The sequence below is a fragment of the Thamnophis elegans genome, chromosome 9 (assembly GCF_009769535.1).
Source record: "Thamnophis elegans isolate rThaEle1 chromosome 9, rThaEle1.pri, whole genome shotgun sequence".
Taxonomy (NCBI): Eukaryota; Metazoa; Chordata; class Lepidosauria; order Squamata; family Colubridae; genus Thamnophis; species Thamnophis elegans.
The window spans coordinates 20257997-20315427 of NC_045549.1; the positions used below are offsets into that span (position 1 = coordinate 20257997).

Consider the following 57431-nt stretch of genomic DNA (forward strand, 5'->3'; position numbering starts at 1 on the left):
GCGCTCCATTAGAAATACTGCAATGATATCCAGAGAGAATGTCGTCTACAGGTTCCTAATTAATCCAAAGAGGGCTCTGAATTCAAAACAAATGGAAGCTTCATACTATATATTCAAAGTAGCATGTCTATCTTCCTCTTCAAGTATATATAAATACTTAAATATATTCCTTTTTGTTTTGATAAAGATAACTGGTGAAGGAGAGGATCCTCAAAAAAAACTTCAATGAGTGGCTATATCTCTGTATACCTATTCATGTGTGTGCTTTATGTTGTTGTTGTTGTTGTTATTATTATTATATTATACAATTGTATCACAGCGGCCAGTTGTTTCGCCGGATTGGCATTGGTTACTAGTCGGGCCCCACCCAGCGGCCTAGGACGTCGTAACGTATTTTGGTAATATGCGTGCAGATCCAAGCAGTGTGGCTTTTTGCATTTGACTGATGGTGATTTTTGTCAATTTTTAACTGTTTTTTAAATGTAATTCCAGTGCTTTTGGAATAGCACCCAGTGTGCCAATTACCACTGGAATTATCACTGCTGGGTTTGTGCCATAGTCGTGAATTTCGATTTTTAAGTCCTGGTGTTTTGCGATTTTTTTCATGTTCTTTCTCGGCGACCCTGCTATCACCTGGTATTGCGATGTCTATGATTGTGACCTTATTTTTCTCAACCAGTGTGATGTCTGGTGTATTATGCGCCAGTATTTTGTCCGTTTGTATACGGAAATCCACAAGATCTTGACCATCTGATTTTCGGTGACTTTTTCAGGCTGATGTTCCACCAGTTGTGCTGTTTTAATATTATCATTTTTGCACAAATTCCAATGGATCATTTGTGCTACTGAATTGTACCGCAATTTATAATCAGTCTGCGCAATTTTTTTACAGCAGCTGAGTATGTGATCAACAGTTCATCAGCTTCTTTACAAAGTCTCGCATTTGGCATCATCAGAGGATTTTCGATTTTGGCCTTAATGGCATTGGTGCGGATAGGTTGTTCTTGCGCAGCCAGGATTAGTGACTCTGTCTCTTTCTTTAATGTACCTGTTGTAACCATAACCAAGTTTGTTCACTGTCCACTTTATCTTTTATTTTTTCACAGAAATTGGCCATGCAGTGCTTTGTTTTTGCCAACTCTCCATTCTGATTTTATCACATCTTTTCTGTATTCTTGTTTCGTCTGTTGGGCCTTCAGTAGTTTTTTGTTCTTTATTTTGATTAATAGATGTTCGTTCATCATCATTATATTATTATTATATTATTATTATTATTATTATTATTATTATTATTATTGTCTGTGAATAATTTGTCATAGGATTGAAAAAGCTCTCCATACTGACAAAATGTGTACAGGTTGCTTTCCCTCAACAGCCAGAAGGTAGAATCATTCTAGAAGTTTGATTTTAGTAGCAGTTTTCTGATCGAGTGACCTGACCCCTTGATTTGTAGGTCTGCTAGAATAAAGAGTCACAAAGACATTTTTAAATATGACCATGGGAAATCCTGCGAAGTACTGTGGGATTACTAAGATTGGTAATGTCTCTCTCTAGGAAGATAACTTCCTGTACTAGGATAAGTAATCAGAAAGGAATATTTCTTCCAACTTGATCACACCTGAATCTCAGGTTATAATTATGCAAGAAAATATTGTGCCAGTAGGAAAAGCAAAGTCCCAAAATTTGGTTAGCAAGGAGAGAGGCATTGTAACTAATCTGAAATGGCAAAACCATAAAGGAAGAGTCTTATTCATTTGGGTGGTTCTGTTTTTAACTGGTTTTAGTGAAACACAGAAGGAAAAGGGCTTCCATCATGTAAAAAATCCTTTAATTTTGTACATCCTTTTATATCACTTTCTGTAAGCATTAAAGATCATCTAGAGATATCACTGCCAAGGTCATCTAATCATGGTAGGGTTTGCAGTTGGCACCTGTACTACACCCCCCCTCCAGTCCAAATAAACATTAGGTGATTATAATTGACAGGGTATGTCAGAGGTAGCCTTCTAAGTAGCATAGTCATGCTATCATTTAATACTGTATTACTCCATATTTTAACATTTCAGGTTTTCAAAATTGTTTCTATCCTTAGTACACATGTATATTAAAATTTAACAATTACTGCATAAAAACAAACAAACTTGGAAATACTAAAAGTTTTCAGTAGCTGAAGAGCAACAAATACCCTACAAGCCTTGTGAAAGGCTTCCCGTGAATACGTGCCCACTCTGATTTCTGAATAAGAAAACCTGAAAGGCAAGAAGGGCCTCAGGTTCATAGATTGTTATGGGTTGTTAGATTGCCTGTCTATATTTCATTACCTTGTAAGCTATTTGAATGGGTGAAACGCCAGAGGTGGGCTGTTGGGGTTTTGCAGGGGTTTGGGAGAACCTCTAGCTAAGATTCTGTGCAATTCAGAGAACCTCCAAATCCCACTCCTGGCTGGCCCCACCCACCCCTCCCAGGAGTCCCCACACGGCCCGTTTTGGATGCAGGTAATTGCAGGCCGTGCTCAGTCTCAGGGAGGGTGAAAATAGGCCTACCAGAAATTCGGGCTCTGCAGCCTGGGAAGGCAGTTTCCACCTTCCGGAGGCTTACAGAAAGCCTCCAGAGGCCAGGGAGGGCAAAAATGCCCCTTCCTCATGCTGCAGGAGGATGACTAGGCCACGCCCACCCAGCAACTGGGCAGAGAATGTCTTGCTAAAATTTTGAAGCCCACCCTGGCGAAAACCTAGAGTGATCCAAGAGACATATAAAAGGTAGTCTTGGATACTAATAATTGGGTTTGCTACAGAAGATGAAGAACATATTTTCTCCTATTTTAAAATGTGTTACAACTTTTTCTCTCTTACAGTTATTAATTCAGATTGCTTAAATTATTTGGTTTGGTAATAACCTTGCAAATAGTTTAAATTTGAATTTGGGGTTACAGTTCTAATGATTCGTACCATGGATCAACTTTCAGGATCCAGGTAGAGTCCACTAGTATATTTGGTATCAATAAAGTGGCTTAAAAAATCTCAATTGGAGCAAGATGTCTTGCTCAAATATTGCTGTGATCATCTGGATAGCAATTTTGTCCCTAACTTTGTCTGCATGGCTATTCAGTGTATAAGAAAAAAACTTCTTGTCGCTTTAAGTGCAAGGATCTTTTGAGCAGAATAAAAACTGTATGTCCACTTAATGTTGCAGCTTTCTTGGTGGTGGTACAGTTTCTAGTTTCAAATTTTGCTTATATAAGAATGACTCACAGTGAACTGAGGATAATGAAGGGACTACTTTAAAACCTGGCTTTTTCTTTTCCATAGCAGTATAGAAAAGCTCTCTCTGAAATGTTGTCAACTTCTACTCTCAATGGGGGTAGCTTCTGGAAATCATGTGGCACAGTTATGTAAAATGTAGCATTAGCATTATGAATAACCTTAATAGCTTTATAAAATCAAAACATGCACTTAGATTAGAGGTTAGAAATCTTTTCAAGCCTTGAAGCTTGCATAACACTTCAAGGACCACCACCACCACCTCCTAAAATGTATTTGAGATCACAAGGTATTGATATTCTAGTGTGAGATCTGTCATCCCATGACTCTTATGTGGGATCATGGATAATCTTGCTGTTTGTCAGTTTCAGAAGTTTCTGTCTTTGTCCATGTGTGTAGAACAGAGTACAGTATTCATTCTCAGGTGACACGAGAAAGTAATGGATGTCCTGGTGCCTGAAGATACCATGCTGGCAGCCTGTTTTATAATGTTAACTGAAACTTGGGAAAATTAACTTCAAACTGGCATTGGACGAGTGATCTTGAGCAAATTATTCTCACTATAGGAGATAGTGTAATAGTCTAATTGTGTATGTTGTAAACATAAGAAGGAAAATTTATGCATCCAGTCTTGACTACCCAGAAGAAAAATGGATAATACCGTGTTTTCCCAAAAATAATCTCTTGGCCTTATTTTTGAGGAGGTCTTATTATTTTTGAGGTGCAGGAGGACCCTAACCTCGGCCTGCGGATCAGCTGATCCAGGAGAGAGCTGGAAGTTGTGTCTCTGTTTCTGGCACACTCTTGCCAACCCTAGCGTCGCTGGACTTGCTACAACCAAATTATTTGTTAAGTCTAAAGATTTGCGTCTGCCACTAAGAGAAAGGGCGCAGGAGCTAGGGTTTGCGGGAGCAGCTTCCACAAGGCCATTCCTTGTGGATGGCTCCGTCATGTTCCCCCCTTTCCCCCCCCCAGGAAATGGCAGGGACTGGCTGCTCATGCATTTTAGATATTTTCGGGGAAGGTTTATTTAGGGGAAGGCTTATTTTAGAGCATGTGCTCAAAAGCGTGATTGGACTAATTATCCGGAAAGGTCTTATTTTCAGGAAAACAGGGGTACATACAATGCAACAGTATAATGGTCCTTGAATTTTACTAGGATAGAATATTGCTTTAATGTAAAAAAATACTATTGGGCTGCAAATGTGCTAGCTTTTATCCAGAATGTGATTCTGATCTATTCTTAGTTTAAGTTGACTGCATCTCACTTGGTTTCAAAATCTGAAAGCTTTTCTATGTTACGACAGTTGATTTGACAAGAAAATGATCACCAGACTTCATTAAGAGAAAAACGTCTGTGGTTAGAAAGAAAATATAATTAAAAGTTGTGGGAAGGGGATCCAACCTTAATTTGCAGACCCAAAGTAGACATTCTTAAACTGATTCAGTGTTCCTGCTCCCTCTAGTTCCTCCCTCCAAAACAAACACTCCTTTCCTTGCCAATTTTAGACTTCGTTGCAATAATGAATGTAGTATTGATTCTTCTGTAAAATGACACCTTGCCTCATCACTTAAATTTGTGCAAAATCTACTAAATCAGTAAAGCTTCTTCTCTGAAATTTTCTGCTAGAGCTTTCTCAACTTTAAATCACTTTAGTTTAGGTTGTGTTAAACAAAAAAGCCATTCAGTGAAGAGCATGGTGACATTGGGTGATTGTGCATTTCGAATAATAATAATTCCTGTAATAGGTTTGGGGAATCTTTGGTGTTGAAAATAAAAACTTTGCACATTTAATTTGTGCAAGTGACAAGTATGGTAAGATTTCCTCTCTCCTGTTTAGAGTTATAGTCGCTTTTAATGTCTTCAGAGTCATAGTACATTATTTTCTGGCCTCACTAGTTCAGTTTTCAACTAAATAAAATAATAGGTTTACCAGAAAGCCCAACATTGTCACAAACAGTTTGAAGAATTGGAGAAAAGGATAGTAGACTAAAATTATATCTTTTTGTGGTATCTTCTGTTATGTCAAGGAAATGTATTTCATGTTGTTCGTTACATTGTCTTTGATGATGTGAATTTATTGTTCTTTATCCATATATACTTAAACTCCTGTTATTAGGACCTTTAACTGAGCAAAACAATACTTTTTGAACCAAGGTACTTCAAATGAGTTAACTTACAGAATGTATCCAAATTCCAGGACCCATGACTTCCAAGAGGATAAAATTTGGGGAAATTGTGGTTACTTGAATGCTACGTTGCTGTGCACTGCTGGGCTGCTGCTACGGTCATGTGATCTTCACTTTCAGTGTTCCATGACACTTTCCCAGCCAATCTCGCAATCCCTTACTCTTTCCCCACCCAGTATCAGCCACTGACCTGCCTGCTGGAAAGAGAAGGCAGAAGCAGGAAGAAAGAAACCTCTTCGCATCCTTCCTGGCCCATACCACCACATACACGTTCCCCCAATCTGGACTACCCACCTATGCACTTTCCCCAACCTCTTCCGCCCCCACCCCATGACCCATGCAGCACCTGTTATACACCCTTAACTGACACATCCTGCCTCCGTGCACTTCTCCTAATCTGCATGGCACTTTTTGCAAACCCCTATTAAATGGCCCAATGGAGCACAGCTTGTCTAGTTAGTTTTAAAAAGCAATTGAATTGTGCTATATACCAGGGATGTCAAACTCACATCGTCACAGCGGTGTCATGTGATATATCAGGACATTTTTATCCTTCGCTAAACCGGGCGTGGGCATGAGCAGCGTGTAACTCAGTGGTAGTCAACCTGGTCCCTACCGCCCACTAGTGGGCGTTCCAGCTTTCATGGTGGGCGGTAGGGGTTTGCTGTAACTCTGCTTTATAAATTTTATAAAGTAAAGTTATTTCCCTACTTATAAATCACCATTATTGTGGAACCGGTGGGTGGTTAGAAAATTTTACTACTAACAGAGATACAAAAGTGGGCGGTAGGTATAAAAAGGTTGACTACCCCTGGTGTAACTCATCTGACCCGCGGTCTGGGAATTTGACAGCCCTGGTATATAAAGTAAATTGAAAAGTAAATAATACATAGAAGAATACTTGGATCTTAAAAGTGAATTGTCCTGGATGGAAATTAAAAAGGGTAAACATGCTGATAGTTAAATACCTTAATATCCTTAGTTCGTATCTACAAATTTTTGTAGTGCGGTTTTATATTGAAGTGTCTATGAGCAAGATGGAATATTTTATGTTACATTTTATGTGAGTATCATGCTTGTTCCTATATTCTTCATTTCACATGCTAAGGCATTCACAACTTTTGTGACATGATTTGAAGTAGAGGATATATTCAACAGGTAGTACTGTTGGGCATGTCAGATTGATGAATTATTGTGGATAAATATTTTTGCAGGGCTAAGAACTGGAAATATTGATCTCTGTTGATACTCTTAAATTAACGATGCAAAACCTGGCCATTTCCCTTTCCTCCAAGTTTAATTAACGCCAGAGCACCAGCAATGTTTGTAGCTGATCTCTGGTATGATGAAATAAGATAAGATTAGGCAACCGTTTTCAGAAGTGAACTTAGTAAAACAATAGCACTAGGCAGAGTTTTGATTACCTCCCTCCCCCCAAAAAGCTGGAAATGGATGTCCTGGTCACAATATGGACACGTTAACAAACAGTAGTAACTTAAAATGAAGAGTTGTTACATTGGTCTTCACTTTGTAGAAGAAATGAAGAAAAATGACATATTATTTACAGCAGTCTGCAAAAACATTTTTTTTACTGTTTTGTGTCTCTTTTGTAAGTAGAATACAGTAAATGCAGTTTTAGCTTCCAGCATTTTTAAGGTATTTTTCAACAGATTATGTTTATAGAGCAAAGCATCCTAATTTTGTTTTCAAATTATTTCTTGACGTTCTGGTAGACAGATGCCCTGATACACTATTTTTATTCCGGGTGTTAAAAATAAACATTTCCCCCCCTATCTAAAATGTTAGCTATACTTTATCTCTGTAATTCCTATAGTAGCATCCGATATTGGCTTCTTTAAATTAATGAAGTGGAGATTTTAAGGCAGAGAGATAACACATATCCAAAGTCATTCACTGAGTTTGTGGCTTTGGGATCAGAATTGCAGACTTCATACAGATTTTATATTTCCAGGAGTGTTACCATCTATATGTTTCCCTCAAACTTGTGTTCAGATGGAGATATGCCTTGGTTAAGACTCATGATGGCTATAAATGCCTAGTTGCATAATCTTGCAAGATGTTCACATCTCATAAGTAGAATAGTAAAGTCATTTGAAATCTCATGAGAACTCATGAGTTTCTTTTGAGAACCAGTCTTTTTTACTTGCTTTTTGATTGATACTTTGACCACTCTTTAAATATGTGTCCACTAGCTAACAACCTGGCACTGCCTGGGAATTTATTTATCCCAACTCTCCTTCCACAAACATCACCACAATCTCTAATGTTGGATTTTTTCCCCTTACCAGGGGGAGCCCACTTGTGGAGTACTGTGAAGCCTTTACCATGGCGACTCCACAGTGCTGTACAGTAAAAACCATTTTAAGACAGTACAGTAGAAGCCATTCTAAGGCACAACAGGCTCTTAAGAACACCCGAGGGGTGTTAGGGGTGTTTTATCCCCACAGTATTTGCTTCTAGAGGGTAAGTAATCTGTGTACCAAGTTTGGTTGAAATTGCTTGGGATGTCCAGAGTTATGCTGGAACATACACAGACACACACAGCTGTTGATAGAAGATAGATAGTTATGATGATAGATAGATGATAGATAGATAGATAGATAGATAGATAGATAGATAGATAGATAGATAGATAGAGATAGATAGATAGATAGATAGATAGATAGATAGATAGATAGATAGATAGATAGATAGATAGATAGATAGATAAAGATAATAATGTTGATCCAACTAAGACACCTGTTATTATTTCTAAGTTGGGAGATCTTTCTGCAGATAAGTTTTGGTATACCTTCTTAGTACATTTCATTACAATGATTGAAGTTGATCAGGGGGAAAGCAGCCCTCTGTTTTCTCTGGAGAAGCTTCTGTTGGGGTAAAAAGAGTCCAGTGGGTTATAAAATAGCATTGTGTTAAAGGTAGGTAGGTGAGTGGGTGGGTGGATGGAAGACAGGCAGACAAGGAGAGGAGAGGTTTCAATAATTGCAGAGTCATGGAAAGGGAAATATTCAGAAATCATTACATAAACAAAAATCAGAAGCATTCCTTAAGCCCTGGGAAAGGAGAATTTTAGGAAAGATTTAGTCTGGCTCCTCACTCACTTGGGTATAAGAAGGAGGCAAAGAAAAACCCAATCAGATTTGCCAAATTTTGTTAATATAGCCTCTAATAAAGCTTATATCTGGTTTTCTGGTGGAGTCTGTTTCCTGGTGAAGACAATCTTAAAAGAGCTGACAGTGATCTCCTTTTACAAAATCTTGTGTTGTATATCTTTCTTTTCAGATATTGAGACAAGTGAAAAAATCCAGAAAAGTGGAATTCTCCCGGTGTTTGCAAGCCTATTGACTCCGCAGTCTTCCTGCACTGCAAAAGTAGCTAACGTCATAGCAGAAGTAGCCAAAAATGGTGAGGTTTTCCACAAAGCCTTTTTTGCTGGAACATCTTCAGTTTTGCAGCTCACGTTGTCAGTATGTTTTACTTCTTTAAGTTTTCATTTTATGGATGTTTCCATTTCTTTCTCTCTCCACTGTTTTTGTTTAGTTCTATCTTTATGTTATACTAGTAACTAGTGCCATCAAAAAGAACGTGCTTTCAGAAATGTGCATTAGTTGCAAGAATTGAGCATGCATTAAATACAAATAGCAGCTGAAAATGTCATGATAATGTGGGAAGTATTCTAATGATGGCAAAGACAAGACTGTGCCACAATGCACCTTAGAGATAAAGGATATGAGGGGAAATTGGTCACGGTTTTTGGTGTCTTAAACCCAAACAAGGGACATGCACCAGATTTTCCTTTTTTCATTTTTTTCCAGCCCCAAAAGATGGGCAATTGCATTGGTATTAATCACTGGCTTATTGCCAAAATGTAGCAGTACAATTCCTAGGAGTTCTTAGGGTCATAAAAAATAAATTCACAACCTTATGCAAGCTGCATATACATTACATTCTTTAAAATCTACCCTTTTATGGAAGGCGTACAAAGATTAGCATTTCATTTTGCATGCAGAGCACGTTAAACATTTATTGCTTTACAAACCCTACTCTACTGTCAAGGTATATACTCAAAGCCTAGCAAGTAATAATCTACTTCAGAACGAAAATTCCCCCAAGCTTTTTCAGGCTGTAAATTATTAGGGTTGGATTCAGAGTTAGCCATACCTAGACTCACTGAAAATAATGGGATGAGCAGGATTTTCAGATATGAAGAAGGAATAAGAGATCCTTTTATCTAAACAGGAGAGTCTAGCGGTGCTTAAATTTTAAACTTCATCTTAAAACAACAGCTGCTTCAAACTTAATTAAATAATCCTTAGGCAATAGTCTTTCATCTTAGTTGATATCAAATCAAGTTATTAACAGTCAAAGACCAGAGGCCAGAACAAATAAAAACACTCAAAGAATATCCAGTTAAAATTCTAGAATAAAATAATGAATAACATTTAAAATCTATATTAAAACCACAGCTTGGCATCCAATCGGTCAGTTACACATGATCTGGTAATAGTCTTTAATTGATCTTCGTTTCTCTTTCCATGGCTTGTAGAGTTTATGCGGAATCCATGTGTAGATGCTGGCTTGATTCCACCTTTGGTTCAGCTCTTAAACTGTAAAGATCAGGAAGTGCTTCTTCAAACGGGGCGTGCCTTGGGCAACATATGCTACGACAGCCGTAAGTCTTCAAATATCAATATTTTTATTCTTAAACCGTACATATTTGTTTTCTGTAATGTTGTTGAGGGCCTTTCTGCAAATTTTCCTGAGACATTTGTTTGTTTGTTTGGCCAAGCGTGTATAAGATAATAGATATAGTAATACAAGATTATGAATACATGAAATGAATACCAATAAATGGGGTTGTTAGGACAGGGAGGATAGCACGTTGGTGCACTTATGCACGTCCCTTACAGACCACTTAGGAATGGGGTGAGGTCAACAGTAGACAGTCTAAGGTTAAAGTTCTGGGGGTTTGGGGAAAAAATCACTGAGTCAGGTAACATAGCAAGTGTTGTCAAATAAACTTATCCTAGATCAGGGGTCTCCAGCCTTGGCCACTTTAAGACTTGTGGACTTCAACTCCCAGAATTCCTCAGCCAGCAAAGAGACCCCTGTCCTAGATGGAAGATTTTTTTTTTATTGGTTTAAATGGAAGCAGATGGCGGATGCTGCCCTCCCGAGCTCCATTTTTACTTGCAGAGGGTTGCAGGAGGCCATGGCAACCAAAAATGGAGCTCGGGAACCTGTTTTTGCTGGCAGAGCACTCGGGCCACCACAGATGCCCCCAACACAAATGACGTTGAAGTGGCCACACTCACCCAAGCCACATCCACCCCAAGGTCAAACACAACGCTGATGTGGCCCTCAATTAAATTGAGTTTGACACCCCTGGATTAGGGGTGTATCTTGCTGGAAGAAAGGAACCACAAAAAATATATGCTGAAATAATTTTATTATGAACAGGTTGGTAAATACTTAGAAGGCCAAAATATAAAATTGTAACATCAGAATAAGAATAAAACTGCAGCTGATGTTCAGTGTTTTAATATGTAGGATTATGTTTCATAATTATATTTGTCTACAGATGAAACCAGTGTTTCCTAATATAAAAAGAAGCATACAGATTCTCTGACCAGAATATATATATATATATATATATATATATTATATATTTTACAAACATGGGCATGATATCTACATCTTTGTTCTTGGTTATTTGTTGTTATTTGTTTTCTTGTTCTGATTATTATTTAGAGTCATACACAACATATGTGTGATAATTATAGAGGCATATTTAATTACCACTGTAGAAGCATTTGGATATCATATCATGCTTATGACTATGACATCAAATGGGAATAGCAACAACAATAGTATTTAGATTCATATACTTCTTCATAGTGCTTTACAGCACTCTCTGAGCAGTTTAAAATGTCAGCATATTGTCCCAATAAACTGGGTCCTCATTTACCAACTTCGGAAGGGTGGAAGGCTCAGTCAACCTTGAGCCGTTGAGGATTGAACTCCTGGCAGTGAGCTGAATTAGCCTGCAATACTGCATTCCAGCCACTGCGCCACCACGGCTCCTATAAAATAAACAGTGCTTCAAGCAAATTATTATTTCCTTATTTGTGCAAAATAAGAATAAGAAAAATAGAAGTAGAGAATTTTTGCCAAGTCTAAATTAGTTTATCTACAATAATGTGTTCCAAGCATCATAAATGGGGCTAAATATCTTCAGTTACATTATTATTCACATAAAAACTTGATCTCAGTGTTTTTGTTAATAATAGTTGCTTTCTATATGATTCATAATAGCTCTTTCATTCATATCTAACGTGAGAGACCCCTTCATGAATGTCTAATGTTATAAAAGGGTTGGTATTCTATAACAATTAGAAGTTTGTTGATGTGGTACGTAGGAGCTAAAGCTATTGTTAGCAGTTATCAGGATATAGTGAGTTAACTGGCTGCTAAGAGTCCCTTGGCAATTAATATTTTCTTATTTGCCAAGATAGCAATGAAATACTTCATTAATTAAAATGGCATCATTTTTAATAGTGAAATTATAAAGAGGTTGTTCTGGTCACAGCTTGATTTTAAATGCAGTATATATTGTCCCCTAGTGAACGTGGCAGCAAAATGCTAGAGATCACAATATTTATTTTTGAAATACATCTTCTACTGGCAATTCCAATAAAGAGCTTCTTGTTTATTTTGTATGATAAGAAAATAATTATATACTGTTGTTTATCTTATCATTCCATTGCAACAGTGGGAAAAAATAAAATGATCCCTTGCTCCAGCTACAAGAAAAAAAAAGATTCTACTCATCCATCCATAGGCTTAGCAAGTTATATGTCTGCCATGGTAGAATTGCATGGCAGCAAGATAGTTAAGTCGGTGGTGAATCCCTAGTAAGTCTGTCAAATAATCCAGTTTACTGCCTGAATTCCAGCTGTTGATTATCATTGCTTTACTCTTACATGTATTCATCTTCAGCAATTTTAATATAACCTACCGTACTATCAGTAAGCAGTTAATAATTTAGAATGTGTTTGAGAAAAAGAAGATTATCTTGTCTACTTCACGGCTCATGGTATCCTTAAAACTGTTCAGATTTAGTCAAGGACGTGCAGTCAGGGGAGGCAGGACCTCACCACTGTCATCATGAAAAAAAAATTAAAAGGAAAAAGGCTAAGGTAGTTGCTGCCAGAGTCACAGTGGATGACTCTGTTTAGTGCTTAACTGCAGGAGGAGGCAAGAGAACCACGTGCCTCCTTTACTCTATCTTATGATCACTGAGCAGAGTTAAACAAGGGTTGAAAGGCGAAAAATTCCTTATGCAAAGGAGGCATGTGGTTCTCTCGCCTCCTGTAGAGGGCATTTTTTAGAGACTTTTCAGAGTTCTCTGGGAGCAACTAGCTGAGTCTGACCTCAGAGCTCTTGCATTTCTCCTTTTACATTTTTTTTTCTTTTCATGATGGCAGGCAAGAGCAGAGTTGAAATCCTCTCTGAAACAGCTGGAAAAGGTTCGTGTGTGGGGGGGGGGAGGAATTCAAAAATTTTGATTGCATGCAGAGCCACGTTGCCTTTTCAAACACACACACACACCACGCACGCACACAAACACACACACAGCTGGATAAAAGTATATAAGCCCAACTTCACTGATTACAAGTTTGGAAAGGCAACGTGGCTCCACCTGCAATCAAGGCTCAGATCGGAAGGCAGCAGGGGAAGCGGGGGTATGGCAGATGAGCTGCTTTCAAGCCATTGGAAAATATATCCAATCCAACTTCTGTGTTTGTGTTTGTTTGAGAATGAGTGAGTGAGAGAGGGATCCAACTTCTCTGTGTGCGTGTGTCTGTTTGAGAGAGGGGGAAGAGGGAGGAAGGAGGGGGAGGGAGAAGAAAAAGAATGAAAGAAAACTTATTTTGCAAGGGAGAAAAGTGCTGTCGCTTTAAATTGGAACTGAGCATGCCTGCCTGTGGAAATCTGGGAGTTGAAGTCCACAAGTCTAAAAAATTGCTGCCTCACCAGCGATAAAGCTCACCGCACATCACTGGATTTAGTAAATCCCCATAATTTGCAGTGAATTGTCGATCAGAAAGGTTGGCAATTTGGTGGTTCGAATCCCTAACATGTAACGGAGCATCCAGAATGGTGAGATGGCGCTTGTTACAATTAATCTAACAATAAGCAAGCTGATGTGGTGGCTCAGTGGCTAAGATGCTGAGTTTGTCAATTGAAAGGTTGGTGGTTTGAATCCCTAGAGCCGCATAAGGGAGTCAGCTCCTGTATTTGTTCCAGCTTTTGCCAACCTAGCAATTTGAAAGCACATAAAAATGCAAGGGGACCACCTTTGGTGGGAAGATAACAGCATTCCATGTGTCTTCAGCATTTAGTCATGCCAGCTACATGACTACAGAGATGTCTTCGGACAGCACTGGCTCTTTGGCTTTGAAACGGAGATGAGCACCGCCCTCTAGAGTCGGGAAGGACTAGCACATGTGTGAGGGGAACCTTTACCTATACCTTAGAGAAGAGAAGAAACTTCATCAAATTCAGTGATTTATGATCCTGTAGTCAAAACTCAAAAAAATCACAGTGAAGTATCAAAAGGTGGCCACTGTGAATGGCCTTGACAGCTTTTATACTGTTATATGTTTTATATGCTATATGTTGACAAGCTGTTATTTATTTAGATTTTTAGAATATTAAATCCAAGACTTTTAGTGATTTTCAAAGTTAAAACAGCATAAATCCAATATAGACCACACAGGCGAAAAAGCACATTGGGGAGAAAAATGTTTTCCACCAGTCAGGGCCACAAGCATACTGTCCTCTAGTCTGTTCATTGTCCTTTATATAATCTCTAAAAACCTGGGTTTTCAAAGTTAGTGCCAGGTAACGGTTGTATTCCAGAGGGTGGAGGCAAGTGATAGAATGTCATGATTCTGGCATTCCACAAGTTGGCACTTTTAATCATGACACCCAAAGCCTATCCATCCTGCCTGATCATAGGACAAAAGTTGGCTCATACATTCTTTAGGGTTTATAGATCATCAGTACCTTACTTTGCATTCAGTAGCACATTGGTAACCAGCTCATAGAATAGAGTTGTTAAATGGTGGTACAAAAAATGTACTCCTGTTTCTGCAGGCCCATTTTGTTTAGCTGTGTCACCTAAGTGGATTTAAAGCTCAGTGTAAGTGCCATTATATTAATGTGAATGAAAAGCAAATTAGGCATGGGTGACTGTGAGTGGGTGACAGTGAGAGTATGCTAGACTTGGAAAGGTGCAATTGGTGCCCTAGATATATTTGTGCAAAAGCTCTCCTGATCATGGTTGCCAGCTGCTTCTAGCAAGTATCATGAGTTCAGGGAGACTTCCTAGTTTGCAGCAATTGCAATAAACCCATTGAAAACTAGAGATGGCAAATATTCAGACACAGCTGATCTTTGAACTAGAGCCATTGAGTCCTTCTAGGGCTGATCCTAAGCCACCCCATCCAGACTTTAAATCCATTAGGCACTGGGACAACACATCAGTGACACTGGTTGGTTAGGAGTTCAGGTAGACCTCTCAGTATCATCAGGATTTGATCTCCCCCTCTCCCCCAATAAGGAGCATAGGTAGAAGTTTTCAAATTTTAAGTTCATATATAGATAGGTTGTGAGTTTGAATAATGCAAAATTCAATTTAGTGCAATTAATTACATTCATACCAGGTCACATTTAATGTGAGCCAAAATTTAATTAATGCAAAGTTAGCACAAGTGGGGTTGAGGCAAGCGTAGGCCCAGTTGCCATTGGGGCTTTAGATTCTAGTTGTCATTTGTGCAATATGGAGAAAAGGAAGGTTCTGTCCAAGAAAAGCTCAAAAAAGAAGAGGCTCATTTTGAAGTACTATATAAAATACAGGACAGAGTAGGTACATGTTGGATATATACTCTTAATCTTATTTAAGTATTTAATTAAACATACAAAATTTATGTTTAAAATGTTAATTGCCTACTTTTGTTAAACTGTTACCCTTAGAACAGGGTGGGATTCAAAAATTTTAGCAACCTGTTCTCTGCCCAGTTGCTAGGTGGGTATGGCAATGGTGGCATGGCCCACTTGGCCTTCTGCACCATGGTGTGGGGGAGTTTCCTCCCTCTCCAGGCTCCGGAGTATTTTGTTGAACCTCCAAGAGGGCGAAAACGGCCTCCCCTAAATGCCGGAAACAGACCCGTCTCCAGACTTCTGGAACTTCCAGGAGGTCCGTTTTTCGCCTTCCCCAGGCTCCAAAGACTTTCCTTGAGCCTCTGGGAGGACAAAAACAGCCTCCCCTGGGCTCCGGAGGCCAGAAACTGGCCATTTCCGGACTTCTGGAACTTCTGGAACTTCTGGGAGGCCCGTTTTTCGCTCTTCCGGAGTCTCTATGTGGGCCCTGCACTTACCTTCATCCAAAACGGTTTGTGTGGAGACTCCTGGGAAGGGTGGTGGGCAGGGCCAGCCAGTCCTTGCAACTACTGGTTCAACGAACCAGATGTAAAATTAGCATCTGGTTCACCCGAACCGGTCCGAATCGGCTGAATCCCACCCCTGCCTTAGAAATGTGACTTCACATTTTGTAAATTACAGTATTGTGACCAATTTGTGAAATTCATTAACGAAACCTTCTTGTATAAAATTTAAGTTATTCATAACGGCATTGCTAAGGCTTTAAATTATTTCAAGGGAAAACAGTCTTGAGAGCAAGCATGCAAGTTTGATTAAAATTAAAATTTAGACATTGCCATTGAATTGCTAAATCTTCTTACAGGAAAGATTAGACTGGCAAAGTAAAGTGTCCTTTGTCATCCACACTTTGTGGCTTCATGGGCAATCTTTGCCTTTTCCTTCTTGGTAGTGGTACAGAAATGGTTTATTATTGCCTCGGGGGTTTTATTTTTACTTCCCCATTTATCTTACAGCCTGAAATTTCCAGGTGATCTCCTTTCCAAATATTAATCAGATGCAACCTCACTTAGCTTTTCAAGTTCAGCCAGCAGAAGCCTTGTATGTATAAACGCTATACTTTTATGCCTGGTTATTCTTACCCAAACAGGACCGTGCTACATTTCACCTTTCGTTGTTTTTAATGAAAACTTATTGAGAACAGTCGTGATGCAAACTGTGTGATGAGTGTTTGTTTGTTGGCTTTGCAGCCAGCAGAACATTTTGCTTTAAAAAAATAAAAATACATCTATACTGTAGTCTATTTCAAAAGGCAACACCTTCCAATTTATTACAGAAACTGGGAAGTTTTACGTGGGAGTTTACTTCACTGCTGACAAGGTAATAGACAAACAGAGAATAAGACAAAACAACATGTTCCAAACTTGTTTTGACTGGGATATGGTGGGTATATTTAGCAGGCAATTTCCCGTACTTCATGCATGGAGAAGAGAGAGACAGTAATTAGAATTGTGACACCCTGAATTTACAGTGTGGTTTGTCCTTCCTTAAAGAATGAAGACTGCTGGAACATAGTCACAGAATCAGCATTCTGGCAGTTTCCCTCCCCCAGTTTAATTTTGGTTAATTTTAGATTAAGTGGATCCAAAAAGACACAGGTGAATTTTCTCACCCTCCAGGCCTGTAAATAAACAGTGTTGTGGGCAGATTTAATTCACATCACCTGATCAGCTTCTGCAAGGAGGAAGCGACTCAGGAAGGCTAAAGGGAAGAGCAACCCCTAAACAGCAATCTGTGTTATTTATAAGACCTCATAACCTAGCCTTTAGCTATCATATGCAATTGATTTGTTTTTGTATGGATTTGTATATCGTATGATAAGGAAAAAAATCTCTGGGTACTTTACATACAGCCCAGCAAATATCTGCATCAATGGTGGGATTCAAATTTTTTACTACCAGTTCTGTGGGTGTGGCTTGGTGGGAAGGATACTGTAAAATCTCCATTCCCTCCCCACTCCAGGGGAAGGTTACTGCAAAATCCCCATTTCCTCCCAATCAGGTGGGACTCGGGAGGCAGAGAATAAATGTGGGTGGAGCCAGTCAGAGGTGGTATTTACCAGTTCTCCGAACTACTCAAAATTTTCGCTACCTGTTCTCCAGAACTGGTCAGAACCTGCTGAATACCACCTCTGATCTGCATCCTGTGTATCTTTTTTAAGCTCATTTTACATATACACAATTTGCATTGCAAGGAGTCTCTGAAAAATCAGTTCATTTATAGTAACAAAAATGTATGTGTATTTTGATGGTTCTAATTGCAGAATATTGGTGTAATATAAACCGTAGGAAGGATTAGTTTCTTGGAATATTTACTTGCTTGACCATTTTTATCCAATTCTCTCTGCAGAATATTTAAGACAGCGTATATGAAATTTTTAACTACACACTACTGATTAATCTTTATAATTCCCTTTTCAAAACATAGATTAGCTTGAGGCTCATCCCTAGATAATATTTTTTTCCTATTAAAAACCAACAACTGACACCCCCCCCTTCCCAAATGTTTGCTGCAGTGAGATAAGGCTGCATCATTTGGTTTTGGGGCATTTCTTGTCCCAGTTTATCGCAATAAAATCAGTATGTAGCATTTTGATATGGAAATGCCTTAAACGTTATGATGACAAAAGATTATATTTTGTTGCACCCTTATGTATAATCAAAAAAACAGAAAACAGATGACCTTTTCTTTGTTCTAAAAGAGGAAAATGTGTGTGTATATATGAACTATTTTTGTGTTAGACCTTATGTGTATCTTATATCTCTTGTACCCAAAACTTTACTTCTAGGAAAGAAGGAAAGACACACGTACATGTGGATTTTGACAATGTTGTTAAGCTTTTTGTCTGTAACTTGCTTATCTTTTGGAAAACACGACCACTGTTGTCAAATGCTACCAATAGTTCTTACAAAGAAGTTCATGCAGTTCTTGACTAAAGTCATCTTCCAAAATGACCATTCTGTTTCTTGTGCTGTGACAGAGAGGGATTTAGTCTATTCCAGTTTGTTCCCAAACTTTTTTGGCCATGCCCCACCTAGGCATCTCTAAAATCCTGATTCCTCCCTCTACTCATGCAGAGGAAGCATAAAAGGCCATTAACGTGGTTTAAACAAAGGTTCAAATTGCCCCCATTAAAAATAAAATTGCACCGCTGTGGAGCGTGGGCCCCACGTTGGGAACCACTGGTCTATTCCTTTTAGGGTCCTGTGGCCTGAATTCCCAACCACCTTCTCAACCACTCTCCCTGAAGAGGGAAGGTTGGAAATGGTTGAAGTTGTCTAATATGGCTGAATTGAGGGACATCCTCTTTCGTGGCAATATACTACCACTTCCTTCAAGGAGGAAGGTGGTAGAATTTTGTCCTTCCGTAGAGAAGCATTAACTTCCTCCAGAATCTGGATGTAGCCCGCAGTGCATTGCTCTTTATACACAACTTTGACTGAGAATTTCTGGCAATGATAGCTCATTCCCTGCTCATCATGTAATTTGATTGCTTCAATGTGTTCAACATTTTGAAGGCAACCCTAAAGTGGCAATGGGTTCAGAAAACACTGGCCAGACAATTGGTAGAAGAAATGCACTTCTGAGGGATCATTCCCATTCTGCAGTTACTGCATTTTGCTTTTTCTTTGGAAGTGGGTTTCCAAGACCATTTGGGAGTTCTGGTTATAACAGATGCATCATAATGTCAAAATATATCAGGAGTCACCATATTCACATGATCTTGGTTGTCCTGTCTGAACTTCTAGAGAAGGCTTACTTAAGACCCCCCCCCCCCCGGAGTAAAGAGAAGTTTATGTTAGAAAAACAAACCTTCTCAGAATTGGATTTCTCATTATGAAATAGGATGTCCCAAAAAGACTTCAGGATCTTTTCTATTGACAGTTCGATGTGCATTGAACAATCATTTTGTCTCAACGGGCTTTCGACCTTTTGTGAGTCAGTGTGGCAGTCATCTAAATTTTATATTTTTTTTCAAATGTCATTAATGTATTTTTTTTTTGTATATTGATCAGAGTCTTTTAAGTTGGGGATATATATATACATATGTTGTCAAATGCCATTAAAAACAGTATTTGCCCTTTAGGTGCTAATCATTTAAACATTGATCATCTAATCCTGGTGATGAACCTCATCCTCATCAGCATTTTTTCACATAACAGGCATACAGGTTCAAGCAGCTGCTTTCTGTCCGCACACATGTAGCCCATCTGGACTCCTTAAAGGAAGCAGTATTTCAAATATTTTGTCTACAGATAAGCTTCTTTTTTTGCAGGAATTCTTTTCTTCTTGGTTTACTTACCTTTTTTTATTGGCTAGGTGGATTTTGTAAAACGTTAATATTAATTTGGGTACAATTGACTTTCCAAAATCTAGAGGTGCCCTGTGATATATCTCTTCTATAAAACAGGAGCTATGCAACATGACCTAAGGACAATATATGCCTTTCGGGAGATCCAGTTCTTTATATTTTGTTTCCTTGTGTTGAAGAAATTCCCCTTCTTGACTCCCTGCCTTCAGAGTGCCATTGAGATGTATTGATTAAGTTGTTGAATTGGCGCCAGGTTGACCCATATTCTGTTCTCAGTCGTGGACTTCCTGGATCAGATCAAATAATTTTCATTTAGCTCACAGACTGTTTCCGAGGGGAGGGGGAAATGGGAGGAAGGTTCTGTGACTCCAGACCATGAACAAAAACTCAGCATGTCAATCTAATAAACAAGTATTTGCTCAGAAAGAAAAGAACACAAAATCTGTTGGAACAGATAAGTGTTTTCCCAGGATGTTATACTCCCTGAAGTTCTCCTAAGCATCTTTATCATAGACAAAAAATTATGTAAAATCCTGCTGGAACACATTTTGCACAAACATTTAACAATAGCACTAATACCCCGGAACTTTTGTTCTCTTTATGATTATTGTTATGTTTGGAACTCTTAAGTGCCTTTTTAATTTTATTTCTTAATTTGACTCTTTGTTTTACAGATGAGGGCAGAAGCGCAGTTGACCTTGCAGGTGGGGCACAGATTGTAATAGACCATTTAAGGTCACTGGGCACTAAAACAGATCCAGCCAATGAGAAGCTCTTGACTGTCTTTTGTGGCATGCTGGTGAACTATAGCAATGAGAATGGTAAACAAATATGCTAAAAAACTGTCTTACCTATACCTTTATCTATCTACACACCTATTAGAAAAATAAATGTAGGGCGTATAAATTGAAAAACAAAGGTGAGCGGCCAATAAATTTTATGAATAAAGGAATTTTAAAAAAACAACTCACCTTGATTTTAAGTGAAATAGTGTTTTTGATTTTATTAATTAAATTACTGCAGCAATAATGTGTATCATCAAATAGTCAATGCACACCTGTCCCGGTTCAGACTTCCATGTCCTTCTCTGTGTGCTGGGCTGTTTTTAGAAGAGTAGTAGTTCTTTTTAATGGAAGTGATAGCTTGAGTGAATGGGAGAAAGATTTGATGGCAACCTCTAATTGCTAGGATAATGTACATAGCCAAGTGAGCTTTCTGCTTGTGTAGGTTTGGCCAAGGGTGATTGTCCTTCTACACATTACCACCACCAAAAAACTTGAGAAAGAACTTTCATGTTTTAGGGTGGCGGCTAGAGTTTTACCTCCCTTTAAAACTCTGCCTATGTTGCACTTAGATGCCAAACTTCATCAAAGTATTAGATGAGCCGGGTTCAAACATAAGTTTTATTCATTCTTCCCTTCCCTGTTTATTGATGCGCAAGGATTTATATAGAGAGCCCCTGTTCCAGGCATACTGTGGACGAGGGGGTGGTTTTTCAAAAGGCTCTAGTGCCAAAATTGGTACTTGAGAAGAAGAGAAACAAAGGACAGATATACATCTTTGATACTCTTTCTCAGTTTCATAGATGCCAGGGATCATTAAGAACCAGATCAGCCTCTGGTTGGTGTCTATGTATTGGGAACTTGCTTATATGGAGATGCAAAGGTGAATATTTATAATAATACATTGTTTTCTCCTTAAGAAACTTATATCAAATTTCTATACCCTTTCTTGTAGGTGTCATCTGCCAATCTGCCATCTCTCACTCTGTGTTAACTCTTCTCATTCACGTTTTCTTACTTGTAACATTGTTTCAATTTAAATGTGTGTGCGTGCTTGCATGTGCGCTTGCTGAAATAATTGACTGGATTTCCTTGAACTTCTCTTGAATAAGTGGGAGTCATTATTTCTAACTGATAGGTTGATTAGATGGCCCAAGTGAATTTGCTTTCCATCTCATCCCAAACCTGTGGATGATCATTATATTCATTTCATTTAGTTTATGAGAGCTTTTCTGAATACAGTGATTATAATGTAAATTCCCAAAGAAATAGCAGTCCTCACAATATAATGCTAAATGAACTACTAATTCCATCCAAGAGAAACACTTCAAAGAAAGTCCTCTAGTGGATGTCAGGTCTCCGACTATATCAATTAGCATAATTAGAAAAATCTACATTTGACTGTGTGTATTTTCTTAATGTTTATGTAGCAAGGCACACTTTAAAAAATTGAGTCTGAAAATACTGCTCCTTTTATTTGGGGTGTACTGCTTTATTTTGGCAATTATGTACTGCAACATTAGCAACCAATATGACTTCCAAACTTGGAACCTTCTCCCATTTCTGGAGCAGCTCCACAATCTGGAAGCTCTGTCTAATCATCACCAGCTGTCCCTGGAGTCATATGTCACAACCATGGCAAAGAAGTAGAGCATTCACAATTATGGCTGGCATGCCAGCTGTGATTCTTCCTGAACTGGTCAGATTTGGCAACAGCCATCCATGGTTATATCTAATCTTTTAAGCTGGTCATCTCAGAAGAAAGCTATTCATAGGGTGTCCTTTGAAATGTGTCTGGGATTTGCATTTGATGTGAAACATAAAAACTAGACTACTAACCTATACAAGATACAGGGACCCAGAAGGTTTGCACTGATTATCCAGTGCTTCCTGGGCATAATTTAAAATAGATTTGGGTTTGTATTTCTATCAATATTTCAGGCCTTAAAATCTTTGACACTGTGGACACTGCTGCAGGAGGATCCCTTCTTAAGATGCTTCATTGCCTATCTGGTGCAGAAGAATTTAACAATACGCTTGAGCTATTGAATGTACTTCTTCAAGAGCTGAATTTGGCTCCCCTTATCTCAGGACATAGAAAATGCACGTTGCCTTGATTGGTTTATATTTTACCTTTTCAAAATTTCTCTTTGTTCTTTGAAATTTGAGATAAGCAAAAAAAAAGGGAAAGATAATCAGTACTCTACTTTGATAATTATTTTATCTACGAAGGCTTATGACTTGTTAACCGCTGTTTGAAAGCTGTTTCTAATGACAGCTAAAATTACGTTGTAAACGGAAGCCAATTAGGTAATACGATCTCATGAGTACTATTGAGATTCAGAACATGTATATAGAATTTGTATATTTAGTTATCCTTTGTTCATATTATTCTAATATTTTTCATATTATTCTAAGAGCTGCGGTGGCACAGTAGTTAAGAGTGCAGTAGTGCAGGCTATTTCTGCTGACTGCTGGCTGCCTGCAATTTGGCAATTCAAATCTCACCAGGCTCAAGGTTGCCTCAGCCTTCCATCCTTCCAAGATGGGTAAAATGAGGATCCAGATTGTTGGGGGCAATATGCTGACTCTGTAAACTGCTTAGACAGGGCTATAAATCACTGTGAAGTGGGATAAATCTAAGTGCTATTGCTATTACTTGAAAGTGGGCACTTGGAATCTGGCATGTATTTATGATGATGCTGCAGTGTGAAGTTTCAAAGTTTATTGATACTTGTATGCCGCCCACTCCCTAGGGACTCTGGGCGGCTTACAGACAAACAAGGGAATATAAAATTAAAATAGAAATACAGTTATTTAAAATTCCACAACATACATACTACTTAAAGTGGGGCTGGATGCTAATCAACAGCCCCCGGCCTGCCGGAACAGCCAGGTCTTAGTGGCTTTACGGAAGGCCGGAAGAGTAGTGAGGGTCCGGATCTCAACGGGGAGATCATTCCATAGGGCCGGGGCAGCAACAGAGAAGGCCCTACCCCCGGGGGGGTCGCCAGCCAACATTGACCGGCCGATGGTACCCGGAGGAGGCCCAATCTTTGTGATCTTATCGGTCTTTGGGAGGTAAATGGCAGGAGGCGGTCTCTCAGGTAGCCAGGTCCTAAACCATGTAGGGCTTTAAAAGTAACGACTAGCACCTTGAAGCGTGTCCAGAGACCAATGGGGAGCCAGTGCAGCTCGCGGAGGATAGGTGTAACATGGGTGTATCTAGGTACACCCATTATCGCTCGCGCGGCTGCATTCTGGACCAACTGCAGTCTTCGAGCACTCTTCAGGGGCAGCCCCATGTCTCCGGTCATGTGATCAGTATTTGTGACCATCAGAGCTTACTTCCTTCCAACAAGCAAAGGTCAGCATAGCAGTTAGACTTATATACCGCTTCATAGGGCTTTCAGCCCTCTCTAAGCGGTTTACAGAGTCAGCATATTGCCCCCAACAACAATCTGGGTCCTCATTTTACCCACCTCGGAAGGATGGAAGGCTGAGTCAACCCTGAGCCGGTGAGATTTGAACCGCTGAACTGCAGAACTGCAGTCAGCTGAAGTACTGCACTCTAACCACTGCGCCACTGGAAGCCAGTGTCCTTGCAAATGATGATCACATGCTATTGCAATTAATGACCCATGCTGATTTGCTTGACTGAAGAGGAACTGATGCCTTACTTTAAATCCAACACGGTCATATTATGTTTCACTTAACAACTGCATTACTTGCCAGTCCTTTTTATGTTTGTTAAGTGAGAACTGATTACCTTTAGAATAGTGTCTTAAATTGATTTTCACATTTTCTTTTGTGTGAAACATGAAGAATATGGAACCAGTGAAATGCAGAAGTGATCTAGGTTTGACTTTTTAATGAAACTTGACTTTAAAGTAATGCTCTATTCATTTGACTGCTCACGTTATAGACTAGGAAGTTTTTTTTAATTCCGGTAAAAAAGTGATATAAAACAGCTGCATTAACAAAACGTGGATCTGTGCTTTTTTTGTATTTGCATTATTTCATTGCATAAAGGCAAAGTTTGCACACAACATTGTGACAGAAATTTCATCACCCCTTTCCCTCCCTCTCCCCAATTTCTGCAAGTTGTAAATTGCCTTCTCTGGCAGTATGAAAACTGCTATAATATAAATTCCCTATTCATCCTGCTTGCTCTATATTATGTTCTCTGCCATTTCATTCTTTATCACAGAACCATAATTTACGATCCCAAATTTACATGAAGCATTTCAAGTTAAAGGAGAATGGATTTTGATTTATCCAAACACGTACAGAAGAAATGCAGTTATCTTTAAATATATGCTATGGAGATTGTGTCCTTGCCTAAAATTATACTTTGTCAGCTTTGTAATGGTGAGGTTTGTGGAAGGCCTACTCATAAATAATCTCAGTGAATGGCTTTTCATTTTGATTTTCTAGAGCTGAACTAAACATTTTAATCATGCTTGTGTTTGCCTGCTGTTGGCAAAAACTATCATTGCCATTTATTTATTTTTAAATAAAAGTATTACTCTTCTTAAGCCAGATAATTTAAGGTGAACCTATGATAGGAACACTTTTTTTGCAATACAGCTTTTCTTTGCCTTCTTAGAAGCAAGTTCCACTGACTTAACTGTGAATTGTGTGAACACTATAGAAAACTTCTGTCAGACGGAATGAAAAATAAAGGATTATTAAGTATCCGAATTAGACTGATAAATGCAGTCTGAGTGCCAATTTTGTGTACTGGGTAAGGCATCAGGCCAGAAACTAGGAAGCCATGATTTCTAGGCCCACCTTGGTACAAAGCCAGTTGTGTGAGTCCAGTCACTTTGTCTCAGCCCTTGGAAGGAGGCCATTGCAACCATATCTGAAAAGCAGATATGGAATTCTGGGGTTTGAAATCCACAAGTTTTAAAGTTGCCCAGGTTGGAGATCCCTGGTCTAGGGTGTCTCCAAGAATTGGACCTGATTGAACAGAAGAAGAAGAAAGTGCAATCTAAGCTGGGTGTCAACAGCATATTGTAGTTCTTGCTTGACTTTAAATTCACTCTTTTAGTTTTTCAAAAGTTCAGGCCAGAAGCAAGCCAATTTGTAATATAGACCTTTTATTTTGTGTCTCTTCTAGATTCTTGAACTGCTCACTAGGTTAGGGATGTATAGATTATGAGTAGTTAATGGTGGTGATTTTTAATGTCCCTTACATATCTATGATTTCAACTGGTTCAGAAAAAAAGAAACCACTTGAACATTTCTATTTATTGAAAAGGTAAGGCTGTCCAACATAAAACTGCTCATATTTTAAGATAAGAAAATAATAAGAAAAGCTATAATTCTAAACTGGTGTTGCCCAGACATCTTGGACTATAATCTTTGTTTTAACTTTTAAACATTTTGTAGTATATCTCAACTGATAATATCTACCAAAAATAAAAGCAAACATGTGTATACTTGTAAATACTATATCTGTCAAACAGTAGTCTCACCCCAGTGGTTCAATATAAATTTTCTTGTATCTCCTATTCTTGGATGAACTTTTTTCTTGAATGGCTTGCTATTTGTGCAGTGATTACTTGTTTGCCCATAAAAATATTTGCCTTTGCTGAAGGGTTGAATCCTACACTTATTCTTGTCTATCACTCTTACCATCCATGACCATTGACCATATCCCAAATTGAAATCTAACATTATTTGCAGATTACAGTTGTTTAATCCCCAGCTACTCTTTTTAAGAAAAAATTATGTGAGGGAAGATTGCTTTTGACATATTCATATAAGTATTAATTTTTACTAAACAGACACTCTCATACCTAATTAGAAATTGTTTTCTTCAAAAAGTCTGTCATGATGGACAACAGCTCTTTTTATTGAAGTGTTAATGAGATTCTGATTCCATTGTGCTAAAGGTAGGCATGTAGTTATTTGAAATGCTGATATATATGTGTGTGTGTGTGTGTGTGTGTGTGTGTGTGTGTGTGTTTCAATAGTTTGAAAAGAGATTTGGAGGCTCCTAAATAGAAATTTGCTGAATAGCAGTTCTCATGTCACTAGAAGGTATAGTTCACCAAAACGTGGAAATTAATACCTTGCTTGTTTATTTGTGACAAAGTTCATCTCTATCAAAAAGTACTGTGATCGTTTCACAAGGTCACCCATATTGTATGCAGGCATTCAGCTGGCAGGAAAATAGATAATAAAATATCATACTGCTCAGCTCTGTTATATTTCAGTATACATGTAGAGATAGATTCCTCTCCTCATATCTAAATTGCAAAGGATTAATTTTTTTACCTGCACCAATAACACTTTTGGTCAGGATCATAGCTACTTAAAAAAATAAATGAGGAACTGAATCCAATTGTGGTTGGATTTAGTTGTCTATATGATAGCTTCGTTGCCATCAGGAGGAAGTGGTTTGTGTTATTCCACTGATTTCACTGCTCTTGTTAACTCTAGATCCAATCCAATGTTAGTATACAATATTTAGAAACTTGAACGTGTGAAAACTGGTGGATTGTTGGCAGCAAAAAATTCTATTTACCTACTGTACTTGTTAATAAATCTGTTGTCGGGGCGCTAAATTGAATATTTCCTAAATGACTACAATAGTTGCACTTTTGTAATTTAAAAACAACAACGAGACTACTTTTTCAAGGATTTGGGAACATTTTTCACTATGTAATTAAAATTATATAAACTAACATTATTAGATAACAATGCTGAGAGGTAGTTTCTCTCATGCATAGAACCCTTTCTTTCCGTGATAGCTCTGAATGCTAAGCAGACATCTGAAGAACAAGGAAGAATAATAATTGTATTGTACAATTACAGTTGCCTCAATGACATGTTGCTGGTACTGGATAATAATTAAGGAGCCAGTTATTTCAAGTGATACTGCAAAGTGAAACTCTATAACTTAAGAGTGTCTTTTTTTTTCTTTTTTTTTTGGTCTTATCTTTAGATACTCTGCAATCTCAGCTCATCAACATGGGAGTTATCCCTACATTAGTGAAGTTGTTGGGTATCCATTGCCAAAATTCGGCTTTGACTGAAATGTGCCTTGTTGCGTTTGGAAATCTAGCAGAACTTGGTAAGTTTTTGCAATTGCAACATTGTAAGTATTTTTAATGTGGGTGTTTCAGTAGAAAAAACAGTGCTGCTATTGTCAATTGTGTTTTTCTCTAGCAATCCCATTTAATTGTTTTTAATTGCTTCTTTGCTTCTGACATTGCTGCTCTATTCACCGTTCAATAAAAATACTGTACGCTGGATAAGAGAACAATGTCAATCAATCTCAAGAAAAAGCTACAGTGCAGATCCGTGCAGTGGGGAATTTACATGTTTGCACAATCATATAAGGTACTTAGAAGGGTATTGCACGCAAGCGTAGAATGAGACAGTCATCAACCTTCTTCAATCAATAGACCAATGTTTGATGGAAAAACTTAATCAAGGAGGAAACTAGAAGCGAAACGATATTTCAGAGTATTGCAATGAGAAAAGGGATCAAATTCCTCACTGTTACTTGTTGCGTGGAGTCACATTCTGTCTGATGAAAAAGAAATTGCTTATGAAATTTCTTTCAAAGGAGAAAAGTTTGGGGAAATTAAACCCTGATATTCTGCATTTATTAAATTGCAGGGCACAGATGTCTCCCATGCTTTGAAATATGAGTCTAACAAATACATTCTATTGCTCAAATCTTTTCCTTTGCTTCAGTCACCTTCTGTCTAGGCCTTAAAAATTTTAGTCCAATAAGTATCAACACCATCTATGATGGTGGAAATATTTGCCAACTTACCTCAGTTGCCTTATCAAACCTTCTAAAAGATTTGTGAGAGGTCAGTGAGCCCAAATATTGCCTCTGTGCCTTGGGTTACCAGACAAAGCAGTCCGAGCAGAAGACCTGCAGTAGATGTTGCTATTTTGAAACAGAACAAAATTCACCAGTTTATAGCCATGGAAATACTAAGGCAGAAGACCTGACCTTTAATTTTAGCATTTGGTGATCTATTACAGCCATTGGATAGTTTTCCTCATTTGTCTGAAGGCAGCCAAAGGCTAATTTGCTATGTCTGTGGGTATAATCATCTTTCACTGGGTGCAGTTTCAAACAATTGTTAATAATTCAGGTCACCAGGTCTTAAATTTCCTGGTCATTTTTCTTTTCATTTAGTGACTGTTTTAAGAAGAGGGATGTATTATTCCTATAACTAATGGAGCTAACTCCATTAATCACTGCATTGTTTGACCTCTTTAAGAAACCGAAAAGAAATAATTCTGTCATTTGATTTTTGTTCCTTCATGCGCTGAGCTTCTTGTTTAATTGCACAGAATCAAGTAAAGAACAGTTTGCCTACACAAATATTGCAGAAGAACTTGTGAAGCTCTTTAAAAAGCAAATAGAACATGATAAGAAGGAGATGATATTTGAAGTTTTGGCTCCCTTGGCTGAAAATGGTGAGACTTTTGAGTACCAGCTTTATTTCTGAGTGATTTACTGATATTTGCCTAAATTTTATGTCTTGTTTGTGAAGATAGCTGGTGAGGCATCTCATTATGGAAGTTGAAACAGCCTCTATTTATTTAGCTGCATATGAATGTGCATACACATAGATACACACAGAGAAAAAAGCATGGATAACATTTGGCATGCAGTGGGAATGACTTTTGGTATAGTTACGTATATGAGACTGAAAAAACTCTTAAACTTAAATTTGTAGGGCTTGCTTTATCTTAAATTTAGGAGGTTGGATGAAATCAGTCCTTACGATAAAATTTAATCTTACCAAGTTGTATAGGACTGAAATCTTACTTATTCATTAATTCCTTTTATTTACTTTGTTAATCAATACATTCATTTGCAGAAAAGATTGAAAACTAAAACAGTGCAATTGAGCACGTATAAAAGCTTGCTCTCATAAGTTTTATGTATTTCTATTGAAGAAAAAAAAAACCACACTATGATGTAGTTGTAGTTTAACATAGTGTACCATACACGGTACTTGGGTTGTAAGAATCAGAATGTTGTCCATACATTTGAACAAATGTATTTCTGATATCTTCAAATAGTTGAGGAAGCAGAAATTAGGTGACGATTTAGTGGGCAGAAGCTGCAAGAAGACACACGTTGGTTGAATATTATAACAGTTTTTATATATAAAACTATTCAGAAAGAGCCATCGATTGCTAAATGTGATAATGCACTTTTCCTGTCTGTGGCTCTTCAAGCTGAAGGTAAAAAAAAAAGTCACCTAATGAAAGCATTCAGCATTTACTGTATAAAACAAAGATTTCTTCTGGCTCTTTGGTTCTATGAAAGAGACCACAATTTAGTTATATGGATGATTGATTGATTGATTGATTGATTTTAAAGACTTTTATAGCCATAGTAAGCAACAGTTATAAGCAGTATAGTTTATTGTAGCTCATAGAAATAAAAACAACTTTCCCTAAAATCAGAATAAGAAATCAATAAAAACTTGATCACTGTATGAAAGAACAAAAAGTTGTGATTTGATGTTAATGCCTTATTTTACTGCAACAAAGAGAGTTGAAGTCAATGTTTCTTTTTTCTTACCCTTCCTCACTTTTCTTCCCCCTCTTCCTCCCCACCGTTTTCCTGTTTACTTTTGTATTTTGTATCTTATTTTATCTTATAACTCAATAAAAATTCTAAACGGAGAAAAACTGTATGATGACAGTGGACAGTCTTAGGCTCCATAACTCTATATGGGCACCTGCTCCTCATTCGTGCATTCCAGATTTCTCTCCTACCACAATTGCCAGTAATACAGTTTGAGATGGAAAATTTAAATAAAAGGACTAAAATTGGCTTTATATTTTAAAAAGTTAGTACTTAAAAGTTTTAAATTTCTATTCCCAGAAAAATAGCCTCTGTGCTCCCAAGGCCTCCTGTTACACAGAACAGAAGTTAGTGGATTTATTTTAAGGTTGTTCTTTCTTGAACAGTATGACTGATGGGAGCTCAGTGAGCCAAATAAAACAGGGGGGAATTACTTGCTTGATATTGATTTCTCAGGTATTTGACATTCGGTACTTGTATCTATAGAAAGTAGGAAGATGCCCAGAAATCTGTTTCTGTTGGTATTAGCATAATTCACCCTAGATGGTTTTGCATTATTAAGAAATATCTTGTCATTTTGAAAAACTCTCCCACAAGCATTTAACAGAAAAATAAATTCTACAATTCCTTGTGAGAATCTTATGCAACTGAATTGGCCCCAACTGTGCCTGTTTTGTTGGTAATGTACTGTTGTATGTATATGTATGTATGTGTGTATGTATACATACATACACACATATACACACACACATACATCATACATACATACATACGTGTGTGTGTGTGTATGTGTATGTATATACATATACATACATACCAATGGTGGGTTCCGGATCCCATTCCAACCGGTACGGTTTGGAACAGGCCCGGCGTCACCCACATGGAAGTCCGCAGCACGCGCATGCCTCGTACCTGTCCTGCGACGCCTCTGCAAACCCTCCAAGACCCTCAGCTGCTCAGCGGGCGTGTCGCACAGGCGCCATGCCAGGTGGGGAAGAACCAAAAGCTTAAAGGACAGGTAAGGAGCTCGGGCGGAGCGGGTGGGCCCTCCAGAGCACCGTACCGGAATGGTACCCAGTGCTCCCGGCAGGCTCTGGTACGCCCATACCGGGGTGTACCGCCTGCAACCCACCACTGATACATACGTACGTACATACATCTTTGTATCTGGAGATAGAGACAGAGACAGAGACGAGATAATATAAAGTGTCAATGCCACTGTCTTGGACAAAACCCAGAGCATATAAGAGTACATCAATAAGATGACAACCAGATGATGCTGAGAGAATGCAGCATCAGGATGGTAAATCACAGCAGGGGAAGGGCCTTGGGAAGATACACACTGCATGGAATGGACCAACAACAGATAGCTAAAGTGGCAGACATTGAGAAATATGCCAGTGGCTGGAAATGGCTAGACCAAAAGGCAGTGCTGAGCCACTGAGCCACTGATCATGCAGCACAAGAACAGGGCACTAAATGTAAAATGCATAGAAGCAGGAATCTACCACGCTAGGCAGAACTGAAGGTACAGACATAGTTTATCACAGTGTTGGTGAACCTTTTGGGCACCTAGTGCCGAAATGGGAGCGTGGGGATGGGACGGGTACTGGAAGAGCAATTCCCCAGCATGCATGCGCGTGCCGGAAGCTAAGCTTCCGGTTCCAGCGTGCACACCGGTCACATGGTGTTCTGGTTTTTGGAACGTAGCAAGCATGAAGACCAATGGTCCAGCACACGTTGTACTGCGGAAACAGGAAAAGCAATGGGCGACGGCTGGGCATGCCTGGAGAGATGGCTCTGTGCCACTTCTAGCATGCATGTCATAGGTTGTCATCATGGTTTTATCACATAGTGGGAGGGTGACAGATTGCAAGCGGAACAGCTATACTGATGGCACAGCCATATAGCTGTCATTGTTTACAGAAACATCTGTTACAGTACATGACCTAGACTCTCCAGAATCCAAAGGAGAGATCCTGCAGAAGGTCATAGAGAATAAAAGGGCTCAGATCCTGTTGGACTTCCAGATACAGAAGATAGGCTAAATCAATCAGACATTGTGGTAGTAGATGAGGATCAGAACAAAGGAGTAGACGTAGCATGCCAAATGACAGCAATATCAGGAAGAAGGACTATAGAAGCTGGAGAATACCAGGCTCTGAAAGAGGAACAGGAGAGAATGTGGACAGTAAAAGCCAAAATGGTCTCAATTTTATTTAGGTATTTAGGTATTTATTAATGCTTATAGGCCACCCTTTTCCCTGAGGGGACTCAGGGCGCTTACATAAAATAGGGGGGGGGGGGTATACAGACAATAGACACAACAATACATAGAAGTAAAATAGTAAGCAACATTCATTCATCATTCGGGTGGGGACAGTTATCTTTGTCCCTAGGCCTGCGGGCTAGCCAGGTCTTAAGGGCTGTGCGGAAGGTCTGGACGGTGGTGAGGGTACGAATCTCACGGGGAGATCGTTCCAAAAGGGTCGGAGCTACTACTGAAAAGGATCTCCTCCGTGTAGTTGCCAGTCGGCACTGACTGGCAGATGGAACTCGGAGGAGGCCTAATCTATGTATCTAATTGGTCGCAGGGAGGTAATTGGCAGGAGGCGGTCTCTCAAGTACGCAGACCCACTACCTTGTGGTAGGAACACAGGCTGTGATTCCTAAACTGGGGTCAACAGATTTCAGGAACGCATCAGAGATCTCTTTCCAGAAGGGCAGTGCTAGGACAGTTAAGATTTTGTGTAGAACCCTCAAACTCCCAGGCTTCTGATAGTAGACCTTAGATTGAGGAAGACACATACCACCCATAGAGGTGAAAAGAAAACTTTTTATATATTCATTCATTCTTCATTCCAAGTATTCATTTGTTGTTAAAGAACTTTTAACAGTATCCAAATAAACTAAATTAATAAATAGTGTCTGCCACCAATATTATAGTAAAACATGTCTGTTTCATGGGGATGTTGTGGTTTTGCCGTCATCATTTAGATATCATTAAACTGCCGCTGGTTGAAGCTGGCCTTGTAGAGTGTTTACTTGAAATCGTCCAAAGACTGTAGATAGTGACAAAGAAGATGACATTACTGAGCTTAAAACTGCTTTGATCTCATGGTTCTTCTACTTTTGGGAGTAAGTTTAATGTGGATCACTCTGTCCATATATTGTAGGTCAGTTATTACATTGTATTTGTGGGGGGGAATCATGTGAGTGCAGAGCAGTGTTGGGTTGCGGATTCCGTTCCAACCGGTTACGGTTTGAAACAGGCTTGCCGGCGTCCACGTGGATGTGTGCAGAGCGTGCGCACACACGTGCAGTTGCGCGCATGCGTCTGGTGCTTCTGCGATGCTCCAGCTGCTCAGCAGAGCATCGCCTAGGCGCTGTACGCCCTTTGCACATGCATGGAAGCGCTGAGACATAAAAGGATGGTAAGCGAGGTGCGGGCGGGTGGGCTCTCAGGAGCACTGTAGCGGAACGGTATCCGGTGCTCCAGGCTGGCTCCAGTGTACGTCTGCATCGGTGCATACTGTCTGCAAGCCACACTGGTGCAGAGAAGCCAGAAAATCTTCCACCCGAAAAAAGCAACAAACACACGGGCTCACTTTTTTTCCTATAAACAATTGAATATAAACAAGTTCTTTTCAAACCCTTTTCTTGATGTGAGGGCTAACTCTGTTGGTTTTATTCATATTTGTGAAAATTATAGTTAAAATAGATTTTCTATTTTTAAAAAATGCTGGACTTCTACCAACATAATGAAAAATAGAAATACAATGCATTTAAAAGATTAAAATATGCACATGTTTAAATAAATCTATCTGAAAGACAATATTTCTAGGTTTGTTAAGAGTGTGGCGACTCTTTTTACATTCGCCAGGATGTACAAACAATGTAGAGACTCTAGAAAGAGCGCAGAGAAGAGCAACAAAGAGATTAGGGAACTGGAGGCTAAAACATATGAAGAACGGTTGCAGGAACTGGGTATCTCTAGGTTAATGAAAAGAAGGACTAAGGGCAGAGGTGGGTTCCTACCAGTTCGCACCTATTCGGTAGAACCGGTTCGTCAAAGAATCTACCGAACCGGTTAGAAGAGGGTTCCACCAGTGGACCCGGAAAGCAGGCCACACCTACAGAAGAGGTTCCAAAATTTTTGAAACCTACCACTGACTAAGGGTGACATGATAGCCCTCTTCCAATATCTCAGGGGCTGTCACAAAGAAGAGGGAGTCAGCTAATTCTCCAAAGCACCTGAGGGCAGACAAGAAGCAATGGGTGGAAAATAAAACAAGGAGAGAAGCAACTTAGAACTAAGGAGAAATTTCCTGAGAGTTAGAACAATTAATCAGTGAAACAACTTGCCTCCAGAAGTCGTGAATGCTCCAACATGGAGGTTTTTAAGAAGATGTTGGATAACCATTTGTCTGAAGTGGTGTAGGGTTTCCTGCCTAAGCAGGGGGTTGGACTAGAAGTCCTCCAAGGTCTCTTCCAACTATGTTATTCTATTCTATTCTTATGTTGCTAGCTTGGAAAAAGAAGTGGAAGTAGCTTGTCTTGACTTTGGTATAACTGTGCAGTAGAGCAGATGCAAGATCCCAAAAGCAATGTCTGGTTATATATGAGAACTAGAAATGAACCATGGGCAATGCAGATAAGAAGTAGCATCGTTAGGATTTTTTTCTCTCTCTTTCTGACTGCATATGCCTTTGCTTTCAGATGAATCAATGCAAAAGTTATTTGAAGGAGGAAAGGCAGTGTGTTCCAGAGAGTGCTTTTATGGATCCCTTCTAATAGCCATCAACTTCAACTCGCAGGAGCATTGGCAGTTGCAAATTTTGCCAGAAATGGTGAGAATGCTAGTGCTTAAAATTAAAGAGCAGTTGTGTTGCTCTGTGTATTTGTGTATCTGCGGCATTTAAACGAGTTGTATAGCCTGCCTTGGGTAAAGGTTTGTTTTCCTACCTTAGAACCTACGCTGAAATGTGAAGTCTTCTAAATATAAATTGAGTGGTGAAACGGTACTGCGAAATAAAGGAGCAGGCAGAATGCCAGTTGAAATTTTGGTTTCAGGACATGTTTTATTAAAAGTACTTTAATGTTTTAGATGGAGAACAATCTATTTCCACTCAGTGCCGCATTTAGCCTGTGAATGGCATGCTAGGAACTGCAGTTCAAATGCAGTCAATAAATGTGAAATGAGTTCATAATAATTACTATGATTGCTCAGGTGGATTTAATAATTGTTCTTTTCTACCAGTTGCCCCTGATTAGCAAAATGGAAGTGCTTATGGGGGAAGAAGAAGAGCTTTCTGAAAACACAAAGATTGTACATTTTTGGTTAAAAGAGAGAAGGGAATTTTCACTAAAGAAGATAACTCCCAGAAACCAAGCTATGCATAGGCTGGGTGGGATTGGCTATGTATTTAAAGAAGTAACATCTGGACAAAAAAATCATTGAAAAATAAGCGTGTATGCAGATTTAAAGAACTATTCCAAAAATTGCTTGGTTTTTCAAAGTTTATCTCTCAAAGGTTCTTCAATTTTTCTGCCTCATTGATAGAACAAATTGAGGATTTGTTTCCATTTTTTCTTGGAGATATTGAACTTATTGCAGCAGATTTATACTGCTTCCTGTTATACCTATTTCCATCCTTCCAATGTTTACCCATCTGAAAAAGCTCATGAGCAAAGTTCTTCTAAATGTAAAATCTTTGGGTGTAAACCTATTTAGATTTAATGGAAGGCTAGAAAAAGATTGCAAACCTTTTTAAGCTTAACAATGTATAAAATTATACTTTAAATTACATCCTGTCCTGCCATTGGATAAATTGAATTGAATTGAATTAAATTGAATTGAATGAATTTATAGGCCGCCCAATCCCGAAGGACTCCGGCGGCTTACAACAATACAATTTTAAAAAGTAAAAAAAGTTAAAAACGAGGAACACAGATTAAAAAAAAACACATCATACACCCAGTCTAATCGGGGCTGGACCTCAGTCATGAAGTCAACAGCCCGAGGCCTGCCGGAATAGCCAGGTTTTAATAGCCTTTCAGAAGGCCATGAGAGTGGGTAGGGTCTGGATCTTTGGGGGTAGTTCGTTCCATAGGGTCGGAGTGGCTACAAAGAAGGCCCTCCCCTGGGTAGTTGCCAGCCGACATTGTCTGGCTGATGGCACCTGGAGAAGGCCCACCCTGTGCGATCTTATCGGTCGTTGGGAGGTATGTGGCAGAAGATGGAAAATTGATGGTACAAAAATAGCCATGGTACTTAGATAAAGAAACATGAATTGATGGTGGTTGCCTTCATCTGCAGATGGAAATTGTATCCATATGGTGGATAATGGTATTGTCCAGAAACTGATGGACTTATTGGACAGGCACGTGGAAGATGGAAATGTTACCGTACAGCATGCAGCACTGAGTGCGCTCCGAAATCTTGCAATTCCTGGTAAGCACATTGCAGCAACATTCTCAGTGATTCCAAAGTTAGTGGGATGATACTTTGCGCTATAAATAACATGTTTACCATCTGTATCTATTTACTGAAAAGAAAATCCCACCTTGTTTTTGCAGCTTATTTATTCTTCACGGTTGAAATTTTATCTTCATTTTTCTAATAGTTATACAATAATGAAATCAAAGAATTACAGTGAGGAGAATAGTACTTACAAGTTAATACCTTTAGGAATCCGGTAGTCACCTTGTACATTGCAACAACTCCCAGGAGGCCAAACTAGGAGTGCCAAGATAACTGACAGATGCCAGATTGGAAAAGGTTGAGCTTAGCTGTTACTTTTCATCTTTTGTGTTTGCATTTGTAAAACAATAAAAATGTTGTCTGACCTCAGTGTTGATGATGTTTTACAAAGACAAATGTATAGTTAAGATTAAAACATAAAGTATTGGAATATATAAACACAAACCCCAACAAGAGCTAATATAATAATCTCTGCCAAGAGGACATCACTTCCCAAATACCTTCTGGAAGATCCACAGAACATTTTAGGCTTCTTCTGGAGAACAACAAAATGAGAACTAGCATAATTATGGGAAATAATTTAAATAACTTATGGGAAATGAAAACCAGCATAATTTCCGTAAGTGGAAATTATGCTGGTTGTATTGTTTTCTAGAAGAAGCCTAAAATGTAGTGTAGATCACCTCTAACACTTGACCCTCCTCACCTCCCTAAATTGGAGAATCATCATCAGTTTCTAACAAACAGAGAGCTAACAGTCATTCTGGCTCCATCTTATGGCCGCTTGAGGTAACAGCAACCAATCACATTTACATCAGTACTTAAAGAAACAGTACTACTATCATGGCTTATATATTGCTAACCCAACTGTTAGACTACATTCCTAACAGGAACCAAGACTGAACTTCAATGGCATCAACATAATTTTGAATATAGCGGAGAAATGCCAGATAATTACTAAATATTTGCTGTTCTGATTGATATATGATATGAACTGATACAATAGGATATAAACTACTATGGCCTTCTTTCCCTAATTAGTGTTTAGTGCATTGCGTAACTCAACCAATTGCAGTTTATTCAGTAAATGACAGTTAACCAAGCTATGGTAAAGGTTCCCCTCGCACATATGTGCTAGTCGTTCCCGACATTAGGGTGCAGTGCTCATCTCTGTCCAAAGACATCTCCGTGGTCATGTGGCCGGCATGGCTAACACCAAAGGCACATGGAACGCTGTTACCTTCCCATCAAAAGTGGTTCCTATGACTTCCTGGGGGCGTGGCCTGTTGCCGAGGAGGGCTCCACCGAGCTCCTCAGAGATCTGGTCTGTATATCTAAATAAGATCATAGATAGCACCCCTTTTTGGCTAAGAAAGGGGCAGGGAGTAGCTCCGTAGACTAGGGTCTATTCGTAAGCCACAGCCTTTTTCTTTTTTTTGGCTGTGGAAAGAGATTAGATCCAGCCGGAGCGGAGCTTTTATCTCCAGCCAGTTCTTCTCAGCTGCCTTTTTTTTTTGGCAGCCCCAGACAGGCTAGCCCCCCCCCAGGACAAAACAAAGTTTTTTCAAGCTAGAATTGATACGGGCGGGTCCCACCCCTGTGAGATTTATGCTTTTATTACTATCTTAAATACCTCATTTGTCTTAGAGACTTCTTTGTTTAAATAGACCTCAAAATGGCGATTTCTCTCCGTGGATGATTGATACTGGATGTACTTAGCCGGTTTTATCTTCCTGCAGACCGCTCCTTAACAAAATAAACTCTTCTTCTTTGGAAATAGAGGGGAGCGAAGCGCTGCTTACTTGTTTATTTATTATGGCACCCAGGTCAAAGAAGCGTCTTGCTACAAATGTGTCTAAAGAATTTAAAGAATTTTTACTGGAAACACAGCCTTTGTCTCCTATGCCCTCTACTGGAGAATTTTTAACACAGGAATATCTCTTTAAAATGTTTAATGCCTTTAAACAAGAAATTAAGGAATTTGTATTGGAACTATATGATGATTTAAAGTCTAAAGTTAATCAGATGAAGGCAAATACGTTTGCAGCCGTGTCTGCCCTGTCAGATTACTCTGCTGAAATAGAGAACAAATTGGAAAGTCTGGAGAAGGCTAATTTTAATTTGACTACCAATATTCAAATTTTACAACAAAAAATTAGAGACAACGAAGAACAGCTTATGATGATAAATTTTAATAGGAAGGCATTTGCAATAAGAGTCAGAGGATTCCGTGAAAAGGAGCAAGAGAATTTGAAACAGACCTTTGCTGAAGCCTTCAGCCATGCGCTGGGAAGCCCGGGACTTAACTTTGATTGGCAGATTCGGAAAATCTATCGCCAGAACTCATTGATAGCGGAACAGCGACAGCTCCCGAGGGACATAATTATACATTTCTCTACAAAAGAATCTAGAAATGCGATTGTGCAAAAGTTTCATAATAACAGTCTCCGAGTTGACGGCCAGGACCTGATTGTTTTCAAAGATATTCCTTTTCAGATGCTGAAAGCAAGAAGGGACTACACCTTTTTAACTAAGGAGCTTAGGAGTCAACAGATTCGATACAGATGGGAGGCCCCTGCCGGTATCACGGTTACATTTGAGAATCAAAGATTTTGTCTTAACTCTGTTTCGGAGGCTCAAGATTTCTATTGTAGGACTCTGAAGGCGGGACTTCCTGATGCGCTTGGAAGAGAGGAGAGACAAGCGGAAGGAGAAGGCAAGCGGCCGGACATGTGGCTGCAAGATGGAGGGGGTAGCCCCTCCTCCCTCGGAGAAGCAGAAAAACGGAGATCGAGAATTTAGACATTTCAAAATGCTTGCTAAAGTTGAGGACTGAATGGGGGTTTGAGACCTCTCTCCGGTAGAAAAAGCGGACTAATTTTTATCAGAAGGGAAAGCTGGGTGAAACTACTTTGAGCTAGATTCTAAATTAACGTTAGCATAAATTTGATAGTGGTAAACATCAGACAAGCAAGGGATGAGGGTAAAATTTACGTTGTTTAAAGCTTATTAGAACAGAAAGCCGGTTGGGATTATCTTAAGATAAGTGTAAAAAGAATGCGGAATGATTTATGTTGTTTAAACTTTGTTAGAAGGGACTACTTTAAAATAGAAGGTTAACTGACTCTTGCTGAAAGTATTATTTGAATATGTGGAATGATCCACGCTATTTAACTTTTATTTGAAGGGAAAGTTGGTTGAAATCGCTCTGAGTTACATTTTAAACAAATGCTAGTATAAATTTGATAGTGGTAAATATCAGATAAGTAAGGGATGAGGGTAAAATGCATGTGGAATGAACTACGTTATTTAAATCCTATTAGAAGAGGAAGCCGGTTGGAATTATCTTAAGATAGAAATTGATTCCTGTGTAAAGTAATATTTGATCTACGCTGCTTAATTTTACTAAGAAGGGGAAGCTTGGCTAGATTATTTTGAATTACTGTTTGAAAAGGGGGTTAAGAAAGATCATTTACGCTGTTTAAATTTTACTAGAAGGGAAAGTTTGATTACTTGTCTGTAAAGTTATATTTGAATATATGGCATGAACCACGTTGCTTAAATTTTATCGGAAGGGATCATGAGGTTTAGGAAGAGGAACGGGAGAATCTACAGAAGGTTGGGGTAAATAGCAAAGAAGTAAGAGACGAGAATAAAATATAGATAGAATGATTTATACTATTTAAGCATAGATAAAGATGGGGGGCTGAGATCAACACAAAGAGTGGTTTCTTTTTTTTTTCTTTTTTTCTTTTCTCTTTTCTTTCTTTTTTTTTTCCTCTGGTTTTTTTTTTCTTTCGATATATTACTTTTATTTTTTAATCCATATGTATACAAGATATTTTAGACAGAAGGTAGTGCCAGGTGTGGGCCCTGGGAAGTCGGGAGGATTAGGGATGGGGATTTGTGGGGGGTGGGGTGGGGGGGTGTTAACATAGTCTTAATAAGAACAAGAATGTATTTATATACGGTGGTTCTTTTTTTTTTCTTTTTCTTTTTTTTTTTTTTCCCTTGGTTCATTTTACTTTTATCAGATCAAACAACACTCGAATAAAGGCATACACCAAGGAGGGAGGTAGAGGGAAAGAAGAGGGAGGAGTAAGGAAGGAGTAAGGGGAATGTAAGGAGGGTGTCCGGGGAGTAAGGGGAGAAGGAAGGTTTGAGGGGAAAGGGAAGTAGGAGGGGAGTGTTAGAGGGAGAAAGGAAAGTTGGAGGGGGTAGATGGGGTGTATGGAGGATGGAAGGGTCAGGTGGGGTTGTGAATGATGAGTTGGGTTTCCTTTTTATTTGTTCGTTTTATTCCCTTTTTCTTTTTTTTCTTTTCTTATAGTAAATACCCTGTATATAAGTGATTGCAAATGGAATGTGAAAAATGAATAAAATATATTTTAAAAAAAAAAAAGTGGTTCCTATTTTTCTACTTGCATTTTTACATGCTTTCAAACATCTAGGTTGGCAGAAGTTGGGACAAGTAACAGGAGCTCACTCTGTTAGGTGGTGCAAGGGATTCGAACCGCTGAACTGCCGACCTTTCTGATCGACAAGCTCAGTGTCTTAGCACAGAATTGATTCCAGGAGCTAATATGTTCATTTGATAATTAACCAGATATAATAAGGAATAAGGGTTCTTTCAGGGGTCTTTTTCTCTCTCTTATGCTAAATGCATACCCTAATGTTTTTATTCTCAGATTCTTCTTATTTAGCTCTGAGGGACTATATAATTTCTAGGATTGTTTTTATACTTTCTAGGGAACTTTAAAGGCTGTTTGAATGCCAGACACATAACCAAATATTTTGTTCATATTTTGTTTTCGATCTTCACTGCACTTAACACAGTTTTTTTCAAAACAGCGAGATACTGAGAAGAAATGTAAATGCAATATTAAACTGGCTTCTTAAAAAACAAACATATGCTTCAATTCTAAAAACTCTCCACCAGAACGAGCACTGTTGAACAGCATCTTGTTAGTCTGTATTTTAAATGCCAGTTCACTTCTCACTTTTAATTATAATGCACTATGTAGCTGTGTCTGTCTCCTGCTTTGCACATGGGGGTGGGATCCTGTGCAAAGACGGAACAGGTGTGGTTACCATGAGTAGAGGAAGAGAGGCACTGTGAGCAGAGGGGAAGAAGCACAGAGTCTTCACAGTATCAGCTGCAGTGTAATTGCAAATTTTAACTCGTAATGTAAGTATGGCAGCTAAAGAAATCTGGATTCTTGCCCACAAAGTGGAATTTTTGCACACATTTAACTATTCCAAGAGAAGCTGACATACAGTATACCACAGTTTCCTATGGATTTACGTATTTGTTACACTTATTTGCTGCCTGTCTCACCATGTGGCTACTCTAGGCCAGGGGTCTCCAACCTTGGCAACTTTAAGCTTGGAGGACTTCAACTTCCAGAATTCCCCAGTCAGCAAAGCTGGCCAAGGTTGGAGACCTGGGGTGAAATGCTACCAGTTTGGACCGGTTTGCCCAAACTGGTAGTAAAAAATGCTACTGGTTTGCAAGCTACTTCTGCTGACTGCTGATTGACAGCAGTTTGGCAGTTCAAGTCCCACTGGCTCAAGGTTGATTCAGCCTTCCATCCTTCCAAGGTCGGTGAAATGAGGACCCCAGTTGCTGAATCTGTAAACCGCTTAGAGAGGGCTGTAAAGCACTGTGAAGGGGTATATAACTCTTAAGTGCTATTGCTATTGCTAGGGTCCTGTAGAAGAGCTGTGCACTTTAGCTGCAGTGAAGCAACTGTTCTAAGTAGCCAGCTTGAAAGTTACCAGATTTGGCTTCAATTCTCTTTCTGTCCCAGTTTGCATTCCAAAGTGATTCTTTTATTCTATCCTTGCTAGGACTGTCCCCCGTGTAAAGAAGCATGTTTTCCAACACACACTCCTAGTTCAAGAACACCAGTCAATGCAAACTATATTGATTAACAAAACGTGACTTTTGTTTGGATGGTTTTGAAAAGTTGATAGAACTAGAAAGTACATGTACAATTCTTTTTCTTAATTTTTCCCCTCCTTTTACAATTACTGTATTTTTCGGACTATAAGAGGTACTGGAGTATAAGGCGCACCAAGATTTTGAAGAGGTAAATTTTTAAAAAGGTTTTTGCATTCTGCAGTCCTCCCAAACCCTCTGCACACCTCATTTTTTGTGAAAAACAGGGCATGCAAAGAGTTTGAGAGGCTTGTAAAGTGTTCCTGGAGGCTGGGAAGGGGGCAAAAACTAGGAAAAAAGGCCCATTTTTCGCTCATTTTTATCCTCCCCAGCCCCCAGGAACACTTTGCAGGCCTCCTAAACCTTTCTACGTCCATTTTTGTGAAGGGGGTGGGGTTTGGGAAACCACAAATGTTTTATTCAGTGTATAAGACGCACCCAGATTTTCTTTGGGGGGGGGGTGCATCTTATATTCTGAAAAATATGGTAAATTGAATGCAGGTTAGTTTTTAATTTAATACAGGTTATATAAAGGCTCTGTGGTTATGCATGTGGGTTCCTGTGGCTGTGATCGGCCCTGCCAAAGGCTAATCAAATCTGGATCACAATTTGAACATCTTCACCAATACTCATCCTTAATTGTTTTAGGAAAGAAGAGGGCTTCCTAAAAAAAAATAACCTTCCTGTTGTACTTCAAGTACATTCTTCTGAGATAATATCTGTTTTTTATTCCACAGTTGTAAATAAGGCAAAAATGCTGTCAGCTGGTGTGGCAGAAGCAGTATTGAAATTTCTCAGATCCGAAATGCCTCCTGTTCAGTTCAAGCTGCTGGGCACATTAAGAATGCTAATAGATGCACAAGGTAAAATAAGCTGCTTTCTTTGTTGAACTTTTGATCCGTTGCTAACTTTTTTTTTTCCAGGAGAAGAAAAGGGTTTGAAGAAAATGCTTCAAATAAACCGAATGTATATGCAAAAGGAGGACGGTTAATGAATTGCTCCAAGGCCGCGTGTTGCGTATGGCGTAACATTTAAAAGCTTGACTCATCTGTAGATTTAACAGTTGTACGATATGGAATGTCAAATATGCCCTTTATGATATGCTTCTACAGAACCATCCTTTCATTTTTAAATACCTCGGTAAAACTGTGAACAATTTCTTTAATTACAACGAAGTGATTTGAACTCCCACAAGATTCTCACGGGGGTCAAGCACAAAGTGCCATTTTAGAAAACGGGTGACTCCTGCTACATACTTCCAAGTGCTTTTTTTACATTTTGAAAAAGGCCCATAAGTAGCATCTCAAGGGGAGAGGAGGAGGAGGAGAAGCTCATCTCGTTTCTTTTCTGTTTAATGTTGTCTTTGTAATACATGCAGCAGAAGCTGCCGAGCAGTTGGGAAAGAATGTCAAGCTGGTTGAAAGACTAGTAGAATGGTGTGAAGCCAAGGATCACGCAGGTGTGATGGGTGAATCCAACAGGCTACTGTCTGCTCTTATACGACACAGCAAGTCCAAAGTAAGTGACATTTGCTTGAGGCTCCCTTACCTAACACTGTGATGCCTGTTCAGTGAGAGAACTGTGCTCCCTCCTCTCACAACATGAGGAATGCATAACCTTTTTTGAGCAAAGAGATACTCTGGGCTTTGAGGGACATGCAGGGGGGAAGAGGGATGTTCTACTTTATGACTATTGATGAAGAAACTAGCTCTGATATATTGTATGATCCATGCAATCAGTCCAGACCAAGCTAACTATTTCTTGAGAGTGGGAAAAAGGAACACCCTGCTATAGCTAGTACCTGCCCATTCTCAAAAGTGGGTTTCTACTTTGAGTAATGTTTTTGAGCTTCTTTCATGTTTTCCGTTGAAATGGTTTTCCTTTTGTAAATGGATTTTGTTGATTGAGGTTAATATTCAAGACTAATCCTAGGAATAAAGTCTCAAAGTGTGTTAACCAACTGTACTTATAGCTTCTCTTAGGAAGATAACAGCTAACCGGGTTGCAGATTGCAGATTTGCCTGCAAAATGCTGTAGCCTTATTTGAGCACTCTGGGATTAACCTTAGCAGCTTGTGATGGATTCTGCCTTATGGCCCAAGAGGGAAGCACGAGCACCAATGTTGGATTTGCTAGATAGTGGTTTTCAAACTTAGCAACTTTTAAGATGTGTAGACTTCCACTTTCAGAATTGCCCAGTTGGCATGCATTTATTTTATATGGAGTCAAATTATACAATTTACTTTAAATGACAAGATGATGACATTATAGATACAGAAAGATAAGAAATATGCCCATTTCTTACCAGCAGGATGGCAGGTATATATTTGGTATCTATTGTAATTCATTGGAAAAAACACTGATGTTGGGAAAGATTGAAAGCAAAAGGACAGCAGAGAATGAGATGGTAGATAGTATCATCAACACAATGGACATGAGTTCGGGCAGACTCAGAAAGACAGTGGAGGATATGGGGGATTGGCATGCTTATAGTCCATGGAATTTGAAATGTAGGACACAACTTAGCAACTGAACACAACAACAACAACAATCTATTGCAATAATTCAGGCAGGACACCACCTGGTCCACTACATAAATAGTCTTTTATGTTGCACTGTTCAATATTGAAGTCATTGTCTCATTGCCTAAAACTTTTCAAGATATTGTTATGAAAGACTCATCAACCAGTTTTCTTAAACAAGGCAAATAATCATTGTAAGCTTGACAGCAAATAAATGAATACATTTCTGTATCTGTATAGAGGCATGTGGTTGCTGGTTGTGTGCATTGAATTTTTCATTTCCCAGAATGGTGAGATGCCGCTTGTTACAATTAATCTAACAATAAGCAAGCTGATGTGGTGGCTCAGTGGCTAAGATGCTGAGTTTGTCAATCAGAAAGGTTGGCGGTTTGAATCCCTAGCGCCGCATATGGGAGTGAGCTCCTGTTACTTGTCCCAGCTTCTGCCAACCTAGCAGTTCGAAAGCATGTAAAAATGCAAGTAGAAAAATAGGGACCACCTTTGGTGGGAAGCTAACAGCATTCCGAGCGCCTTTAGCGTTTTGGTCATGCTGGCCATATGACCACGGAGATGTCTTCGGTTTTGAAACAGAGATGAGCACCACCCCATAGAGTCAGGAACGACTAGCACATATGTGCGAGGGGAACCTTTACCTTTAAGTAAGCTGATTCCATAAAATGTAGCTACAGCTATCTACTAATGGTCAGGGTAGAATAAAAGGACCACCTGTGGGTGTAGGTATCTTTTTCAGTGTTCAGTGGCAAAGGGTAACACGCCTTTTGTTTATTAAAGTCTAGAAGAAGTTTATTATAATCAACACTAGCATATTTTTAAAAAAAATAGAAGGAAAAATTAGCAAAATTACCTGTTGTATTTATCTATAATGCACTGCAATATTGCTTCACATTCTCGTTACTTTTTTTTTTTAAGGATGTAATTAGGACCATTGTTCAGAGTGGTGGCATTAAACACTTAGTTACCATGGCAACTAGTGAACATGTAATAATGCAGAATGAAGCTCTCGTTGCTCTGGCATTAATAGCAGCTCTAGAATTAGGTAAGTAGTCCAGCGGTTAATGTTTCGTAATTTATCTCCTCTCCAATGATAGAGGCCTTGTGCATGCTAAGCCATGATATGATGTCACTGAGAATTGTGTACTTGTATATGCCAATGGGTGGGAAGACATGGCCCTATACATAGCTTCAAATCCTTCCTCGGTGCCCTTCTTTGAGCCTCTCTTAGTTCCTCTGAATTTTTCTTAAGAACCTGTGCTCACAACATTACAGAGTAATCAAACTAAAGTCTGATCACTGTAGAATACAGTGAAATTATTGTAATATATTGAGTGATCCAAAATTTCAGTTGCCTTTTAGTCAACCATTTCGTACAGGTAAATATCAGACCCCAAAACCAAGCCCACATGCAAAAAGCCTATGCACAGGAATCTACTCAATGGCCAGCACCTGGTTAGATTTAGATAAGGGTCAACAGCAGATAAGGGTGACGAGACAAGCTTTTTACTCCTCCCTCTGGCCCTGCGATTCCTTCTCCTACAGTTATATTCAGATTGTAATGAATTACAATTCTAAGGTCCTTATGTGTTATTACAAAGCCAGGTGTTGCATACTTCTATTCCTGTTTATTGGACTTCCGTTTTGCAAGCATAGAATTGTGCATTTGTCTCTGTTCCGTCCCATCCTGTTTTTGTCAACCCAGATCTCCAACCTATCAAGATCACTTTGAATTTGTTTCAAGAGTCACTCTGTTGAAGAAAACAGATAAAACCCAAGTTACAAATATTTACAGAAAAAGAAATGCATATTTCCACAGTTATTTTGTTTACCATTTATGATAAGATTTAAAACTGTGATAAAAGAATTAGTTTTTACTACCTTATGCATAGGCAGGTAATGGTAATTGAGGCATAAGTATTGGGTAATTGAGGCATAAGTATTGTCAAGATTTGCAAGATGGGCAGAGTGGCGTGGTGTATGCTGTGCCCCTTTCGTAAACATGTTGCGCACATTCAAAAAGTGGGGCTTGTATTGATATTGTTTCCTAATATAAGACAACTAATATTATATCTATCTTGACCCATTCCAGTCCGGCTTCAGACCTGGCTACAGCACAGAAACCGCTTTGGTCGCATTGACCGATGACCTCTGGAGAGCCAGGGATCGAGGCCACGCCTCCATCCTGGTTCTCCTTGACCTCTCAGCGGCTTTCGATACCATCGACCATGGTATCCTTCTGCGACGACTGCGAGAGGTGAGGGTGGGAGGCACTGTTTTGCAGTGGTTCTCCTCTTACCTCTTGGACAGGTCGCAGTCGATGTTAGTTGGGGGGCAGAGATCGAACCCTAGGCCCCTAACATATGGGGTGCCGCAGGGTTCGGTCCTGTCTACCCTACTTTTCAACATTTACATGAAACCGCTGGGCGAGATCATTCGGCGGCACGGGATAAAATACCACCAGTATGCGGACGATACCCAGCTGTATCTGTCCACCCCGTGCCAACTCAATGAAGCGGTGGACGTGATGAGCCAGGGACTTGAAGCTGTTAGGGACTGGATGAGGGCTAACAAACTTGTGCTCAACCCGGATAAGACCGAGTGGCTGTTGTGTTTCCCTCCCGCCAATTTGGCAAATATTCCATCTCTCAGGCTGGGGGGTCAAACATTATACCCCTCAGACAGGGTCCGCAACTTTGGAGTCCTCCTGGACCCACAGCTGACTTTCGAACACCATTTGTCAGCTGTGACCAGGGGGGCATTTGCCCAGGTTCGCCTGGTGCACCAGTTGCGCCCCTACCTGAGCCGGGAGGCTCTCACAACAGTCACTCGGGCCCTTGTGACCTCTAGGCTGGAGTACTGCAATGTGCTCTACATGGGGCTGCCCTTGAGGAGTATTCGGCGACTTCAGCTAGTCCAGAATGCAGCCGCGCGAGCGATTGTGGGTGCACCTCGCTTCACCCACGTAACACCTATCCTCTGCGAGCTGCGCTGGCTACCTGTCGATCTCCGGATACGCTTCAAGGTGCTACTTGCCACCTATAAAGCCCTTCATGGTAGTGGATCTGGGTACTTGAGAGACCGCCTACTGCCGATCACCTCCACACGACCCATTAGATCTCATCAGTTAGGCCTCCTCCGAGTTCCATCCGCTGGCCAATGCCGACTGGCCATCACGCGGAGGAGAGCCTTCTCGGTGGTAGCCCCGACCCAATGGAACGATCTCCCCGTGGAGCTTCGTACCCTCACCACCCTCCAGACCTTCCGCACAGCCCTTAGAATCTGGCTATCCCTTCAGGCCTGGGGCTAAAGATTGTAACCCGCCCGAATGGTATGAATGTTGCGTTTTAATCATGTACTGTCTTATATGTAAAAGTCTGTCCCCCCCTTCCTTTTGATTGTGAGCCGCCCTGAGTCCCCCCAGGGAAAAGGGCGGCATATAAATAAACAATCCAATCCAATCCATATCTAGCTAGCTATCATCTGTCTAACTAATATGTCATCTATCCATCTACAGCAGCAGTCACCAACCGGTGGTCCACAGACCACTGGAGGTCCACAAGAAAATTTATTTTCATTTTTTATATTGCATTAAATACTATTTATCTTTTTTTTAAATTCATTTTGGTGGTCCGCGGGATTTAAAATTATGAATGTAGTGGTCCCTGAGGTCCAAAAGGTCGGCGACCCCTGATCTACAGCATCTTTCTCCAAAGTTGGTGGAGACAGTGGTCATGCATGGGTTAACTCAGTCAGTAACCAATAGAACTGAGTCTACCAAAGTGATGTCATTGCCTCTGAGGAGCATGCTCCCGCTTTTTTTAGACTCAGTTCGATTGGAACTGGCTGTGCTAATCGCTCTCTCCTAGACTAATACGTTATAATTGGTTAATTCAATTGGATTTAATTGGATTTGTCTCAAATTACAAAAGGAATTTTGATCTCTGAACTGGGCTCCTGTTAGGTCTCTCAATAGCCTCTGGGGGTGGAGAGTTCTTGCCGCGCCTCATTGAGGCTGGCCTCTGAAAGCCTTCGGGTTTCTGCAGTCTCATATTTCAGCAGAGCTAGCTGAAATAGCCGAGGGAGGCTCTAATCTCCTCACCCTTGATCTACAGCATCTATCTACCATCTGTTCTATATCTGTCTGTCTGTCTGTCTGTGAATCTACCTGTAAATCTCTCATATCTGTCTATCTGTCTGGGTTCCAAGTAATACACCCATAGTGAACAGAACTGCGAGGCAGGTAGATTCCTCAAATAATAGTTTTATTGGATATATCATATTGGCACAGTTGTGGTGAAAACCGACTCTGAAGGTTCCTGCAATTTTCACTTAATTAAAAGTAAACATTTTTCCCTTTCCCCAAACAATCAGTCACATGGTCCAATCAAGGTGCCGTCCAGTTGCCTGGCAACGTCACTCCTCTCTCTGATCAAGTGTGAGAATGTCCTTGGTTCCCAGGAGAAAGTATTTTGTTTTGGTTATAAAACCCCAGCTATCTCTATTACAATGTGGTAACACTGAAGCTTCAAAATGGCTTTGGTCAGGTCAGCTTCAGGGTTGATTCTATCTATCTATCATCTGTATCTATCATCTATTATCTGTCTGTAATAAAATTATCTCCTAAATCCTAACTTTTCAGAGGCTTCTCCAATCTTGGACTCTAAGATTTCCAACCAATCTTGGAGTCCATGAAATGTTTTGATTGAGATGCTCAGTTCCTTTTGCTTCCATGTGTTAGCTGGATACCAGCAGTTTCAATTTCTCTTTGCTAGTTTGCAGAGTAGATTTTTGGGCCACTTGGCCTATTTCTGTGTATCCTGAGTTGAAAAGCATTGTTTTAAAATGTGAGCTATCCTATCCAATATTGCACCTTCGGCAAATGTAAATTTAGTAAGCATTTCTTTTATCTCTTCTTCAATTCATTCCTAAAAATGAACACAAGAAGTTCTGTGGTATATATCTTATTCCAGTTTAATAAGGAACAGATGAAGTAATTTTCAGTTCCGTGAGTACATTTTCTTCACCATCTGTGAAGCCATCTAATACGATATGCCACCCGTCCTTACTTAACTAACTTGTTAACGAGAATATCATGTCCCCTCACAACACACACAAGCCATCTACATTATCTGATTTACAGTTCTCCTCTGTTTGAATTCACAGCCACAGCAGAGAAAGACCTCGAAAGTGCGCAGTTAGTGCAGATTCTACACCGGCTCTTATCAGATGAGAGAAGCGCACCAGAAATCAAGTACAATTCCATGGTGCTGATCTGTGCACTTATGGGGTCAGGTGAGTTTTCCAAAACTTTGTTTCAGGTCAGATCAGAAAAATCTTAAATGCAAGAGTGGGTACATACACACCAGAAGTGTTATTTAGCCGGTTCTGACCAGTTCTGGCAAACCAGTAACGGAAATTGTAAGTAGTTTGGAGAAACAGCAAATACCACCTCTGGCTGCCTCTGCCCCATATATTCGCTGCTTCCTGAGTTCCAGCTGATTGGCTGGGTCTTCTTCTGTTGCCCTGCACAGGATAATGGAGCTGGAAAGCAGGTTAGTGGGGTGGGGTGGAAATGGAGATTTTACAGTATCCTTGCCCTGGAGTGGGGTGGAAATGGAGATTTTACAGTATCCTTGCCCTCGAGTGGGGTGGAAATGGAGATTTTATAGTATCCTTGCCCTCGAGTGGGGTGGAAATGGAGATTTTACAGTATCCTTTCTCTGGAGTGGGGTGGAAATGGAGATTTTACAATATCCTTGCCCTCGAGGGGGTGGAAATAGAGATTTTACAATATCCTTGCCCTGGAGTGGGGTGGAAATGGAGATTTTACAGTATCCTTGCCCTCGAGTGTGGTGGAAATGGAGATTTTATAGTATCCTTGCCCTCGAGTGGGGTGGAAATGGAGATTTTACAGTATCCTTTCTCTGGAGTGGGGTGGAAATGGAGATTTTACAATATCCTTGCCCTCGAGGGGGTGGAAATAGAGATTTTACAATATCCTTGCCCTGGAGTGGGGTGGAAATGGAGATTTTACAGTATCCTTGCCCTCGAGTGGGGTGGAAATGGAGATTTTATAGTATCCTTGCCCTCGAGTGGGGTGGAAATGGAGATTTTACAGTATCCTTGCCCTCGAGTGGGGTGGAAATGGAGATTTTACAGTATCCTTCCCCTTCTATGCCCACCAAGCCACACCCACCACAACACGTCCACAGAACCAGTAGTAAAAAAATTTGAATCCCACCACTGGTACACACATAAACCAGAATATACCTTTTGCCAAATTGGGAGTAGTGGTGGCTTCTCTGACAGCTTAAATTTTGTTAGTTTATTTGAATTGAAGCTGCAACAGTAGGGAATTCAACTCTGTGGTTATTAAACCCCATATGTAAAGTTGTCTCTATATTTATATATCCAAAATATGTCTCCAGGCAGAACTCACTCAAGACTAGAAACTTAACACATTCACGCGGGGGGGGGGGGTTACTAGCATTGTCCTTTTAAGTTTTTTCTATCTACAGTTAAAAAACACCTGTAGCAGGAAGTTGAATATCATGTTACCATCTTAAATTTCCACCACTGTATTCCATTGTATATTTAAACCTTGAAACAATTATGATTAAATTTATCTGGATTGGAGCTATCTTAGAATGCCAGGTAACTCTTTGTATAGATTGGACTCCAAAGATACAATGTAATATGACAGCTGATCCATATAAATTCCAGATATCGTTCATTGAATTCATTACTAAATACATTCATTTATTCATCAATAAAAACATGAAAATGGTGAAAAATATGCATAGGTTAGTATCAACATGCTGTTTTAAAAAACATTATGGGTCCAATTCTTGACATAGAAGGATACTTTTCTAAACCTCATTGCCACTTATTACACTGAGAAAAAGGGAAAAGAAATAGTCAAACATTAGAATTAGAATTAAGCTTGTCATGTTTAAACAGAAGACAAAACCAAAATATTTTGTGGACTAATCACACTCCAATTATTAAAATATGAGTTATTAATATTATTACAAATGTGATAAGAATTCATACCATGAAAAAACATTTGGAATTTTTTCCCTATTACTTCACATTTATATTTGTTTCTGAAGTTTGTTGCAAAGGAGACAAGGGAGTTAAGCATTTATTAAAAGTTGCCTAAGGAAAACATGTTAATTTCTTGCCTTCCATTTTACCATTTTGTGAGTCATCTGTAGCCTCAGAGGCTTCCCACATTTTCCCACTAGGCATCTTAGTGTAGGCTGTCCCAAAAGCTACAGATGTGCTGCTTCTAAGAGCCAAGCTCCAACACAATTCCAAGAGAAATTGAAAGAAATACTCAAGACTCCCGGGAATAAAAGTAGATTTCAGCACAGAATTATTGACAATTGTCTTTCTAAGCCTACTTATCTGATGCTCTGTCCATGATAGCAAAAAATTGCAAAGTAATAGAGTGCCCATGTACTACAGAAGACTGCCATCCTGTGTGCAATTTCATGTAACGCCTTGATCCAGTATAATATCCTTGTGAAGAAACAACAGAGTCTTGAAACAGAGCAGCCACTGAAATTTTAAAAGCTCCCTCCTTACCCTAAGCTGGTATCTTCCTTCTGTGGTGTTACAGGAAAGAATTAGTATATGGAAACCGACTGAAAAAAAGGTGAATATGAAGATTGGCAGGAAATCAAGAGCCAAAAGGAAGGCAGGGGAAGCGAGAATTACCGAAAAGTGTTGTCTGGTCCATGCATTCCAATCAAAGTTGGAATCTCCACCTAAAGCCATGTTGTCTTCCTGGCAATAATTTGGGCAGTCTAAATTTGCAGACCTGTGATTTTCTGATCGCTTTCCATCTTAAGGTGTAAATTTACTTGGCTTTTTCAGACCAGCCTTGGTTTGAGTGGGATTGTCCTGGTTTTGAGCATTAATCCAGACAACCCAGTTGCTTCCCCCAAAAGTCCCAGGAAATTAAGTTACTGTAGTCTATCTAGAAAGCATGGATCATTTCTTCCAACTTTCTGCTCCTCTGCCTGCAAAAGGACAAACAAAAAGCAGGTTCAAGTAGCTAAACCCACTTTCTCCTTTTGCAGGTCTTCTACAGGCAAGGGGTTTTGGGGGGGGGGGGACACATTTTCAAAGAGGAAAAATGCCCATGCACTCTGCCTTTATTTGCACAGGCTCCTGTGGTTGTATCCTTCCAATGAAACTTGACCCTTAGTGATTTCATGGACATATCCATTTACTTTTCTTGGCGATAAGAAAGGGTTTGCCATTGCCTTCTTCCAGAATTGTTTTGTTTCACCTGACCTCACCTGGTATATCCCACTTAGCTTTTCCTCAAGATCATTCAGAATCCATTTATTCCTTCCTTGAGTATTGTGAAAGCAGAGGCAGCCTCCTTGCTTTGGCAATGACGGTCAAAATTTAACAGCTGTCATCAGCATTGTTTTTTATTTTAGATGTAGACTACAGGGTGGATTCCAGAACCCTCCCCTTCCCTCCCACTCCAAGAATATGTTCTTCAACAAAATAAGCAGTAATGTGGGAAAGCAAGTTGGCCTGACTGCAATTTTGAAAGTTTTCAACTGCGCTTAATAAAAAGCTGCATTTGCCCAATGTGCTATGAACCCAATATAAAGGACTTGTGCACTATTCCATTTCATCCTTTGCTGATTGCAGTTCATTAATCAAGCTTTCAACTTACTGTGTTATACAACTTGATACATTTTCAGTTTCCAAAATATACCTTTTGTTAAAATTAAGCTTTGTCCCAATTTCTGGAGATCCCATATTATGGGCTATTTTAACTTCAGTAAGTTCCAAACTATTAAGATGCCCGATGAGGAAAATGTGGCATTGTCCATTGATGGCGAACCTTTTCGGCACTAAGTGCTGAAAAGGGAGCGTGCGTGTGAGCACACTCGTCTGGCCCACAACCCGGAAGAGGAGCTACCCAGGGTGCATCATGTGGCCAAAAATGAACTTCTCAATGATGCGCGCATGTGCACTGGCCAGCTAGTAAGAAGTACAGGTGACGCTACGCGTGCGGGGCAGTGATGGGTTTCAAACATTTTTAGAACCTCTTCTGTAGATGTGGCCTGCTTTGTGGGAGTGGCTTGCCAGCCATGTGACCGGGTGGGAGTGGCTTGGCTGCCATGTGACTAAGTGGGAGTGGCTTGGCAGTCATGTGACTGGGTGGGCGTGACCAACTTGTAAAATGTAGTGAAACTCAACAATGCTCTTGCTTAGCAACCAAAATATTGGCTCAGAAACTCTGGCATTTAAAGCCCGCAAGTCTTAAAGCTGTCAAGTTACAAGACCTTGCACCCTTAACCCTTTAGGGAGAAAAAACCTCAGGGATGTTCAAACTAGACAGCTTTAAGACTTTAAGGTTTAGATAGGACTCTTAGAGGCGGGTGGGGCGATTGGTGAGCCAGCCAATCAGTGAGCGGCGGGCGGGGCAAGCATGGTGCAAATGGGCGGGGGGGAGCTGGAACCGGTTCTAAACAGCATGGTAGATTTGTGGAACCTCTTCTATAGAAGAGGTTAGAACTGGCAGGAACCCACCCCTGGTACCAGGTGACATGGCTCCGCATGCCACTTCGGGCACGCATGCCATAGGTTCGCCATCACGGTCCTAGTCTATCATACAACCATAGCCTTCGAATGGAAATTGGTCTCTGTGGCTAAATGAAGCTGAGCTTAGCACAACACGACCTACATTTTTTTCAAGACAGCAGCTCCAAACACCACCTCTACCTGGTACAGGCAGGACTGATTGGGAAAACTGAAGCCCACACATCAAGAAGATCCCGGCTCTGGTAGACTCTGGCTCAGGCCAAGGAAATATTTTTTTAATGTTTTTGTTTTTTCTCTCTTCCAGCAATAGCTTCTACAACACAAGCTTGTGTACATTTCTTAGGAGGCTTCTGGAATTGGAAGCGCTTCTTTTCTTTTCAGATTGTTCCTTTGTACTTTATATAGGCTGAATGTTTGCTCCCGTGTCTCTATACAATTTAAGGAATTGGAAAGAGCCGTTTGCAAGACGACGCTTTTTCTTTTTTTTTGGCTCCCTCCCGTTTTTCTCTACTAGCCAAGTGGTGCCTTGATAATGTCTCCATTTCAGCTTGGTCGAAAATGCAGACAAAAGAGCAGCTGTTCCCAGGAAGCCCCAGCAGGGAAGTAACAGTCTTACCTCTTGTTTGACAGAACCTCTTCACAAGGAAGTGCAGAGCCTGACTTTCCTAGAAGTCGTATCAAAACTCCGCAGCCACGAGAACAAAACGGTGGCCCAGCAGGCTTCCCTCACAGAGCAGAGACTCGCTGTGGAAAGCTGAGGAAGGGGGCACCGGATCCACATTAGCACCACATCACTGACCTCACCTCTTGTCCTGCTGTCCTGCTGCTGTTAATGCCAGCCATGTTTTTTTCCACTGTCACTAATGCATGCGTGTAGCATCCCCACTCTGCACTGTTGTAGGTACCTCTCTCTAAATTAAGATTTCTCACACACTCATAGCCAGTTGTCATAGGATCCTGTCTTTCTTACCCATACAGCAGACACATACATGCAATCTGCAGCCTTGTCGTCGTTCTCCTTGTATTCTCGTTGCTTGGGCCACCTATTAGAATGTGCATGTTGTAGTCCTATAATAATGTAAAAGTGGTACAACTGTGATGACACCTCCCCCTCAGACCCCCCACTTTCCTCAGTAGAGGCAGCAAGACTGTTGAGATGAGGTTTGGGGGCCTACCTCTCTTTTTGCTGCTTTAGATACGAAAGAGGGAAGGGGAAAAGAAATCTTGCTGCTCATTCACTGGTCTTGCCTACTAATGTCAATCCTGTGGTACCTAGAGATAAAACCAATAAAATCCAGTGCTCTCACACACATTTCCCTGTGGTCTGTCTTTGTATCCTGGTTTACTTTCATGGAGCCTTCAAAAACTAGCTGTATGTTGTGATAAACTATACCAGTAGAATACGTGCATCCTAAATCATGGTTCCACCACAAAACCGCGAAGTCCTTATCCACGCCGACAAAAGTGCGGAGGGCAAATCCGCACCGTTCGAAGCACTAAGGAAAAACGCGACCCTACCGCGATGACATAATCGCGGAGGGCAAATCTGCACCTTCCGAAGCACTCAGCACCCTAAACCTAAACCTAACCCTAATCCTAACCCTTACCTTAATTTAAATCGGCTTTCTGCCGCCGCGCTGTTTTAAAGCGCCCTTCTGTCGCCGCGCTGTTGTCGCGGCGGTGATGACGTGCCACGCTAAATCGTAAGTATTTTTGCCTGCTTCTCTTTTTTGGTCCTACGCTGATAGCACCAGAATCTGAACAAATAGACAAAATATACCATTCTCCTTCTAAAACCTCCCATTTTCTCTTCTTCCCACAGCCTTGGCCATTTTGCTCTTGTTCTACATAAATGCAGAGCACTGGGGATTGTTTGCACGCTTTTGAAATGAGGCTGAAGTCTCCCAGTTGCCCATTGCTTTAATTCACTTTGGACTAACTTAAGCAACAGCCACTTGGTTTGAGGGCTGCAGCAACCTCAGGTTGGAGTTAAAAGTAACTAAGTGAAGCTTTAAGTCACAAAAATTCTAGGCCCGCTGTCCCCTTCCTTGCTTTCATTTGGTGAGAAGTTAGTAATGTTTACTAATCGAAGCATTTTTGTCAGTGTGTTCTTAAGATCTGCAAGATTGCTTTCACATGCAAGATTCTGCAAGCTTCAAATTATATAATCATTCTGACACTTTAATTAGAAAGTCAGCTACAAAAGGGAGCAGGGATTGAATCAGTAATGTGTAGCTGTTTGTTAGTATGAACATGCTGAATTAAACTAAAATTGAGATTAAGAGGCAGAGCATTTAATTTAAACATATTTATCCCAGATCCTGCAAAAAGGAAGCATGCCAAGTCAGTAGGCTTTATCTAAATATACTTATTTTTTTTAACCTATGCAAGAGCTTTTTCAATCATATATAAAATGGTGGGGCTACTTCCACTAACTTTCTTCTCCTCAATCTCTTTGATTTGACAGAGAAACTAAGAATAATTTCACAATTTCAAAATCTGAAACTTGAAATGCTTTTAAAACATTAGGGATTTATGGAAGAACGAGGAACAATTATATTTTCCTAAACTGCCTTAATTCTGCACCAAAGATTACTCAATTCTTCCATTTATCTGGTTTACAAATTTTTGGTCAACACAGGACAATTGTACTAATATGTACATGTGTATCATTTTATTATCCACTTTTATTAGACATACAGAACACACACAGTGAAAACACAGGAAAATCATTCATACAA

At 39.8% G+C, this 57431-nt stretch overlaps 1 protein-coding gene across 1 annotated transcript; it reads left to right on the forward strand.

Annotated features, from left to right (window-relative positions):
• The first annotated feature begins 8753 nt into the window (after window positions 1-8753).
• On the forward strand, window positions 8754-56002 carry RAP1GDS1 (Rap1 GTPase-GDP dissociation stimulator 1). The gene is given in 16 exon segments (XM_032224112.1): window positions 8754-8876; window positions 10018-10143; window positions 27529-27657; window positions 28902-29027; window positions 33151-33213; window positions 33216-33260; window positions 33263-33291; window position 34253; window positions 34873-34902; window positions 34905-35003; window positions 36473-36607; window positions 43316-43441; window positions 43957-44096; window positions 46030-46156; window positions 50278-50406; window positions 55321-56002. Coding segments are annotated over 15 exon segments (1428 nt in total). The 5' UTR covers window positions 8754-8876; window positions 10018-10022; the 3' UTR covers window positions 55449-56002.
• The last annotated feature ends 1429 nt before the right edge of the window (window positions 56003-57431 follow it).